This window comes from Lepus europaeus, chromosome 5 (assembly GCF_033115175.1).
Source record: "Lepus europaeus isolate LE1 chromosome 5, mLepTim1.pri, whole genome shotgun sequence".
In the NCBI taxonomy this organism is placed as follows: domain Eukaryota; kingdom Metazoa; phylum Chordata; class Mammalia; order Lagomorpha; family Leporidae; genus Lepus; species Lepus europaeus.
Genome location: NC_084831.1, coordinates 135,714,993 through 135,787,081, shown reverse-complemented (window position 1 = coordinate 135,787,081; position 72,089 = coordinate 135,714,993). Strand labels below are relative to the sequence as shown.

Sequence of the window (72,089 nt, the reverse complement as noted above, 5' to 3'; positions counted from 1 at the left end):
AATAACTAAAATTAGTAACTGCATATCCTTTTGAAAGGAAATGATGTCCTAAAAGACAATCAACCAAAACAGAAATATGTTAAAAAGAGGCACAGCTTTTTGGAAATTATCAAGATTAATGAAATAGGGACTGAACTGCAGAATTAATGGGTTCGCGGTTTAATTATTGAACTGGAAGTTGAAGTGAAAGTTTCTATCAGAATTCAGCAAAATGATGAGATGAAAAATATGAGAGATGTTTAAGAGATCAAAGATCCTGACATATATCCAGTAAGAATTCAAGAAAGAACACATAACAAAAACAACAAAAACAGAAGGCAAAAGCAAATGAGTAATAGTAAAGAAAATTAAAAACAAGAACCAGGAAAGTTCCCCCAGTTAAGGTCTCCTCATCAAGAAGCTGTGCAAGAATAACGTCTAGACACATTGTAGCGGCAGGCGTGGGACACTGGGACCTGCATCTGACATGGAGTGTCTGGAGTTCTGGCTCCACTCCCAGCTCCAGCTTCCCGCTGATGGGCACCCTGGGAGGCAGCAGCTGAGAGCAAAAAATGTTGAGTCCCTGTCACCTGCATGGAAGATCTGCATTGAGTTGTCAGCTCCAGAGCATTTGAGGAGTGAACCAGTAGATATCTTCTGCCTGTTTTTCTACTTCCCAGATAAATAAAAATTTCTAAATGAAGCACACCTTTAGACACATTCTATTAAATATATGAATACCAATAAGAAGTAGAAAGTTCTAATAAATCATGGAAGTGATAAAGCGGTCAACCTCAAAGAAAGGAAAAGCTATAACATCAGATAAATAAAGAAAGCAATAAAGAATGCTGGAAGACAATGGAACAATTCTCTAAATTTAAAAGGGACAAACAAATTTTACATCCTAAGGTACACTATAATTTAATTGGCAGAAATAATAATAATATACAAGGTCTCAAAGTTTAATACCCACAACCTTTCTGAAAAATACAAAATAATATACTCTAACAAAGGAAAGACTGAATTCAAGAAAGAGGGTAATATTTAAAAACTGGTGGGTAGAGCAAAGACAGCACTTGCAGTTAATTTCAAATAGTGATTATCATTAACTCTAAAATCAGTTCAACTCCTAAGGAGCCAAGAAACAGAAACACAATGATAGGAGAGAAAGTAAGTGCACCCAAATCAATCAATATGATTGCAGTGAGGAAGATGGTTGGGGAAAAGTTATCTAACAGATTCATAGGTGTGGTTATATAGTAAAAATTCTGGAGCTCTGCTGCATAGTAGAGCTGCTATAGATAATGGTAATGTATATTTCTCTTTGAAACAGCTAGAAGGTGTGGTTTTGAATGGTTTCGTAATGAAGATGATAAATGCTGACAGTGGTAGATGGTTTCACCAATTACACATTATATAAGGCATAGGTGTATCAAAACCTCACATGGATCCAAAGAAGATCTATAATTTTATGTCAATTAAAGTTTTATTTTAATTAAAAGGATTCTGAAAGAACTTAAGATAAATGTTGATGGTGTAGTATTACACTCATTGAAATCAGCCAGTCTCAAAAAGAGTTTTCCCTGATTTGTGGTAACTAAGATATACAGTACAAAAAAAGTAATGTATATGAGCAAAATGGACATTTTGAGATTTGATTATTGTATATATTGTATATAGAACAGTGGTTTTTCTACTTACTGCTTGTTGAATTCTTTATTCAATGGTGGGTTAAGCTTGCAGTTATAAAGTAAATTTAAAGTATGTCCTTGTGAAAAATAAAAAAGAAGAAAAGAAGGGGAAAGGAAGGTGGAAGTGAGGGAGGGCGGATAGGGTGCGAAGTATCATTATGCTCTTAAAGCTGTATATATGAGATACATGACATTTTTCCCTTTATATAAATTTTTTAAAAGTTAAAGAAAGAAAAGGCTTGTCTGTTCTGGGATATTGAAGGATTTATAAATTCTGGTTAATTCTTTATGTTGATAGAAAAGTTGATATTGGTGAAATATGCTGATTAAAAGTTAAAAGGCAATCTCTGAAAAAATTGCTCTATTAAAGAAAATAAAGAACAATGAAAATATAGCCAATCATACTAAATACAAAACAACAGAGAAATTTAAAATCCTTTAGTATAAAAGAAAACATGAGTCAAAACGTCAAGTCTAAGACTAAACATATCAATTTCCAGGATAAATGTGAATGAAACAAACTGAATTTCCAGATTGGGTTAAAACATACATTTGTATGTTTATTTTTCTGGGTGCTATTTATAGGAAATAATAACATAAAAAGTCTGAAAATAAAGGAATGAAAAAATACATATACCTGCTAAATAAGATTTTAAAATAGTCATGATATTAGTACTGCAATAATTAAAATCAAGGGTAAACACATACAGAGAGGAAATGTATTTTTTGTAAAATCCACAAAAAAATAACAGTGTGAAGTTCAATAAATCATCTTTTTAAAAAGTCAAAAAATAAATAGACAAACCCATAATAGTGGTTGCCTCTTTCAGAAGTATAAAAAGAAGAGAGAGAGATAAAAAAAAGTAGTTTACATGGATTAAAATGACTAAATTAATAAGGTTGATTTAGTAGAGTTTAACTAGAATAACAGATTTTTGATTGATGTAACATGGCACATTTACCAAAATAGTCCCCTTGCTAGACTACAAAACAAACAAACAAAGCTCAATACCTCAAAAATTAGAATCCACACAGCCTTTACTTGCTGAACATGATATAATAAACCTAAATTTTAACGGCAGATGTGTAGCCAAAGAATAAAACAAAAACTGCCTCTGAAAAGTTATAGATTAGATGGTTAGATAGAATTTAAAAAGACTGAGAAAATACTTCATATATACAAATTTGTTGAATGCTCTCAAAATCAGAGAAGAAAGAATCATGCAGCTTTAATAAAGTCATTTATGATGAAGAATAGGGGCCTGGCACCGTGGCCCAGCAGGTAAAGTTCAAGTCCCGGCTGCTCCACTTCCAATCCAGCTTCCTGTTAATGCCCCTGGGAAAGCAGCAGCAGATGGCCCAAGTCCTTGGGCCCCTGCACCCATGTGGGATTCCTGGAGGAAGCTCAGATCAGCCCAGCCCTGGCCGTTGCAGCCATTTGGGGAGTGAACCAGCAGATGGAAGACCTCTCTCTCTGTCCCTCTTTCTCTCTGTGTAACTCTGCCTTTCAAATTAATTAATTAATTAATTTAAAAAGATGAAAAATAAACTGAACATTTAAGTCATATTGCTCCAAAACCAGAAAATTATTCTGTAAGGTACATATAAATAGAAATGAAACTTCCCAGCTCAGTGTATGAGGCTTGCATACTACAGATGTAAAAACTGGGATTTTTACAATTGCCTTCAATTAAGGGTAGCCAATAATTTTTTGTGATATGAAAAAGAACCCTCAAAACTCAGTAACAGGTGTTGGTATTTGGCCTAACAGTTGAAATGCTAGTTAGGATACCTGCATCCCACAGCAGAATGTCTGGGTTTGACTCCTGATTTCAGCTTCCTGCTAATGGGGACACTGGGAGGTAGCACAGATGGCTCAAGTTGGGTCCCTGCCACCCATCTGGGTACCTGCATTGAGTTCCAGTCTCCAGGTTTGGCTTGGCCCCACCCCAATTGGTGCAGGCATTTGGAGAGTGAACCAGTGGATGGAGCTTTCTCTGTATATAACTCAAATAAATATATCAAAATTAAAAACCAAAAATAACAGAAACAGGTGTTTGACCTGGCAATCAAGATGTTGGTTAGCAAGCCCACATCCCACAAAGGAGTGCCTGGGTTTGACTCCCAGCTCTGTCAGCTCTTTCCAACATCTTGCTAATGTGCACCTCGGCAAGGAGGATGATGGTTCAAGTAGTTGGGTTCCCTGTGTGACCCATGTGAGAGACCTAGATTGAATTCCAGGCTCCTGGCTTCACATGCCAATTACTGCAGACGTTTGGGGAGTGAGCTGTAGATGTGAGTTTTACCCACCCACACCTCTAACAAATAAATAAGTAAATGCATTTAAAATAATTTTAAGAGAGAACTCAATAATAAAAAATGTACAACACAGCTTTAAAGTGAGCAAGAAGGTCTGAACAGAATTTTCATCAAATAAGTCATACGGATGTCAAACACATGGAAAGGTTTTCAACATGGGAAGTCATTGGGGAAATGCAAATTAAAGTCACAATGACAACCATTCAGTGCCTGCAATTTGCTTTTTAAAAAATATTTTATTTATTTGAAAGGCAGAATGACAGAAAGAGGGATAGACAGAGAAAGAGATCTTCCATCTGCTAGTTTACTCCCCAGTTGGCCACAAGAGTTAGGTGGGGTTGGCTAGGCCAAAGCTGGAAGCCTGGAATTCCTTCTGGGTCTCCCACATGGGTAGCAGTGAGCCCAGTTCTTGGGCCATCATCTGTAGCCTTCCAAGGCACATAAGCAGGAAGCTGAATTGAAAGCAGAGCTGTTAGGACTTGGACCAGCACTCTGATACAGGATGCCTATATTCCAAGTGGCTACTTAACCCACTGTGCCACAAGGCTAGCTCCATCGATGCCTAAAATTTTAAAAATTATAGTATCAAGTGGTGACAAAGATCTGGGGTAGCTGGATGAGAATACAAAATTATAGGAAAAGTAAAACAAAAATTGCAGTTTTGTTAAGGACTGGTATTAGAGAAAAAAATGTTAAGTGTTTGAGATGAAAGTGCAGGTATATGTTCTATTTCTTTTACTTTGGTTTCTTATTTCTTAATTTCTTCAAAAATAAAACTGAGGAAACCAATAAAGTAGTTGTCCTTCCAGATAAATTCCCTTCTCTGTTCTATGGTATGCCTTGGTAGGCTGACTTCTATAGACCGCACCAGTCTATTTGCCCTCTGACTTGGTGCTCTGTTAGGAGCTCTGTTAGGCTAGTAGGAGGCAGAAGCAGGAGGAGACTGGAGCAGAAAGCTGATGGGACACTTAGACACCCAACTCCCACTGTGTCAGGTCGCAGGGTGGCAGCGGCTGATTTTCTCTTCACAGAAACATTGCTCCTGCCAGGGCACCTCCTGCAAATTGGAAGCTCCAGTAATAGCAATAAATCCTTTGGGTTCTGGGTACCACTTGCTCTCTTGCTCCCTTTAGGCCTTGGTGGTCAGGGATCCTGGCTGTTGCTATCAACCTTTGTTAGCTTCCATTATCATAGCCCACATCCTTGTAAACAGTCCTTTCTGAAATTCTCCTCAATTATACAAAGTGAGCATGTTCTCTCTTTTTTTTAAAGATTTATTTTATTTATTTGAAAGGCAGAGTTACAGAGGCAGAGGGAGACAGGGAAGAAGAGGTTTTCCCTCTGCTGGTCACTCCCCAGTTGGCCTCAATGGCTGGAGCTGGACCAGGCTGAAGCCAGGAACCAGGAGATTCATCTGGGTCTCCCATGTGGGTGGCAGGACCCCGGGCACTTGGGCTAGCCTCCACCGCTTTCCCAGATGTTCTGGCAAGGAGCTGGATCAGAAGTAGAGCTCATGCCCGTATGTGATGGCAGTGTTGAAGGCAGCAGCCTAACCCGCTATGCCATAACCCGTTTTGTATTACATGCTGATATCTTACTAATTGACTGATTAATCAATTAAGTTATTTTTTTAAGAATCTTTACCAAGACCCCATCAGACTGAAGTAGAAATTAATTCCCAAATTAAAAGTATGTGACATTAATTCTGGCACATAACTATCTGTTCCTCTATCCACTTTAACAAAAGGTAGAGCCAGGTTAAGTTGTTGTCATGTATTTGGACTTCATTTTATTAATGGACTTGGTATTATCATTTTGGTGACTCTGTTGGGCCACTGAATTATGCTAAACAATCAGTGCTATTTTACAAAATGAAACACACATTGTATTCCAATGTTGAGAAAATCTCTAAATTTAATAAGATAATCTTCACTAGCATTCATGGGAGAAAATTCTCCCATGCTTTTAAAGTACTCTTTTTTTTTAATATGGATAGTGCATATTATTCCCCCTGTGTGCTTTGGCTCAGAAATGATTCAGAACAAAACCCGTGATTCAGCTCCAGAAACCATATAAGGCCTTGAAACATAATTTTTGTGCACTACTCTCTTTCTCTGCTATAATTTATTTTCCTACTCTTATTTCCCTTAGATTTCCTTACATATATTTTATATATACAGACGTGTATATATTTATATTTTTGCATATATATATAATAGAGTAATTCAAAAAGTTCCTGAAAAGTGGAATTAAAATTTACTTTTTTTGGGCAACAGAAAAATTAAAATCCATGCATATGAAGGATCTTCAAAAAGTTCATGAAAAAAATGTGTATTATGAACAAATTGGGGCTGGTATTTTGGTACAGTGGGTAGAGCCACAGCTCCCATATGGGCACCAGTTCATATCCCAGCTGCTACACATCCGATTGAGCTCCTTGCTAATGGCCTGGGAAAAGCAGAGGAAGACGAGCCAAGTGTTTGAGCCTCTGCAACCCACACGGGAGACCTGGATAAAACTCATGATTCTGGCTCTTTCTCTGCCTCTCTCTCAGTACTCTGACTTTCAAATAAATAGATAAATCTTTAAAAAGCAAATGAAAAAACTACTGGGGCCAGTGCTGTGGTCCAGCAGGTTAAGCTGACACATACAGTGCAAGCATCCTGGTTCTACTCCCTGCTGCTCAACTTCTAGTCCAGCTCCCTGCTAATGCACCTGGGAATGCAGTAGAAGATGGCAAAGTGCTTGGGCCCCTGCCACCCATGTGGATACCTGGAAGAAGCTCCCGGCTCCTGGCTTCAGTCTGGCCCAGCCCTGGTTGTTGTGGCCATTTAGGGAGTAAACCAGCAGATGGGAAATCTCTCTCTCTCTGTCTGCCTCTCCCACTCTTTCTGTAACTCTGCCTTTCAAATAAATAAGTAAATAAAAACTCTTTTTAAAAAAGGGAGAAAAAGATTTGTGGATTTTAGAATAAAGAAAAACAAAATAAAATAAACGTATTTTTTTCTTTTTTTTAATTTAGTAAATATAAATTTCCAAAGTACAGTTTATGGATTACATTGGCTTCCCCCCCATAATTTCCCTCCCACTCGCATCCCTCCCATCTCCCGCTCCCTCTCCCATTCTATTCACATCAAGATTCATTTTCAATTCTCTTTATATACAGAAGATTGATTCAGTATATATTAGGTAAAGATTTCATCAGTTTGCACCCACACAGAAACACAAAGTGTAAAAATACTGTTTCAATACTAGTTATTGCATTACTTCACATTGGACAACCCATTAAGGACAGATCTCACATGAGAAGTAAGTACACAGTGACTCCTGTTGTTGACTTAACAATTTGACACTCTTGTTTATGGCGTCAGTAATCTCCCTAGGCTCTAGTCATGAGTTGCCAAGGCTATGGAAGCCTTTTGGGTTTGCCGACTTCAATCTTATTCTGACAGGGTCATAGTCAAAGTGGAAGTTCTCTCCTCCCTTCAGAGAAAGGTAACTCCATCTTTGATGGCCTCATTCTTTCCACTGGGATCTCACTAACAGAGATCTTTCATTTAGGTCTTTTTTTTTTTTCCAGAGTGTCTTGGCTTTCCATGCCTAAAATACTCTCATGGGCTCTTCAGCCAGATCCGAATGCCTTAAGGGCTGATTCTGAGGCCAGAGTGCTATTTAGGACATCTGCCATTCTATGAGTCTGCTGTGTATCCCGCTTCCCAAGATGGATCCTTCTCTCCCTTTTTGATTCTATCAGTTAGTATTAGCAGACACTAGTCTTGTTTGTGTGATCCCTTTGACTCTTAGACCTATCAGTGTGATCAATTGTGAACTGAAGTTGATCACTTGGACTAGTGAGATGGCATTGGTACATGCCACCTTGATGGGATTGTATTGGAATCCCCTGGCACTAAACATATCTTTTAATTCCATTTTCCAGGAACTTTTCTTTTCTTTTCTTTTTTTTTTTTTTTTTTGACAGGCAGAGTGGACAGTGAGAGAGAGAGACAGAGAGAAAGGTCTTCCTTTCCATTGGTTCACCCCCCAAATGGCCACTGCGGCCAGCGCGCTGCAGCAGATCCAAAGCTAGGAGCCAGGTGCTTCCTCCAGGTTTCCCATGCAGACACAGGGCCCAAGCACTTGGGCCATCCTCCACTGCACTCCCGGGCCACAGCAGAGAGCTGGACTGGAAGAGGAGCAACGGGGACAGAACCGGCGCTCCAACCAGGACTAGAACCCCGGGTGCTGGTGCCGCAGGAGGAGGATTAGCCTAGTGAGCCGTGGTGCCAGCCCAGGAACTTTCTGAAGTACCCTCCTATACACACACACACACACATATATATGTATTTATATGTATGTGTGTTTGTGTATGTGTGTAAGTCTGTGTATTTATAAGGCAACCTAAATTCTTTCTGGCCTAAGCAGTTAGCACACATTTATAGTTTCTTGACAGATTATTTCAATTAACTAAAGGCAAGGGTGTTGTTTAGTCACATGATTATTTATCTCCATTTTATTAATGTAGTTCAAAAATTATCTGGCCCAGAATTGTTCTGACTTTGAACTGTGCAGCCTTTACAAATTGTCTGCCCTTCCGAATATCGCTGACAGCCTTTCTATGTTTCTTGTGTATGTATGTTGAAAGAATATTACCCAAATTCAGCAACCACAAAGAACTTTACATAAAATATTCAAAGTTATTGGCTAGCTACCGTAACAGTGAGGCTTCTTTTTAAAAGTGCTTGTGGCATAGGAGTCAGACAGCCTGGGTTAATCCCAGTTAGTAAATCTGACTTGGACATGTTACTTAAGCTCTGTCCCTCAGATTCTCCCTTTGCAGGACAGATAATGAGGTTGTTGTGGGGATTCAATGAGACAATACATGAGGAATTCTTAGAAGTGCTAAAATAGATACTAGCTGCAGTTACTGTAATGACGTGTTTTCCTGGATGATGTCTTCCCCAGCACCACGTCCGCGTCCTATCATTTTGAGGTTTCCAAGTCAAACTCATTCAGAGAAGACCAGTGGTCATCTTCTTCATGAATAACAAGGGATATAAACAAAAAGGCATCACCTCGATTTTTTTTTTTATTCATTTTGTTAAGCTACTTCTCCAACAGCTACTTAGAGCTTCTGACAGAATTTGCTCAAAACGCTGTATCTGATAAAGTCACTAAGACCTGTCAAATTTTCCCCAGTGGAAAATGTCTGAAGGAATGGTACTGGTTCATCTTACGCAGCTAAACTAATATTTTCCTTTATGGCTGATGGTTTCACACTGCATATTTAATAAATGACTTCAGTGGCTTGCTGTAGCTAGTTGGCGCCAACAAGTAGGAGATAATTGTATATGTCTCTTTTTAACTCACATTTCATATTTATGCTATGGAAATCAGCAAATCAGTTTCTTGGGGCTTTTTTTTCCCGAAAAGCTCTCTGTTAAATGTTACCAGCACATCACTTCTCTAGCCCAAAAGAGTCAGCCTTTGCAAAGACCCAGGGTTGGACAGTCTACACGATCTTTGTAATTGTGGCGTGTATTAAGAGCAGGTATAGAGGATACCTCAATTCTCAAATATCAAAGAAATATAGCTGTAATACTCATATTTGTGAATCTGGCTTTCACTCTAATTTTAAAAATCTGGCTCTAGACTTTCAGTTGCAATAATAAGTATTGTAATGACATGGTTTAATGATTCCACATATCAAATTCACTTGAAAATACTGATATGGGATATAAATATTCTTAGAAACTCGGTCTGTTTTATTCAGGCAAGTTTAAGTACAGAATATTTTATTTTGTTCTGGAAATTTTATAAAGGCATTTTGCCAAAAGCATAAAATATTTGATTTTACTTGTTAAGATTTGCAAGAACTGCTTGAAATTTATTATAAAAAAAATAACAGCTACAGCAACACATTTCCCCCTTTCATTAAGGTAGTGAAAAAAAAAGAACTTTAAGAGCTTTTCCATAAAAATGCTCTAAAATATTCCATTAAAATTAAAAGGCAACTGCCATTTCACACATGGTCAGATTTAACTATTCAAAGTTATTTTAGGTATATCAGCCCCCAAAGACCAAACTCCCTGAGAGTCCAGCTGTGTTCAAAGGAGATACTGATCTCCAGAACTCTGCCCCGAGAGGCAGACAATGCTCATACAAAGAGTTGTTAGACCAGAGGAAAGAACAATTTGGGGTTCAATGTTAGTATGGTATCCCCTCACATCCTCCCTTGATTATAAGTTTCTTAAGGAAACAGTCATTCTATGATGGTCAGGAAAAATACATGATAGAGCAAGGAGTTTGAGACAGAAGTCCACTTCCAATATGAATACCACGGGATCCCTTCAGCCATGTTAAGTAGACAATCTTAGCCAGCACTCTTCTAAGTGGTGAGAAATAATAGCATTTCAGTCAGAATCTTAAACTCTTGCCTTTATAAAAAGTATCTTTAAAAATGTTACATTTGTTGTTAACTCCTTTATTCTTTCTGATATGGTTCTCTTGCCTAATTTTGTTTTATAGCAATATTTCTATGCATTTGAAATATGGTTCTAACATTAGTGACCACAAAAATATGTAGCTCCATGTGTAAGTAACTGACTAATGTATTTCTTAGGGTGGTCCATTATACACATATTTAATTAGCTTGGAATCAGAATGTTAAATATTTGTTTTAAGTCCCAAATACCAAGAAATAAAAGTAAAATTACCAAAGAAAAGTACCTTATATTTTCCACATATTTATAAATGACTTTTGTTCTTGAACCTTAAGAATCTTTCACCAGTATCCATGTTAGGGTCTCCCAGAGTCCCAGCAAATTGACATGATTTATTTTTACCTTAGTACCAGATGCAAATGTCTGTGGAATCTTAATTTTAGTATAAAAAGTTACTAATTAAAAAGGTAAACTAATGACTGTGCAATTTTTTAAAGATTTATTTATTTGAAAGGGATAGTGACAGAGATAACAAGAAGAGAGAGAGAGAGAGAGACAGAGACAGAGACAGAGAGAGAGAGAGATCTTATATTCTCTAGTTCACTCTCCAATTGCCCACAATAGTCAGAGCTGGGCCAGGCCAATTCCATGACTAGGAACTCCATGAGGGTCTTCCATGTGGTGGGCAGGGACCCAAGTATGTGGGCCATTGTCTGCTGCCTCCCTGGAGGCATTTCCAGGAAATTGAGTGGGGAGCACAGGTGGGACGAGAACCAGCTGCTTCAATATGAGATGTGGGCATCTCAAGTGACAGCTTGACCTTCTGTGTTATAATGCTTGCACCAAATACAAAATTTAAGAAGCTATGGTTTTGATTTGCATTTCCCTGATGGCTAGTGATCTTGAACATTTTTTCATGTGCCTGTTGGCCATAAGGTTTCACCTCACCCTGGTGAGAATGGCTCACATTCAGAAATCTACCAACAACAGATTCTGGAGAGGATGTGGGAAAAAAGGGACACTAACCCACTGTTGGTGGGAATGCAAACTGGTTAAGCTACTATGGAAGTCAGTCTGGAGATTCCTCAGAAACCTGAATATAACCCTACCATACAACCCAGCCATCCCACTCCTTGGAATTTACCCAAAGGAAATTAAATTGGCAAATAAAAAAGCTGTCTGCACCTTAATGTTTATTGCAGCTCAATTCACTATAGCTAAGACCTGGAATCAACCTAAATGCCCATCAACAGTAGACTGGATAAAGAAATTATGGGATATGTACTCTATAGAATACCATAGAGCAGTAAAAAACAATGAAATCTGGTCATTTGCAACAAAATGGAGGAATCTGGAAAACATCATGCTGAGTGAATTAAGCCAGTCCCAAAGGGACAAATATCATATGTTCTCCCTGATCAGTGAAAACTAACCAAGCACCAAAAAGGAAACCTGTTGAAGTGAAATGGACACTATGAGAAACGGTGACTTGATCAGCCCTTGCCCTGACTGTTGATGAACAACTTAATACTTTATCCCTCTTAGTATTTTTTTGTTTGTTCTACTTAATACTATGGTTGAATTCTGTAATTAATACACAGTTATTCTTAAGTGTTGAAACTTAACTGAAAAGTGATCCCTGTTAAATATAAGAATGGTAATAAGAGAGGGAAGAGATGTACAATTTGGAACATGCTCAAGCTAACTTGACCCAAACGGTAGAGTTAGAAACATACCAGGGGATTCTAATTCAATCCCATCAAGGTGGCATGTACCAATGCCATCTCACTAGTCCAGGTGATCAATTTCAGTTCACAATTGATCATAATGATAGGACTAAGAGTCAATGGGATCACATAAACAAGACTAGTGTCCGAATAATATTAACCAATAGAATAAAAGAGGGAGAGAATGATCCAACATGGGAAGCGGGATGCACAGCAGAATTCATAGAATGGCAGATGTCCTAAGTAGCACTCTGGCCTCAGAATCAGCCCTTAAGGCATTCAGATCTGGCTGAAAAGCCCATGAGAGTATTTCAGGCATGGAAAGCCAGGACACTCTGTCAAAAAAAAAAAAATACCTAAATGAAGGGTCTCCGCATGTGAGATCCCAGTGGAAGGAACAGGTCATCAAAGAAGGAGGTACCTTTCTCTGAAGGGAGGAGAGAACATCCACTTTGACTATGACCTTGTTTAAATATGATCAGAGTCAATGAACTCAAAAGGCTTCCATAGCCTTGGCATCTCATAACAAGAGCCTAGGGTGATTACTGATGCCATAAACAAGAGTGTCAATTTGTTAAGTCAACAACAGGAGTCACTGTGCACTTACTCCTCATGTGGGATCTCTGTCCTTAATGTACTGTACATGTGATTTAATGTCATAACTAGTACTCAAACAGTATTTTTCACTTTGTGTTTCTGTGTGGGTGCAAACTGATGAAATCTTTACTTAATATATACTAAATTGATCTTCTGTTTATAAAGAGAATTGAAAATTAATCTTGATGTGAATGGAAGGGGAGATAGAGGGTTGTGGGTAAGAGGGAAGTTATGGGGGGGAGCCATTGTAATCCATATGCTGTACTTTGGAAATGTATGTTCATTAAATAAATGTTAAAAAAAAAGAAGCTATGGACACACATGACACAGTAACTAAATTTAAAAACTACAAAATAATCTTGCCAGTATTCTAACATCATACTTCCTGAACAAGTATCAGCAGCAGGATACAAGAATGAGGGTGTTTTTTGTTTCGTCTCCTCTTTGTTTAGAGTCAAGTGAAAAGTGAAGAACTTGAAGATTTGCGTACTCGCAGTGTAATTCTGATTCCTTTATTTAAAAAAAAAATTATTTGTTTGGACCTGTAAAAGTCACTGAACTGCAAGTGACTTATGTGTTTCATCAGATTTCTTCCCAGGCCCATCAAAGAACAAGGAAACAAAAATGAGACACAACACCTTTATGATCTTATGATCAAATACAGTGTAAATACTGAAAAAGGTTAATATTAGCTATTGCCTTTCTTTGAAAAATTCCTGTTAAGAATTTCTCAGTCGGCGCCGCAGCTCAATAGGCTAATCCTCCACCTGTGGCACCAGCACCCGGGGTTCTAATCCTGGTTGCTCCTCTTCCGGTCTAGCTCTCTGCTGTGGCCCAGGAGTGCAATGGAGGGTGGCCCAAGTGCTTGGGCCCTGCACCAGCATGGGAGACCTGGAGTAAGCACCTGGCTCCTGGCTTCGGATCAGTGTGGTGCGCCGGCCACAGCGCGCTGACCACAGCAGCCATTGGGGGGTGAACCAATGGAAGAGGAAGACTTTTCTCTCTCTCTCTCTCTCTCTCTCTCTCACTCTCACTGTCCACTCTGCCTGTCAAAATACAAAAAAAAAAAAAAAAAAAAAAAGAATTTCTCAGCCTCAACTTTAGAATGATTTCCTACTTTTAAGTTTGGCTACACCTTTATTTAATGTGAAATTCACATACCCTCACTTCTTGCTTGGGGGCGTGACAACTGGCTTTTCTTCCACCTACATGGAGAAAGGGGCCATTTCCAGTCCACTCATCTACTCATTTACTGTGAGCTCAACTTTGTTGCTTGGAAAGCTGCCATGCATTTATGAAAGCCTAAGGGATATTGGAGGGTTGTCATCTTTCTCTTGCTCCCTCCCACCGTAGCAATGTTGGGGAAGGTTGGTGCACCTGGACACTGTATTCCCTGCAGAGTACCTTGTTAGCCAGAACTGTGGAAAATTTGGACTGAGTTCAGAGAAGAGCCACTAAAATGGTTAAGTGCCGGTGGGGGCCAATTTATAAGGAACTCAGAAATGTTTGGGTTGTGGTAATTACCCGAAAAAGGTGTGGTGACTCTGGCACTAAGTTTAAATTCCAAGCCATACAAGGCTAGAGGCCTCCTCTGAGGCCTCTCCATTGAGAAATACTCCGAGGAAAGGATAGAATCTTGCTCTTGGTGGGGCCTCCAACCAGGACACAGTCTGCTTGGGTGGTATTCACACTTAAGTGTAGTAACCTCCACAGACATGCACATGTGGAAGGCAACACCACAAAGAGAACAGAGCTCTTGGAAGAAGCCTGAGTATGCTTAATAGAAAGCCTTCCCAGGAATCACGCAGGCAAGCTTGGGCTGAAAGGGCCGGTCCCTCCATCCCAGGAAAGCACCCATTCCTATCCTACTGCCAGCTCTGCTTGATGAGCGGTACTATTTAAGGAGAACTGCCAACTAAGTCTAAAGTGTGCAAATCTGTCAAAATTGCACTGCTGGCAGGTTGATTCCATTAAGTGTAGTATAAGAATGGGAGTTCCCACTTGGCCAAAGAGGAAAACCTAAGAGGAGCTATAAGTAGTTATGCAGTCTGAATGAAATAATTCCTTATAAGACTATTTTCCAAAATGTCTTACAGGTGATGCTACCATGTGATAAGCACATTAACAAATAAAAGAGCCTAAAAGCTGGGATAAGTGAAGTTAAACTTTGTATGTGTGAGAGAATGAGGTTGCTTGCTTTTTGGACAGTTAAGACGTCTCAGATTCAGTAATATGCTACAGTCTGCCATCTCCACTGAGGTAGAGTGCATTATTTTCCCAAATTCAGATTGGGTGTGGAATGCTTTATTCCTTAGGCACAGGGCCTTTGCATCCACAGCCACGTCTATCGTCCCTTTTATAATGCTGCATGGTGAAAAAGCAATGAAGTGATCAGATCAGTCAAGGCTGGAACATAGCTCTTAAACCCCCATTCACTCCTCTTCCCACCACACTGATGTTCTAGGTACTCTTTAGTTACAGTAAATCTTTTCATTCCATATAAATGAAACTAAATTTGTTAACCAGGATCAGATTTGTCTGAAGTTACTAAAGGTTAAGCTTGAGGGTCCCACTTGCTCAAGGTCTCCAAGTTCCTCTAACTAATCATGTATCTGCAGTGTTATATTCTTTTCTTATCGTGGAAAGCCTACAAAACTGAACAGCCTTCAGGTTCCACCATATGGTATGAAATTGGTTTTCACTAAATTTGTAAGTTGTGATTATCAAATTATCGGTGATAGCACAGAGTAAAATTCACTTTAGATTACTCTGAGATTACCCCTTAAGTAATGGGCATTTGTCTTCTTGTGTCATTGAACTGCAGACTCAAATGAGAGATATCTGCTATCTGAGTTCACATCTTAGACTTGTCATTAGGCTTAGACTTTACATTATGCCTTCAAAATCAGCTCTTATTATTTAATCCAAAGCAAAAACACTTCATTACGGGATATAAAATCAACAGCATAAGCAGACTGAGTTCGGTAGTTTCTTTTTACCATGGTTGATGCCAGCTGTGACTGCAGATACCTAAAGTTTTGCAAATTACTTTTAGACTGTTCATAATTTAACAAGTTATTCTAACAAAATACACACACACACACACAAATATCACCCAAATAATTAGTTTGTGTCTTAGGCCAAATCAGGGTTTTACTCCCTCATTTGTCACACCAAAAATAACAAAATTAAGATTGAGCATAAAGGCCAAAAGTTTAAAGTCTCTCTCTTTCCTTCCCATTATCTTACTGAGTTGGTGACTATGAAAACATGCTGAGCTCAAAATAGCAGTTGTGCCCTGCCAGGTCAGCCTCAGTCATTTCCCAGCCAAAGGGTAATTGACAGATACCTCTTTTATAAGTCTGGTGTTTGTAAATATCCAATGAAATGACTTCACCCAGTCAATTATTTCTGGAAAAAGCTGGCAGAATAATGTGGTAATTAAACCAAGGACTGATGGAAAATGTTAAACAGGAAAGTTATTTTGCCCAGCAATTCTAGTTAATGCTTTTATGTGTTTTGATTTTTTAAAAATATTTGAAATAGTAGTGCAATTAAAAGGAATTGCCTTTTTGTTGGAAGACATATTTAAAATATTCAAGTGAGGACAGCATACGGGAAAGCATGGAGAAATTTCCAATATTCTCTGAAAGTTAGTAGGTTTCCTGTTTTAAGTATGCCAGTTTCTAAAGCCAAAACACAACTATATTCAAATATAAGTAGAAAAGACATCCAAGGGGCAGGCATTGTAATGCCAGGGGGTTAAAGTGCCATTTTGAATTCCAGCTGTTCTGCTTCTGAGCCAGCTCCCTGCTAATGCACCTGGGAAGACTGCAGAAAGTAGTTGGGCTGGCGCTGTGGTGTAGAGGGTAAAGCTGCCACAGGCATCCCATAGGGACACCACTTCTAGTCCCGGTGCTCCACTTCCAATCCAGCTCTCTGCTATGGCCTGGGAAAGTAGTAGAAGATGGCCCAAGTCCTTGGGCCCCTGTACCTACGTGGCAGACCCAGAAGAAGCTCCTGGTTCCTGGCTCCTGATCGGCTCAGCTCCAGCTGTTATAGCCATTTGGGGCGTGAACCTGCAGACGGAAGACCTTTCTCTCTCTTTCTCTCTCTCTCTCTCTTTGCCTCTGCCTCTCTGTAACTTCTGCCTTTCAAATCAATAAATAAACAAATCTTAAAAAAATAGAAAAGAAAAAAAAAATACAAGTATTTGCACCCTTGCCATCCATGTGCATGTGGGAGATCCAGATGGGTTTCCTGGCTCCTGGTTCAGCTTGCCCTAAACTTGGGTCTTGTGGGTTTTTGGAGAGTGAACCAGTGGATGGAAGACTTCTCTGTCTTCTTTCTTTGTTGCTCTACCTTTTAAATTAATAAACTTATCCAAAAGCCAGAACATCACATAGTCACGATGCAATTTCCTGTGTTAGGTATTCCCTTCATACCTACTGGTATGAATTTTTGTCCAGCCCAGTCTCCCTTTGACTCTCCAACTGGTCACCAGTGCACCTTGATTGATCCACCCACGTATTCACTCACTAATCATATTAAGTACCATTTTAGGCATTATTCTAGTTATCTGTAATGCAGCAGTAAGCAAAAATACTTTCCAATGTATCTCTCCTTGCTGCCTAATGACTATGAACTGAGGGAGAAACAAAAGTTTTAATAAAAGAGAACAAGTTGGGATCCAAAACCTGATGGAAAAGCTCTGAAGGCTTCCCAAAGGAAAACGCAAGCTGTTAACTCACTTCTGGCATTTCATTTGTAAGTGATTCTAACATGCAACTAACCACTCCTGTTCCTAGTACCTGATGCCATAGATACAGACGTCTAAAATGAGAACAGTCAAAGGAATGGATTTAGAGAAACTGCCAAAATTTAGAACAATTTAGGGAAACCAAGCCAGAAAATTCCAAAGTGGAGTGAAACTGGGAGAATTAGTGACTAAAAGCAGTTTCTGTTACAGTTAAAAAATATTTCTTATTTCTCTTTGTTAGAACACATGTTTCATTCACTCAAGAGTCATCTGAATAAGTAAACGTACTCTTTTGAAAATGCAAGTATCATAGGGCTTTAGGGTTAAGAACCACCAGTCATTTACATTATACTGATATGAACCACATACAACTTTAATGAAATATTTTTACAGCTCTTTGCAAAATGAAGAATAATATAAAAAGTAGAATGTCAGAATAGTGAATGTCAGGATAGTGACAATCATGGATTCTAAAGCTGCATTGCTCAAATTTGGTTCCAAGTTGTTGAAGCTTGGGCAACTAATTTAATTTATTAGTACTTCAGTTTCTCATCCACAAATGAGAATAGTAGTTGAAACTATCCCTGAAGGTTACTGAGAAGCTTAACAACAAGGGGATTAGAATTTGCAGAGCCAAGTACCAGAAAGGACAAAGTTGCACAGAAAAAAAGCCACAGAGGTTGGCAGAGGGTCCTGTCAAGTATTCACAGGGTGGTGACCAACACACCAAGTGAGGCAACTATATGAGGCCAGGGAAAGCACCACACAAAAGCATCAGAGAAGAGCACACTCACACACACAGGGGCCAGGGATAATGACCATTCCCACCTGCTCAGGACTCTGCATACTGACAACTGACGAGCATTTGGGAGAATATCCAGAAGCCTCTGTCTCAGTGGAAGGATGTAATTTGTCCTTGATTAAACACGTCTCTGCTTACGCCACAAATTCTAAAAGTAAGACTCAAAAAGGATAAAAATTATTTCAAGTAACAATTATGTTTCAGAACAAAGATGAAAAAGATTTGTAGATAAACAAACATGGCTAGTGTCCAACAATGTAAAACTGACTACTTATTGAATCAAATAAAAGATCATCAATGTTTATTTGTGAAAAAATTAATTAATTAATTAATTAAAAAAAGATCACCAGGCATGCAAAGAAGTAAGAAATTATGAATTATAATGAGGGGAAAATAATCAATTGAAACTAATCCAGAACTAACATAGTTATTAGAATCAATAGATAAGGATATGAATTTGTTTTAAAAATTTTTCTTTTGGGCTGGCATTGTGGTGCAGTGGCGCAGTTGGTTAAGCTGCTGCCTGCGATGCCGGCATCCCATATGGATGCTGATTCTAGTCTCTGCTGCTCCATTTTCAACCTAGCTCCATGCTAATGTGCCTGGGAGAGCAGTGAAAGATGTCCCAAGTAGCTGGACCCCTGCCACTCATGTGGAGAGCCAGATGAAGCTCCTGGCTCCTGGCTTCAGCCTGACCCAGTTTTGGCCTTTGTGGCCTTTTGGAGAGTGAAATCATAGATGGAAACTCTCTCAATCTCTCTCTGCCTCTCTCTCCCTGTAACTCTGCCTTTCAGATGAATCTTTTAAAAAAAAAAAATCTTATGTTTTAATTACATTTTTCCACAAACTCTGTTTTTATTATTTATTTATTTGAGAGGCAGAGAAAGAAAGAGAAGGGCAAGAGAGTGAGAGAGGGACAGAGAGACACAGTGTGCTTCCATTTACTAGTTCACTCACAAAATAGGTACGATGGCTGGAGCCAGGCCAGGAAACCACGCCCGGTCTCCCCTGTGGGTGGCAGTGCTGGACATCACTGCTGCTTTCCAGGGTATGACAGGCAGAAAGTGTGAACCAGAGGTTGGAGCCGGACCTGAACTCAGGCACTCTGTGGTATACAGATGTGCTGCGTGGTGTCTTTACTGTCAGGTTAAATGCCTGCCTTAAGGACACTGAGTTTTATAACTTTTGTATTCAATACGTACAAAAGTTTAAGGAAAGACAGCAAATATATAAGATGGACCCAAATTAAACACTTAGATTTGAAAACTACAAATGCCTGTGATTAGATTAGATGTTGGAGGAGAAAATAATAAAAATATTAGTGAACTTGAAGACACAGCAACAGAAACTTTAAAAGAAACAAGCAAATAGAGAATAAAATTTTCAAAATAATGACAAGATCACCAGGAAGCTATAGGAAAACTTTAAGTGGCTAACATACAAATATGTGTAATAGAAGCCCCAAAAGAGGAGTGAGAAAGCACAAAATAATATTTTTGAAAGAATATTTGCTAGAAGTTTTAAAATCTGATGAAATCTACAAACCCCCATATCCAAGTATCCCAAAGAAGCCCAAGCACAAGGAATATAATGAAAACTACATGATGGTATGCATTCAAGTTGATCAAAACCAGTGATAAAATGGGGCTGTTGCTGTGGCACAGTGGATTGAGCCACCACTTGTAACCTCTGACAAAGATGGCATCCCATACTGGAGCACTGGTTTGAGTCCTGTCTGCTCCATCTCAGATCCAGCTCCCTGCTAAGGCACCAGGGAAAACAGCAGAAGATGGCACAAGTACTTGGATCCCTACCACCCATATAGGAGACCCAGATAGATTTCTGGGTTCCTGGCTTTGGCCTGGCCCAGCGCTGGGCTGCCATTTAGGGAGTGAGTCAGCAGATGAAAGATCTCTCTTTCTCTGTGTTTTTCTGTCTCCCTCTCTGTCACTCTGCCTTTCAAGTAAAATAAAAAACACTTTTTTCAAAGATTTATTTTGATTTGAAAGGCAGAGTGACAGAGAGAGGAAGGGAGACACAGAGAGGGGTCCTCCATCCACTGGTTCACTGCCCAAATGGCCACAATGGTTGGGACTGGGCCACATAGGTGCAGGGACCCAAGTACATGGGCCATCTTTGGCTGCCTTCCCAGGCCTATCAGCAGAGAGCTGGATTGCAAGTGGAGCAGCCGGGACTTGGATCAGTGCCCAGGTGGGATGCCAGTGCTGCAGGCAGTGGCTAAAACTGCTATCCCACAAGGTTGGCCCCATAAAATTAATAAAACTTTCAAAAAAATTATAAAGTATATTTTATATATACTTTATATATACTTATATATACTCAAAAATGGAAAAAAACAAAGATGAGGATGATGGCAGATTTCTCATCCAAAACAGTGCAAGGTAGAAGACAGTGGAGTATCGTCCACAAAATACTAAAAGAAGAAAATGTCAAATTAGAATGAAATGTCTTTCAAAACAAAAGCAAATTAAGGGCAACAAAAGCTGGAAGAATTCACAATCAACAGACTTACATTCTGATAGATGCTGTAGGAATCTTTCAGGCAGAAGGAAAATGATACTTGATGGAAATAATGACCTGTACAAAGGAATGAAGAGCAGAGGAAATTGTATCTGCATCTACATAGGTTAATATATATGAGTTTTGTATTGAAATGTCTTCAAAAATAACCGTTTCAGCAAAAGCAATAGCACTGTGGGTTTTATGAGATATGCATAAATGAAATATATGAAACAAAGGGAATAGCATCAACATCAAGAGGAAGGGAGTGGAAGGGAACATATATAACATCTTTATGCACATGTGGATCAGTATTACCAGAAGACAGATTACAATGAGTTAGAGATGTTTAGTGTGATCCTAAGCCAATCACTAAAATAACAGAGAATAAAGCTAACAATTTAACAAATAGATTTTGAAAAGTTTTATAAAGGAAAAAAAAAGATACACTGATGTTAATATTTATCAAAAGAAATAATAACTATATGGATATCATGCAAAGTAAATTTCAAAACAAAGTTACTAGGAAGGAAGTTCACTTATAGTGATTGATAGGTGAATGGATTAAGAAGGCATATAATCCTAAACATTCATACTCCTAAAAAAGCGCTTCCAGGTACATGAAACAATACTAACAAAACTGTGAGCAGAAGTGGATAAAAATACAATTGCAGTAGAATAATTCAATTCACATCCCTCAATAAATAATAACATAATCAGATGGAAAATCTGTAAGGATATAGAGGACCTTAAAATAGAAGCAACCAAAATTGACCTAATTGTCACTGATAGAACATTTCATCCAATAATAACAGCATACTTGTTCATTGCATTTGTAAACAGAAAATTTTCCAACAGAAGCTATATTATATGCCATTAAAAATCTCAACAAACTGGCCGGCACCGGCACCCTGGGTTCTAGTCCCAGTTGGGGTGCCGGATTCTGTCCCGGTTGCTCCTCTTCCAGTCCAGCTCTCTGCTGTGGCCTGGGAAGGCAGTGGAGGATGGCCCAAGTGCTTGGGCCCTACACCCACATGGGAGACTAGGAGGAAGCACCTGGCTCCTAGCTTTGGATCGGTGCAGTGTGCCAGCTGCAGCACGCCGGCCATAATGGCCATTTGGTGGGTGAACCAACGGAAGAAAGACCTTTCTCTCTGTCTCTCTCCCTCTCTCTCACTGCCTAACTCTGCCTGTCAAAAAAAAAAAAAACTCAATAAACTTGAAAGCATTTAAATTATTCAAACAATTTCTAGACCACAAGAACATAAAAAGAATAAAATCTCCCATAAATATATGTGAAATCTAAACAAAAGTTTACCCAAATACAACAATACATGAGAATATTTCAAAAAAAAATTTAGAAATGGAAATAAAAGCTTATTTTGGTGCAAAAAAATTTTGAAATCTGTGCATAGTTTTCTTATAATGTCATTTCCCATAAACTTTTTGAATGCTCCTCATATTAGAAGTATCATTCTTCTCTAAATTGGGTTTATCCTAAGAATGCGGGATTAGTATAACAATGATCAATGAACCAATTTACCATACGAACAATTTGAAAAAGAAAAATCACAAAATCATCCCCACAGACTTGTGAAAAATATAAACAACACAATCTCTTACAGATTTTGATAAATTCTCTCAGTAAACTAGGACCAAAAGGAATTCCATGCACCTGATGAAGGGTATCTCTGAAAAATCTAAAATTAACATCATACTTAATTAGTGAAATACTTCTATGTTTTTCCCTTAAGATCAGAAAACAAGAAAGGGTGTTTCATTTCACTTCTATTCAACATCTTACTGGAGAGTCTAGCCAGTGCAGTAAGACAAGACAAGAAAAGAAATAAAAGACAATCAGATTGGAAAGAAAGAACTAAAACTTAATTTGCAGATGTAATTGAGAATGTAGAAAATCCAATGAAATCTACCTCCTAAAAATGTTACTATAATGTATGAATACGTGTACTTATCAAGGGTGGGTGAAGTAAACAAGATCAACAAATACAAATCAATTTTGTTTTTGTATTGTCTTAACCCACTAAGCTGCTATAAAAAAGTGTCTTCAGCTAGGTAATTTACAAAAAAAAAAAAAAAGAAGAAGAAGAAGAAGAAGAAGAAGGAGAAGGAGGAGAAGGAGGAGGAGGTGGAGAAAAAGAAACCACAGAATCTATTGCTCACAGTTCTGGAGGCTGGGCAGTTTAAGACCAAAATGACAGCAGATGTGGTGTTTGGTAAGAGCTGCCCCTCTGCTTCCCAGATGGTGCCCTATTGCTACATTCTCATATAGGGAAAGTGGCACACTTAAACTCTTTTATTAGGACAGTAATCCAATTCAGAGGGATCTACTCTCCTGATCTAATCACCGCCTAGTAGCTCTACCTTTTCATACTATCACATTTGGTATTAAGTGCCAGCATGTGAATTTTGGAAGGACACCACTTTTCAGGCCATAGTATATATAGACAAAATAACAGAATATTTAAAAATACTATTTATAACAGCACTGTTATTATTATTTAGTGGTAAACTTTTCAAAAATTGTCTAATATCCAAATACTGAAAACTGTAGAATATTGTTGAGAAATACTATCTCAAGGCCTTACAAAAAATAAAATGACCTCTTGATTTCTTTCAACCTATTTTAATGTTTGTATCTAATAACCCATGAGTACACAACTGCAAATAGGATAATAAATGGAGTTAATGTTTTTCATCACCATAGAAATCTCAGAATACATTAAATATGGAAATGTTCCAACACTTGGCCCAGAAGAGTTTATTCTTTGAATATTTATTGAGTGCTTAGTGAGTGTCACACATTCTGTTTTATGCTAAGTAAATTAAAGAGGCAATTTTGATCTTCTGGGGCTATTACGTAATAGAAATAAAAACTAAACAAATACAAGTACAAAAATAATTAAAAATTATAAAACAATAAAAACACAAAAATGGATTATGCTACTTACACAGCACAGTAATATGAAGTCTCTCTTGGTAAGTATTTAGGTCAAAACCTTAAAAAGCAGGAAAACTCAACCAAACAAGGAGAAGATGACAAAGGAACAGCATTTGGGAGAGCCCTGAGTAGGAGGTAGGGAGTGGGAGAAAGGAGTGTCTGATGTGTTTAAAAATTCAAATGAAAGTCAGTTTGACTGGAAAGTTAAGCATATGGAATAAAGCGGAAAATGGCCTAATAGTCCCTTAAGGGAGGTAGGTAGGGATCAGATTGGTAGGATCATGTAGGACCTGGGATTTTATTCAAAGTTCAATGGATGCCACTTTAAGAAGATTACTCTAGCCGCTCTATTGGAAAAGCAACTGGTAGCAATATTATAGACTGTTACAGGCAATCCCCTCTTTTCTACAAACATTTAAAGATGCTAAATAATGTATACCACAATTCTATTTAAGTGAAAAAAATACATCACAGAACTCAAAGCAAAAGAGACATAGACTGAGGGTCTCTATCTAAATATAAATCCTGAGGATTGGGATTTCTGCACATATTTGAAGATAAGGTTGCTAAATTAAAGTCAAAAGCATGGGAAAGAGGCTGGCGCTGTGGTGTAGCTGTTAAAGCCGCCACCTGTAGTGCCTGCGTCCCATATGGGCTCCTGTTCAAGTCCCGGCTGCTCCACTTCTGATCCAGCTCTCTGCTATGGCCTGGGAAAGCAGCAGCAGATGGCCCCTGCATCCGCATGGGAAGACCTGGAGGAAGCTCCTGGCCCCTGGCTTCAAATTGGTGCAGCTCCCACAGTTACAGCCAATTGGGGAGTGAACCAGTGGATGGAAGACCTTTCTCTCTCTCTCTCTGCCTCTCCTTCTCTCTCTGTGTAACTCTATTTTCAAATCAGTAAGTAAATCTTAAAAAAAAGAAGTATGGGAAAGATAGGCCATGTGACAACGGAGGATTAGAGAAAACTCAGACTAGGCATTGAAAAAACAGTATGGAAAACTGCTTTCTGTAATATTTTATATCATAACTATTACATATTTATATAGTACATATACACCCTTTAAGAAAGCCAATACATGAGGCGTGCTATTACATATGAGGGTAGGATTCAAACTTCTATTACAAACTTAAAAACATTAAACTTGATTGAAAGTAAATTAAACAACTAGGGCCCAACAAACCCAATCTGTGAAGACACTCTTTCAACCCAGGTCACAGAGAACTCCCACTGAAGAAGGCCCTTCTTTGAACACAGCTCCCATTAGTATACTGTGCATCATCTAAAGACTGAGCACCAACCACAAAAAGCAAACAGGTGATTTAGAACTTTGCATTTTGGAAATTACAATTTTATCCGGCTGGATTTTATATTTTGCTATACCTTGCTCATGCTATGGTTTTTATTTGGATCAATGCAAAACCTCTTAAAACGCCATCATTTCCATCTATATTAAAATTACTGATAATCTCTGAAGTTCGCCCAGAGTTAACTAGGGAAAATGTATGTATAAAATTCCACATCAGATACACAAGGTGGTTCAGCGCTGTAATTAGGTGATCCAGACTTCTGTTGCCTGCAAATGGGAAACAGAATGAGCTACCAGCTTGCCACTGATGGCAAGTTAGATAATCTGTATCTTTAACATATTTAGTCTATGGTCAAAAACTGGATGAAACCGTATCCCCCAGTGTTTTGGGATAGTATTTTAACTTTAAAATATTATTGAAAATGAGTCCACATTTAAAAGGATCTATGGCATTCCCAAATTTCAGAAACCTAAGGTTTAAAAGTCCAAAGATTACAAGGGAAATTCCAAACTTTGCTTAGTTTCTGCTGACTTATCTAAATACGGAGTTCTCTTCTCAACCCTCGGTGTGGCGTGTTCTGCTCTAGTTGTTTAAAAATACTAACACACAAAAGCCAAAAGTCTGACATTTTAGCCCCTAAGGAGTTTTGTTGTTGCTTCGCAGGAAAGAAAAGAGAAACAGGGAAGACTGATTAGCTAGCTCCTGTTGTTGAAACTCAGAGCCGTTCGTGTTGCAGGCAGATCGGTGAGAGAGAAATCGGGACCCGGCAGCGTCCTGCGGGAAAGGTGCCTCCCTGGCCCTCTCTGGGGACAGACGCGACACCTGCTCCTAGGGGATCACCTGGGACACGCACTCACAAATTGACACGCAAGGAAACAACCCGCGGCCAGAGCCGTCGGGAGACCCGGCTGTGTCATGGCTCGCTTCACTAATTACAATCTCCGCCTTCTGGAATGTTTCTCATCATGAAAAAACCCCGAGGGCGACCATCCTCCTCGGCCCGCAGAAAGGATGCTTGGAGCACGGTGCACCTGACCTCTACACGCCGCGCTGAGCGCCGCCCCCTTTGCCTCACCGACTCCTGGTCACTTCCCAACTGCCTGTCTATCTCCTCCCTCATCCCCATCGCCATTCCTCCCCCTTATCTGTGGGAGCAATTAACCAAGATAGATAACACGCAGGGAGGGAGAGCAGAAGCACAGGAGCGGAGATAAACGTCTGCGTGACAGCTTATCCCACGGCAGTCTGTCCGGCACCGCCAGGGGCAGCCTGGAAGCCAGCAGGACCCTGGGGCTGCAGGGGGCCTCGTGTCCCGAGCGCGACGCCCTGATTGGCTGGTTGGCCGCGGCCGGGGGAGAACCCGGATGTGCCCGGGCGGCCGTGTTGGCAGTCCAGGGCTATAGGTTTGGGTGTCCTGGGGTTTCGGCTGCCGGAGCGGATGGCGCAGAGCTGGGCCGGCTTTTCTGAGGAGGCGCTGAGGAGACTAAAGCAGACTAAAGGTATTAGGCTGTGCGTACAGAGCCATTAAGGAGAAGAAGCGGAGCTGCAGCTCGGGAGGGAGAAGGGGGCGTGGAAGAGACTATGTCGGGGGCCGGAGCTGGGTGGGCAGGATTGAGGGGCCCCAGGGCTGGGTGTTCGGGGAGCTGTGGTGAGAGGCGGGCCCTGGGGAGAGAGCTCCGGAATGCACTTCAGGGATGTGGTTTTCCCTGTAACGGAGTGGGAGCCCATAGTCCTGGGTGTCTCCTGTGAGGAGGATCGATGCACGAACCAGTGGTTAGAGGACTGGTTGCGGGTAAGAGAGAGAGGAGGGGCACACAGCACTTCGGGGTTGGGGTGAATTTATAGAAGCGGCTCAAACAGGAATTGCACAGGGATCTGAATAAGCGCAAAACAAGGTGCTTTTTGTAGTACATCTGGCGTATTGCGCGCACTTCTGGTTGTCAGGTCATGTTCGCAGTGCTTTCCAGCTCTTGAGACTCCGCAGACCAAAAGGGTCTTTGGCAGATTAGCCGTGAACCCTTTATAAACCTGAGTAGCTCTGTGCTTCTGTCTTCACCTTTATGGAGCGGTCATCCCATGGGATCGTTGTTTTTTCATATCATTTCATGCAGGGATCAAGATTACTAATACTTGCTGGGAAAGTGTTAATTCTAGGACATGACTTTGTGGTTGAAATTTCCTTGAAGATCTCAGTGGTGATCTGGCAGTGCCCACCCCTTCTGCAAGAAGCTTACACCACCCTTGATACCCGAATTTAAGTGCTTCATTTTGAGAGAAAATTAAATCCTGCCATGTACATTTCATTCAAGTTTTATGATTGGTGAAAATTGAATATTGTTCAAGTCACCTGTACATTTTCAGCATAGATGTGAGTTTATCTAAGACTGACAGTTGGGAAAGGAATTGAATTAGTAGGGTGGGGCCAGGCAGATTGTATGGATTAGAATGATTTTGAGGGGTCCAGAGACCTTTCAAAACTGTATCATAGAAGTTATACTACAGTGTGTGGCTAACTGACCATCTAGCTTGATGTCCTGAGATTCTTTTGTTCTGTTTTTAACAACCATATACATATTAAGGTGTACAGAGTGCAAGCACCCTAGTTTTGGGTCTGACTCCAAGTCCCAGGTGTCAGCTTCTGCTTTAGCAATGCAGGAAGAACGAGTTATCATTCCTGCCTTCAAAGAGCTTATAGTCCAGTGAGAAGATAAACCTTAAAGTAAGGTAATAACGAATGCTATGTAAGAGCTTGCTGCAGAGCCAGGAGCAACCTTTCTGTGCTAGGAGTAGGATGGAGCTTGGAAATATTTGACAGAAGGTATGTGTTAACAGAAGCAAAGAAAACAATACAGGAGTCTAAAAGAATACATTCATTATGTACAACTATATTTTCAAATATTTCTGCAATTGGGTTGGATAGAGAGCGATAAGGACCTAAACTTTTGTGCCCATGGTTTGATAGTGAGAACTTAGAAAGTGGACAACAGGGGCTGACGCTGTGATGCAACAGGTTAAAGCCCAGGCCTGCGGTGCCGGTATCCCATATGGGCGCCCGTTCGAGTCCTGGCTGCTGCTCTTCCGATCCAGCTCTCTGCTATGGCCTGGGAAAGCAGTAGAAGATGGCCCAAGTCCTTGGGCCCCTGCACCCATGGGAGACCTGAAAGAAGCTCCTGGCTCCTGGCTTCAGATCAGCTCACCTCTGGCCATTGCAGCCATTTGGAGAGTGAACCAGCGAATGGAAGACTTCTCTCTCTCTGGCTTGCTCTCTCTCTGTCTTTCAAATAAATAAATTTTTAAAAATGGATAACAAATCGCTAGTCCATGACTGCTTTGAGGACAGAGGAACATCATAGCATCTTTCCATTAGGATACTTCAAAATGTGTGTGGAAAATGGAACTAAACCAAACTATTTTGGTGCAATTTTCTTTGAAATCCATCTAGGTTTTTTTTCAAAATACACATTCTTATGAACTTTTTGTATGTTCCTTCTATGTATGGATTTCAAAAATTTTTGCACCAAAATAAACTTATCTTTTAATTCCATCTTCCACAAGATTTTTGAAGTACCTGTGTTATCCATAGCCAAGTACAGTGATTGGTATATAAACCTCAGCTTTGCCTCTAAATATTTGCCTTGGATTTCTCAATAGTATAACTAAAAGACTTGAGTCTTTAATTCTAAGATGTTCTCCAGCCTTAAAAAAAATAACTTAAGTAAACTAGGAAGATGGGGTTGGTTGCAGCAAAAATAGAGACACCAGTACTCTAGAGCCACCTGTGTGTACACTGGGGAAAGTGGTCAAGAATATTCTTAACAGTCTTGTGTATAGTGCTAAAAAATTCGCAAGAACTAAAATGTTCACTAATAACAGCATAGATAAGTTGTCATATACCTGTCTAGTGGGCTACTACACAGCTAATGAGAATGTATTAATTATAATCACATGAATTAACATCCTCAAGTCACCTAAGTATAATGTATAAAAAGCAAGTCACAGATGACTCTATACAATCTGATAGGCATATAGGGAATCAATAACGGAAATCAAAGAAATAAAATTCAAATAGATAAAGAGGCAAGGGATATTTTCAGGGAGGGGCAAATATATAGGAGACTTCAGAGGTATTGGTAATTATGAAATTGAAAGGCCATCACAAAACACACCAAACACCAGAGTTAAAGAAAAGGTTTATTGTTGGGAGTTGGGAGGGAACCCAACAGACTGGAAGGGGAGGGAGAAGAGAGAAGGAGTGTGTGGGAAAGCAGGTCCTATTATAGCTTTGCAGGGGTAGGGAAGTGGGAGCAGCTAATTCCATTATGGTGGAGGTGGAGTTGATGCTTGTGGTTGGACCATTTGGTTGACTGACTTCTAGTAAGCCAGGCTGGGCTTACGACTTAAGCTTATTGTACAAGATGGTGACTTCGGCAGAGCCTAAAATGGCATTGGGAGTTTGTGATGGTGCCTCAGATAAGAAGGCACCATTTTACTAACAGAAATCATATTAACTCAAGTTAAGTTGAGGTAACAAATAATCCAAAAATATCAATTATCACATAAAGTTTTATTTTTCACTCTAGTTTCATGTGTGACATGGGTTGGCATGTAACTGTTCTATATAGTCACTGCATACTATGTCTTGGTGCTATTAGTTAGGCATTCACTGTGGTAGGAGGAAAATTTTGAAAATTGAACATTGGCAGTTAATGCTATCACCAAGAATTGACATGTATCTCTCCTACTTATGGTTCATTTAACAAAAGCAAATTATATGACTTGGGAGGCCGTAAACATAATTCTGTTGTGTGTTCCAAAAGAAAGGGGGTATGTCTAACCTTGACTAGCAGTTACATCTGCTAAAATCATGTTTTATTTCTAAAACTGTGCTTTTTTCTTTTTAATAGTCTATACAGGGTAGAAGAGAGTGTATAAAGGTGACACATACATACATATATTTGATGTGTGATCTATCTCGTAATGAAGTAGGATTGAAAGTTAAAAAGAAAACAGGATAGCCATATGCTGTCAATTTCTAGTTAAATTATGAATGAGTTATCTATTCCTGATATACTAGTTTTTACCAGTTATACCATGAATACCTTCATCCAGTTTATAGCTTGTCTTTTAACTTTTGATGAACAATATATTTAATTACATTATTTTCAGGTATATCAGTCTTACAATTTTTAACATTTTCTATGTCATAAGAAATCAATCCCTACTATGAGGTGAAAAGATAACCAATCTTTGTTCTTTATTAAATAGATTTTTTTTACTAATATAGCATGGAGATATGGATCTGACTTTATCTTTTCATTATGGATAATTTTCCCTCGTGTCTATTTGTTAAATAATCCTACCTTTTGCTGTTGATTTGTCATGTGCCTGTGTCATATACAATGCTTCATCCATGTGTGAATCAGTTTTTGGGTTCTTCGTTCTAATGTGTTGGTCATTTTGTCTGCTCCTGCAGCATTATCACACTGTATTAGAGCTTCATACTGTCACTGATACCTAGTAATGTAGCCCCTTTTTCTTCTCTGAAATTCATTTTTCTTTGTGTGTTTGAACCTTTATCCTTCCATGTAAAATCTTTAATAATTTTACCAAATTTTGTGGAAAACCCAGTAGGAATTTTGATTGTAATTGCATTGAATCTTTAGATCATTTTGGAAACTCTTTGCTTCGCTTCTCCTCTCCCTTCCCCTCTCCTCCTCTCCCCTCTCCTCCCCTCCCCTCCCCTCCTCTCTTCTCCCTTTCAATGACAGAGTCAGAGAGAGAGAGAGAAAAATCTTCCATCTATTGGCTCATTCCCCAAATGGCTGCAATGATGAGGGTTGGGTCAGGCCAAAATAGGAGCTAGGAATTTCATACAGTCTCCCATGTGGGTGGCAGGAGCTGGAGCACTTGGGGCATCTTCTACTGCTTTACCAGGTGCATCAGCAGGGAGCTGGATAAGAAGTGGAGCAACTGATCTTCTACTAGCACTCATATGGGGTTACAGTATTGCAGGTGGTGGCTCAACCTGGTGCTCCACAATGATAGTTTTTCTAATCTTTTTTTAAGATTTATTTTATTTATTTGATGCAACTGGTGCTATGGCATAGTAGGTTAAGCCTCCACCTGTGGAACCAGCATCCCATATGGGCGCTGGTTCATGTCCCGGCTGCTCTGCTTCGATCCAACTCCCTGCTAATGGCCTAGGAAAGCAGTGGAAGATGGCCCAGGTGCTTGGGCCTCTGCTACCCACATGGGAGACCTAGAAGAAGCTCCTGGCTCCTGTCTTCGCCCTAGCCCAGTGCTGGCCGTTGCAGCCATCTGGAGAGTTAACTTGTGAATGGAAGATCTCTCTCTTAGTTTCTCCTTCTCTCTCACTGTAACTCTGCCTCTCAAATAAATAAAATTTTTTTAAAGATTTGAGAAGCAGAGTTACAAGAAGGAAAAACAGAGAGAGGGCATTTTTATATAATAATATTCCCACTAATAATATATGTCATCACTTATTTAGGTTGTCTTAAATATTTATTAATAAATTTTGGAATTTTTCCTGTAGACATCTTGAATAATTTTGTTAGTTTCTGATACATGATAATCTCTAATATTGAAATATCCTCTTTAATTGTATTTTTATTTTTTTCTATTGATATATGAACAATACAAATAAACCAAAAGAGAAGTTAACAAAAGACACACATAGATATTTCCTGTTTCCTAGGAGGATATTTTCTGTTTCTGGTTAAAGTCAGCAATAACATTTGCTTTTGATAGTACTTCTTTTTAAAGATACTGTCTATATATATTTTGTTTAATTACTACCCTCTGAGAGTTAAGTAGAGCAGGTCATTTTCAACAGTTTTGACAGATGAGGAAACAGGCATTAAATAATTAACTGACATCAGTGAGCTGACAGAAGCAAAGCTGGGACCATGAGTCCGAAGCTTCTAACTCTACTTTGAGAAATTTAGATATGAACTTGCATTATTTCAAGATTCCACTTGAAAACTTAACAACCATTTTGTTTCAGGAGAAAAGAAGAATCATACATAAAATTAAAGTCATATCAGATATTTCAGTGTCTACTGAGTTTGGTCAAAATTAGTCTATTCTTTTGACAGTTATAAAAACAGGTTGAAAAAGAAACCTTGCTTTATGTTCCAAGGCTTAGCTCAAAGACAAATGGCCTTGCTCTGAAGATAAATAGAGAGCTGGGACAGTTTCTGTTCAGTGTTAACAGTGTCATTTGAGAACCCTTGAAGCTACAGGAAGATGGCTGCTTATCCTTGGGCTTTCAAGGTAGAGAACATGGTAGGGGGACCTCTGGATTTATTATCAAGTTTGATGTCAGTGCTTTCTTTCCTTAGGTAAATTATAATTATTTGCTACTCAAACAAAGGAATTTTTCTCCATTCTCTTTTCTGTAGATCCATTTGAACCACAGCGGCGTGCCCCTGTAAAGAAAAGTCGACAGCAGATTCAGCGAGAAAAAGCTCTTTTAGAGCAAAGCCAAAAACTTGGACTTCAAGATGGATCAACCTTATTGCCTCCAGAGCAGCTGCTTTCTGCACCGAAACAGAGATCTAACACTCAAAAACCACTTTCTTCTCCCCCTGCTCTTCCAAGCACTCTCACCCTTAACTCTCCTGTTGGTGATGGAAAACCTCAGTGCATTGAAAGCCAACCAAGAGAACCAAGACTTGAGAATTCCCATGATGGTCACAAAAATGTTGAGGTTTTACCTCCCAAGCCAGATTGCAAATTGGAGAAAAAGAAAGTGGAATTGTTAGTAAGTCTATATATCTGTGAGATTCTTCATTCTTGCCCTTTTCTTCCCCATTGGACTTGGAGGAAATATAATTTGCTGTCTTTTTTATTTATTTATTTTTTACATTTCTTCTGTTTTGTCTTCAAGTTTAGAAATGTGATGAATAAACTATTGAAAAGTAGCTATACCACCTAAATATGTTATAAGGTAGTCTCTATTAGGTATTTTTTAGATTTTATTTCATTTAGTTTGCATAGCAGCCTTTCAATTTATGTCTGCTATTTTTGCTTTAGAAATGAAGGATCTGGGAATCAGAAAAGAGATTGCCTTCCTAAAGCTAATATGTAGCTAGCAAGTAAGATTTTAGATTCACATATAAGTGTATCTGAATGCAAAGTCTGTGCCCTTTATACTCATCAGAATCAGTTTTTATGGGCATAGCATTACTTCTCACATTTAACCCAGTGTTCAGCTTCCAGACTGCATGTTCATTGGTGCAGTAAAAGGCACTTATAAACAGGTAAACAGATAAGAAAGTTAAAGGAGAGGGTGTAGGAAATTGAGGGGACAAGTTATATAATTCAGTTGCTTTTTAGAAATTATTGAGTGTATATGTATATGTATATGTGAGAAACACCCTATGTAATTTAATTTTGTCACACTTTGGTAGAAGTTACCCTTCTGAGTTGTGAATTCTTACAGGAAGAGTAGAGGAAAAAGGATGATATTTGTTTCTGTTTTCCCTTTTGTGAGTCTTTTTCAAAGCATTGTATATTTTATCTAATCCCAGATATTTTTTGAATCTTTTTTTTTATTTTTTTTTATTTTTTATTTTTCCTTTGACAGGCAGAGTGGACAGTGAGAGAGAGACAGAGAGAAAGGTCTTCCTTTTGCCGTTGGTTCACCCTCCAATGGTCGCCGCGGTAGGCGCACTGCGGCCGGCGCACCGCGCTGTTCCGATGGCAGGAGCCAGGTGCTTCTCCTGGTCTCCCATGGGGTGCAGGGCCCAAGGACTTGGGCCATCCTCCACTGCACTCCCTGGCCACAGCAGAGAGCTGGCCTGGAAGAGGGGCAACCGGGACAGGATCGGTGCCCTGACCGGGACTAGAACCCGGTGTGCCGGCGCCGCAAGGCGGAGGATTAGCCTGTTGAGCCACGGCGCCAGCCTATTTTTTGAATCTTTACTGATCAGGATTCTGTACTATGAGTTTTAATGTTTTCTACTCCCAGGGGTTTATGGGTAGGAAATTATTTGACAATAAATATATAACCACATGAATTATGAAACTGACATCAAACAAGTACATGCATTAAATGTCTTTTAAGAGTAGTTTGCCCTGTTGAAATCTTCACTTAGTATATTCTAAGTTGATCTTCTGTATATGAAGATAATTGAAAATGAACCTTGATGAAGAATGGGATGAGAGAGGGAGTGGGAGATGGGATGGTTGCGGATGGGAGGGAGGTTATAGGGGGAAAAGCCGCTATAATCCAAAAGTGGTACTTTGGAAATTTATATTTATTAAATAAAAGTTGAAAAAAGAGTATTTTGCCAGGGGCTGGCAGGAGGTAAAACTGCCGCCTGCAGTGCTGGCATCTCATATGGGTGCTGGTTTGTGTCCTAGCTGCTCCACTTCCAATCCAGCTCTCTGTTGTGGCCTGGGAAAGCAATAGAAGATGACCCAAGTCCTTGGGCGTCTGCACTTATGTGGTAGACCCAGAAGAAGCTCCTGGCTCCTAGCTTCGGATTGGCCCAGCTCCAGCCATTGCAACCGTTTGGGGAGTGAACCAGCAGATTGAAAACTAACTCTCTCTCTCTCTCTCTCTCTCTGCCTCTGCCTCTGCCTCTCTGTAACTCTTTCAAATAAATAAATAAATCTTAAAAAAAAAAAAAAAGGTAGTTTACTAGCAAAGGTCTGAGACAAGTTTGTTGAGGGAGCATTAAGTTTAAATTGAGCTGGACAATTTAGATTAAATGCCTTTAGTAAATTATTTATTTATTTTAAAATATATGTTCAAGGAGCTGGTGCTGTGGAGTAGCAGGTAAAGCTGCTGCCTTCGGCACCAGCATCCCATATCATCGACTGTGGTTCGAGTCCCAGCTGCTACACTTCCAATTCAGCTCCCTACTAATGCACCAGGGAAAGCAGCAGAAGATAGCTCAAGTGCTTGGGCCCTGGTACCCACATAGGAGACCTGGAGGAAGCTCCTGGCTCCTAGCCAACTTAGCTCCAGCTTTTGCAGCCATTTGGGGAGCGAACCCGCAGATGGTAGATCTCTCTCTCCCTCTTGCCCTCTCTGTCTGTCTCTAACTCTGCCTTTCATAAATACATATGTTTTTAAAGATTTATTTTATTTATTTGAAAGATTTACAGAGAGAGGTCCTCCATCCACTGGTTCACTCCCTAGATAGCTGCAATGGCCAGAGCTGCCTCAATCCAAAGCCAGGAGCCAGGAGCTTCTCTTGGGTCTCCCACGTGGGTGTAGGGGCCCAAGGACCTGAGCCATCTTCCACTGCTCTCCCAGGCCATAGCAGAGAGCTGGACCAGAAGAGGAGCAGCTGGGACCAGAACTGATGTCCATATGGGATGCCTGTGCCCCAGGCCAAGGCTTCAACCCGCTGCACCACAGCGCCAGCCCCCATAAATATTTTTTAAAAAGTTTTTTTAACTATAAAAATAAATGTTTATTTATTTTTGTTTTATATGAAAGGTAGAAAGACAGAGATCTCCCATCCATTTGTTCACAAATGCCCCAAAGAGCTGGGACTGGGCCAGGCTGAAGCCAGAAGCCAAGAACTCAAATGAGGTCTCCCACACGGGTGGCATGGACTCAACTACTTCATCAGTCACATACTGCCTCCAAGGGTTTGCGTTAGTAGGAGCTAGAAGTGGAAGCAGAGCCAGGACTCAAATCCAACATAGGTGCCAGCTTCCTGAGTGACATCTTAACTGCTGTGCGAACACTTGCCCCACTGCACCTGCAGAGAGACCCCAAAGAAGCTCCTGGCACCTGGCTTCAGATCAGTTCAGCTCTGACCATTACAGTTATGTGGGGAGTGAACCAGCGGATGGAAGACCTCTCTCTAGCTCTACCTTTCTCTGTAACTCTTTCAAATAAATAAAAAATAAAATAAATAAAAAAATAAAAAAGGAAGGGCTTCAAAAGCAGAATTGGCAGGTGCAGCATGATAGCACCAAGTCATCTGAGGAAGACCAGTCCCAGTCAAAGTAATTGTTCGAGAAATTCAAGTGTCAGCTGAGCTGGAATTAAAAGCACTGGCACGGATATGCCTGCAAAAGTAAAAATGAGAGAGGAGCGATCCAGCTCTAAGTGGAAGCTGTGGGAATGGAGAGCAGAGGACAGTTTGGAAGTGGTTGCTAAGTTTGAGAATGGAGACTTGATAAGAGTCACTATAGGAAATGATAATAGGAATCCATAGATTTGCTGTTAAGCTTGTTGAGTTGACATCAGGTTCATGGACTTTATGGAAATTTTCATAGATTTCAGAATTGGACAGTCTGGAGGAATGTATGTTTTAAGAACTTCGAAGTTTTTCTTTAGCCTTGTTCCATTTGGCTTTAGCTCACAGTGTTTTTAGTCTGTTTAAAAATTTCTAAGTATTGGGGAAAAGTGCACAAGTTGAAAAAACTGCATGAAATAAACATTTCTTATTATCTTAACGATGTTAAAGGTGGTAGAACCTCTCATTCTAGGAAACTAAGAGATACATTATGACATCAGCTATAGTTCAATTTATTTTGATCTCCATTTTGTATATAACACATAATTAGCTTCCACAAATTTCTTTGTACTTTAAAAAAAATGTCATAGTACTCTGGCTTCCAGTTTGTGGGTTCCTAGATTTTATATATATATATAATGGATTTCAAAGGTCCAATTTATGTAAGCCTCTGTGCTTCACATCAGAGTCTTTGTTCCTATTAGAACAAAATAATGAGATGCAGATGGGTTTCTTTTAAGAGGACTTTTGAAAGAGAATGTCCATGATCTGCTTGATTAAATTTTATATTTAGGGGCTAAGACTGTAAGGTGTAGTACAGTGTAGCAGTCTGTTTCATTAACCCGTTTTTATACTTCTTTTCTAGGCAGGAAAAATCTCGTTGGGAAGTCCTGCAACAAGAACAACGGCTCATGGAAGAGAAAAATAAACGTAAGAAAGCTCTGCTGGCTAAAGCTATCGCAGAAAGGTGAGACGCTTGAACCAGGAGACGCTTATAACCTGCGATCAATTTTGTCACGCTACACATTTATTTTCTAGTAAGCTGGCATTGTCCCTACAACCATTACTTTCAAGGCTAACTAAACAAGTGATACTGAAATTACAATATTAGTTTATTAAAGAGCATTTTTAGAGCATAGGTCATATTGAATTTACAGGTCTAGTTGTGATTGAAACTTAAGGATCAGGGCCAGCATTAAGACATAGCCAGTAAAACCGCCACCTGCAAAGCCAGCATCCCGTATGGGTGCAGGTTTGTGTCCAGCTGCTCTACTTCCAATCCAGCTGTCTGCTAATGGCCTGGGAAAAGCAGTGGAAGATGGCCCAAGTGCTTTTTGTGGGAGACTCGGATGAAGTTCTTGGCTTTGGCGTGCCCCAGCCCTGGCCATTTGGGGAATGAACAAGCGGATGGAAGATCTCTCTTCCTTACTTCTGTAACGCTGACTTTCAAATAAATAAGCAAAATCTTTTTAAAAAAACACAAAACTTAAGGATCAATATCAGTGTCCTCAGTTTTAACTATCTGCATGTTTGTAAGAAAAGCAGTAAGTAGCTATCAGTATATGTAAATTAACAAATGCAGGTTTTAATTTAACAAAATGACCTTAGTTATCCATTGTGTTAGAGGAGTGGGGTTATCCCACATAAGTGATTTACACACTCAAAAGTCTTAATTGTGTTTTCTGTGGGCATTTTTCTTACATAATGTATCCTGCCTCCACTAGTGGAAGATATGTTATATAATTTAACTTTTATTGATGACTCAGGTCACCATGATGAGCTCCATTTATCTCTCACCTCTCAGTGTTAGAGTTGTCGGTAGTCCTTTCTCCTTTACTGTGTTGTGCCAGCACAGAGCACTAACATTCCAATTTGGGCCACTCTTTCCACCCCCTACTACCATTTGGTTTGTAATTTCTAAATCTCCTGTAGCCTTAGGAAACTAAGCTTGGTTAGTAAAGAAATGAGAGTACTGGAAACTAAATGAAAGTGAGTATTCAATGGCATTTTCTTTTCAAACTCTCAAAAAATTCTGGCAAAACCTTTCTTTGAGGCTAGAGTATGTGTATGTTCAGGGGTAGAGGTAGGTAGAAGGAGGATGGGTATGAAATAATTGAGAATCACCTGCCAGAAGGAGGTATGTATTGAAAATGATTCATTTTTTTTGCTCCTAGTATACCTTGAGGTTACATGAAGCATAGGAAATGTACGATTCAGTGGCTTTCTGTGTTTCAAGAAAAAAAAATGAGTCATTCCTTATTTTTTTTTCTCCCATAAGTAATTATGAGAAAGCATTTTAGTAGTTTTCAGTTTGGAATTTGGAAGAGATTGGGAGGCTGTTTACTGGGGATTTTACAAAAAAATTTAAAGACTCAGTGCTTCTTCCCTAGGTGCTTTTAATCTAAGAATGCACTGCCATGGACAGAAATGTAAGGAAATTCATGATTGGATTGTTAAGTAGGTGGGTAGTGAGGCACTTCAAGTGAAAGCATTATATTGGTAAGAAATTTATAGGCAGAAAGAAAGGGTAAATGCATAATGGAATAGAAACCAGGAGAATGTAAGATACAAGATACTGGTTTTATGTGGGAAGTTTTGCTCTCCCCGAAATGTGTGTGAAATTTTGAAATAAGTGAAGTCATGATTAAAGGTTTGCTTTTGTCTTTGCTTAGTCTCTTTCTTACAGTATATTTTACTTGGAAGTGGTCAGGGCACTGAGAGTTGATGAGGTTGGCTGTACTTTTAAACAAGGAGAGAAAAGTGTTTTGATTTTGAGCCCCACAAAGAGTTTTGAGGATCTCTAGTCTTGTTTTGAGAATAAGAGTAACAGCATTGAAAGTTTGGGAAAATCGGGGGCTGGTGCTGTGGTGCAGCGGTTCAAGCGTCTGCCTGCTGCACTGGCATCCCATATGGGTGCCGGTTTGAGTCCCGGCTGCTCTGCTTCCAATCCAGCTCCCTGCTAATGAGCCTAAGAAGACAGTGGAGCATGGCCCAAGTGCATGGGTCCCTGCACTTACATGGGAGATCCAGAGGAATCCTGGGTTTGGATTAGTCCATCTCTGGCCATTGTGGTCATTTGAGGAGTGAACCAGTGGATGGAAGATCTTGCTGTCTCTCTCTCTCTCTCTCTCTCTCTCTCTCTCCCTCTCCCTCTCTTTCTCTCTCTCTCTCTTTCTTTCTCTCTCTCTCTCTCTCTGTTACTCTGCCTTTCAAATAAATAAATCTTAAAAAAGTAAAAAAAGTTTGGGCAAATGGGTCCCAAAAACCAAATAGAGGTTTTTTTGCTCTATATAGAAATGTTTAAGCAGGTATTTTTTTTTTTTAAGATTGATTTATTATTTGAAAGGCAGAGTTACAGAGAGAGGGAGACAGATAGCGATATTCTGTCCGCTGGTTCACTTTGCAAAAGACCTCAATGGCCAGGGCTGGGCCAGGCTGAAGCCAGGAGCCAAGAGCATCATCCTGGTGTCCCACATGAGTTCAAGGTCTCAAGTACTTGTACTGTCCTCCTCTGCTTTCCCCTACATGTTAATAGGGAGCTGGATTATAAGTGGAACAACCAGACACAAACCAGTGCCAATATGGGATGTTGACATCACAGCTAACAACTTAACCCACTAAGCCACAACTCAGTCCCCTGGTATCTGTTCTTGATTGTCTTTAAGTATCAAAATTAAAACAGGCTTAGCAAGAAGAGGAATATAAGATAGATCTTTGGAAAGCTGTGTTGGATGTGTCAATACAAAGGGAATACAGACACATTTCTTCCAGAGTTTGTTATTTTTTTTTTTTAATTTTGTATTTATTTATTTGAGAGTTAGAGCTACAGTGAGTGGGAAAGACAGAAAGGTCTTCCATCCACTGGTTCACTCCCCAGATGGCTGCAGCGGCCAGAGCTGGGTTTATCCGAAGCCAAGAGCCAGGAGCTTCATCTGGGTTTCCCACAGGGGTGCAGGGGCTGAGGCACTTGGACCATCTTTTACTGCTTTCCCAGGCCATAAGCAGAAAGCTGGATTGGAAGTAGAGCAGCTGGGATGCGAACCGGCACCCATATGGGATGCTGGCACTGCAGGCGGAGGATTAACCTACTGTGCCACAGCGCCAGCCCCCAGAGTTTGTTCTTACTGATTGAATAAACGCACAAAAATGAGTTGTTTTTTGGTAATTTTTTTCACCTTGTTTATGAAAATAATAGGTGCTGGGCTGGCATTGTGTCATAGCAGCTAAAACTGGCACCTGTGATGCCAGCGTCCCAAATGGGTACCAATTTGAGTCCTGGCTGCTGCACTTCCAATCCCACTCCTGCTAATTGCCTAGGAAAGCAATGGAGTATGGCCCAACTACTTGGGACCCTCTACCCATGTGGGAGACCCAGAAGAAGCACCTGGTTTTGAGCTGGCTGAAGTCTGGCTGTTGAGACCATTTGGGGATTAAACCAATGGATGAAAGATCCTCTCTCTCTCTTTCTGTCTCACCATCTCTCTCTCTCTCTCTGTAACTCTGCCTTTCAAGTAAATAAATCAATCATAAACAAAAAAATGGACAGTAATAGAAAATTTGGTATATTTGGGGAAAAGTTCAGATGCAGTCTTCGAGATATACCAAAATGTTACCAGTGTTTAGTTTTTCTGATTTTTCTAATTTTTAAAAATTCAGAATTATATACACAGTGACTTACTTTTTTAACTTATATTGTCTATGGATACATGATGTTAACATTTTTATTTTTTCCACTCACCTTGCTATTCTCTAGATCTAAAAGAACTCAGGCAGAGACTATGAAACTAAAGCGGATCCAGAAAGAGTTGCAGGCTTTGGATGACATGGTATCAGCTGACATTGGAATCCTTAGGAACCGCATTGATCAGGCCAGTCTCGACTATTCATATGCCCGGTGAGTTGGGAAAATTGAATTCAGAGTAAGGAATCTGACTTAAATAATTCATATTGCTAGCTGGACCAGTAGCTTCGACATATATCATCATTTAAGCCTCGTATCAGCCTCCGTAGGTGGGGTACTTATTCCTCTGTGGTTCTCATTCAAGTATCTTTTTCCTCTGTGTAGCCTTCCTTAACTCTACCAATTAACCTTGTTCATATGCTTGTTAAAGCATTTCTTATATTATTTATTTACATTTCAATCTTTGTTGGTAAACTATCAGAAATTGAATGTTTGAGACTCTTTCTCTTTAGTCTTTCAGGATTTATCAGTGTAAATGTCTGAATGACTTGCACCCAAAACTCTGTTACTCTATCACCAAGTTTATGCTGTTTCCATTAAAAATTTTTGATTATTTGATATGATCTTTATGGGATTGGAGGTTTCTCATTTTAGTCTTCAGCATAGTAAGAAAACCTAGGCTTGCTTGCTTGCTTATTTTATTTATTTGAAAGAGTTACAGAGAGGCAGAGGCAGAGAGAGAGGTCTTCCATCCGGTGGTTCACTCCCCAGATGGCCACAAAGGTTGAAGCTGTGCTGATTCGAAGCCAGGAGCCAGGAGCTTCTTCCAGGTCTCCCATGTGGGTGTAGGGGCCCAAGGACTTGGGCCATCTAGGTTAATTTTTTAAAGTTTTTGAATATTTTAAAGAAAATACATCTCTTGGAACTTGCATGTTTTTTTTAAAGCATTTATTTTATTTATTTGAGAGGCAGAGTTACAGAGAGAGAGCTTGCATCCTATGGTTCACTCTCCAAATGGCTCCAATGGCTGGAGCTGGGCCGATCCAAAGCCAGCCACTGTTTTTCTAGGCTGTTAGCAGGGAGCTGGAGCAGAAGTGGAACAGTCAGGACTCGAACCAGCACCCATATGGGATGCTGGTGCTGCAGGTGGAGGCTTAACCTACTATGACACGACATCAGCCCCACAGTTTCTTTCTCTTATGTTTTCCATTTCACCCATACTATGTACAAAATGGTTTGATATTATATGTTTCCTTGGTTTCAACCATTGGCATTTTTTCAAAGAGAAAAAACTCATCATGGAGTATTTTTAAATGAACTGACACATGTAAAGAATTACATGGACTTTGCAAACAGATAAAAGGGCAAAAAAATGTCCTATTTCAGGGTTTTAGTCCCTTCAACATTGCTTTAATCATCTGGGTTTGTCTTTTTTCACAAGGGAATGCTGTGTTAATAACTCAGTTTTGCATCTTTCTCTGTAACACTAGAAATCAATCAGAATGCCTCATTAGTCCAGGGTAAACCACAACATCAGAATGTTTATATAACAATTTAATAAAGCGGAAATGCTTGATTGTGGTTTTTAATTCACTGTTTGGTGTTTAAGAATAAGGTCTGTGGTTGTCCTTGTGATTTTTAGAATTGTTGTATGGCCATATGCTGTTTGACTTAATGAATTGTCTTTATTAATTAACAACCTAAAGTAATGCCATCAGTAGCTCATAACTAGAAGTTCCAGATTTTTATTAATAAGGTCATTAAGCAGGTAACCAAGATTTTAAGATTAAAATAAGCTTTGATTTTTAACACTTTTATTTTCTGTAGCATAAGTTAGCCAGAGGAGCATTTTTATGCCTTGCTAGCCTTTTATATGAATAGTTCATGGTACAAGAACCAGTGCTGAGTACCTCAACAGAAAAATAATATGATTAACATTTTAATTCTGTCCTAGTGGAAACTGGAGAAGGATACCTTTGCATATTGAATGTTATATAAAAATGCCTTGGTTTAGGCCTTCAGAGAACCACAGAGAAGGTGGAATTACTAGTTAAAGCAGAAAATATACCATAATGTATGAATATTCTTAACGAAATTTTGACATATTTTTACATAGCAAAAATATTTTACATAATAATTTTTTGCATCTTTAATAACCTATACATGACAATTTCTCATGGTATTGATACTTGATTATGTGTAGTTGGATAGAATTGGATACTATATGAGGCTGTTGTTAAAAGCCTAAGCTCTTGTCTTCGGTCAAAGAGAAGCCATAGACAATTGTGATTAGAACTAGGGTTGGGTTTATTTCAAGCATAAGTTTAGGGCAACATTTTCTGAATTTACATTTATGGTTATTGAAAAATTGCATATTGGTAATATAATATGGTCCAGTTTTTAGTGTAAGGTGATCTCCAGTTTCTGTAGGGACTTCATTTCTTTTTAATAAAAGTGATACCTTAGTTCTGTAGTGCCTGGTATAATACAGTGTCCACAAAAGGTTCTTGAATAGTAAATATGCCAGAATTCACTTTAAAATTGTTTTCTGTGGCGCGATGTTAGGATAGACCCCTCTGATGAGACCAGCATGAGGCTGCTGCTTGTAGCCATGTCTACAATGTTGTCATATGCTGTGCAGACCTGCCTGTGAGAATGGCTGCATGTAGAATATGTTTTTAAACTCTCAGTATACTGGGAAAAATAATTATCCCTATTTACCATCTAGGTTAAATAGCTAACACCCTGCCCTCCCCCACACACAGAGGCAAATATTTTAAGTCATTTTATTAATAATTTACAAAACTGGAAATAAGTGGTATTGTGGAAAACAGCATACAGAAATGTAAGAATAATAAACCTTTTTGTATCAAGTAGTTTGACTCCCATACATAAAATGTTGAGAGAATATTGTTTCATCCTTTTAGCATCCCAGGGAGGTCCCCGTACTTGTAAAATATTGGGTGATTAAATTTCTCTTCTTAAAATCATTAACTGTATGAAACTGTCATTTCCTTTTTTATACTTAGAATTATATATTTCACTCATTGTTTCTTGAATTTAGGGAGATTGACCTTGAATATGTTTTTCTAAAGACCGAAAGTCCCAGATTTCATCTACATTGATCAGTTTCACCCTCCAGAATGCAGAGTGTGCCTCTGCATCTGTGTTTGTTTCCTGGGACTCCCATAACAATTTACCACAAACTGGATGGCTTCAAACAGCAGAAATTTCTCCTCATACTTCTGGAGGCCAAAATTCAGGATGTCGGCAGGGTCATGCTTCCTTCAGAGACTAAAGATGCATTCCTTGCTGTTTTATCTTCTGATAGCTGAAAGCATTCCTTGACTATCTGTGTGTCCATCGCATTGCTTTCTCCTCTCAGAACCTCTGCCTCTCTCAGAATACGTATGATTTTACTTAGAGCCCAACTGAGTAACCCAACAGAAATCCCTCTCTAAACCCTTACCTTAATCACATCCTTTTCTCTAATTTTCACTATTTTGTCACAGTAAAGTAATATTTACAAGTTCTGGTAACTGGGAGTTGAGTGTCTTTGGGGGACTGTTTTAAGCCTACTGTAACATTCCTTTTGATTGTGCAGCAACAGCAAAATATCTTCCTCAGTGAATTTTTCTTTACTTTGCCAATTTGGGCAGAAAATGAAGAAACATTAATTCTCAACTCTGTTAAATGAAAACTAAGGTTATAAAGATGATGTTTCCAGTCTTTTATAACTTTAAAAAAAAAATAGGTATTTATTTGAAAGGTAGGAGTTACAGAGAGAGAAAAAGAGACGATAGAGATAGCTTCCATCTGTTGGATTTCTCCCCAGATGCCCACAACAACCAGGGCTGGGCTAGGCCAAAGCCAGGAGGCCCAGAACTCCTTCTGGGTCTCACAGTTTGTTGGCAAGGACCCACATACTTGTTGCACCATCATTTGCTGCCTTTGCAGGCCACAAAGCAGGAAGCTGGGTTAGAAGCAAAGTAGCTGGTACTGGAACCTGCACTCCAATAAGAGACGCAGTGGCCCCAAGCAGCAGCTTAACCCACTACACCGCAACCCCTGCCCCTTTATACCTTCTTGAGGGGATGTCACACTTTTAACACAGTAAGAAAACTAAATGATGATAATTTATGTCATTATCAGTGTAGATCATTCCATCATTTTCTGTTTTCTTACTGTTTTTGTTTTTTAGTCCAAGGAATGAACAATTGATGAATAATCATGAAATAATTCCTAAGGTGATGAATGGTAAAAAGTATCAAAATACAAGAAAAGTAAGATATCTGTTATCCTCTGATATATTTTGGATTAATAAAAAAATCCATTGGACCCATCAAAGTAATTGTAAAATAAAATTTAATTCTATTTAAAAAAAAAAATAAGTACATTTTCTCTTTGATTTTTCAAAGACTTCTACGAAAGGATAAAAATCCTGCATGTTAATCTGTACAAGCAGAACTGCTTAGAAAAGGAACTGAAAAATTAAAAGTGAATCAGTAGAACCTGATGGTCTTTTGAAGGTTAATGATTGAGTTTTTAAAAAATTTCTGGATTACCAAAACCAGGAGACATTTTTCTGGAACCCTTGAAATAACATTCATTAAATCATTCAGTGCCACTTTGAAATAAGAAAACAATTCTATAATGACATTTCCAGTTTTGTGTGTCTTACTGTGTTGTGTATAATGCTCTTATTCTGTTTCAGAGTATTCATCATACTCTGATTTGCTATTATCCACCTGCCCCCAAGGCTGGTGGTACGGTTTGTGAAACTAATCAATATTTTAAACATAAATCGCTCTGTACGAGAATATATGTGCATGTCTCTTGCCAGAAGGACTTTAAGTAAATAAACAAAATGCAAAATCTTCTGTGATTTATCCAGGGTGGTAGGTCAACAAAAACCCAGGGACCTATTTGCAAATATTAATTTCAGTTCAGTATTCATGAGCCGAGTCTGTAAATCTCTGCTGACTGACTTTGACTGATTGAGAGAGACCACAGACTTGCAGAGAAGGGAGATTTATATTGTCAGAGTTCTTGGCCTGATGCAAGAACCTCCATAAATAGGATATTTTGTAAGTTATGTGAATAAAGGACCCAGGTATCCAACAGAGTTCTTTTAGGATAATTTTTTGAACATAGATGGTTATTGAAAATATAACTAGGTTTCTCATTCTTATATTACTGAGTCACAGTAAAAACTGAAATGTGATAAATAAACATGTAAGTAAGAGTTTTCTAAAGTTTCTTCCGGCTCCCTACATTTTGCATAATCTTAATTTTAGATATATGATTACAAATATAACAGCAGTTCATTTTTATTCCAGTGCTCCAAAGAGGAAATTGTTTCTTGAATGCCTATGAAGCGCTGTGCTAGGCGCTTGCCCAATTTATACTGTTCAGTCCTTAACATTCCTGTGAGCTATTATTATCATCACTGTTTTATAGATAGACCATGACACAGTTGAAGCAACTGTCCAGAGTCACTGTACTGGCGCTTTCAGTCATTGTGTGCCTCTTCTGCAGCCCAACCCCAGGAATCCAGCTGTTTTGCATTCATGATGCTGGCCTGGGCACACCTGATTAGAACAAAGATGGGCTACTGACTCCAGGACATTGAATCTGTAGGCTAAATAGTGGCTGATGCCACTGACACTAAGCTCTGTTAAATTGAGATGAGCCAGGCAAACCCAGCTTCTCCTTCTGGAATTGAGAATTGAATCACTGAGAGACTTAAGTGGGGTGAATTTGAGTTAGAGCCACAGCTGGTGGCCATATTGGGTTGTGAGTATCATGGGAAAGCTGAAGTGAGAGAAACTGTTTGGCTTTTAATGCATTGAAGAGAATAGCCTTGTGAAATTGCCTCTTATGTCCTACAGTGAAACCCCATTTTTTTTTTTACCTGAGCTAGTTCAACTAGATGCCTGTTCTTTGCATCTAAGAGAAGCCTTGACCAAAACAGGTGCATACAGATAATGGCCAGGAAGGTTTTAACCCTGAGTCCTCTAAAATAAAAAAGTGTTTATTTTTTTACTGTGTTCCCTTCCAAGACAGATAATCTTGTATTAGGAGATACACCAGTTTTATTGCTATAACTCTTACACCAGAAACTACTTACCACATTGAATTGATGCAGGTGACAGTAACAGGCAAGAAGCATGACCATAACAAGTGTCAGTGGTGATTAAATTGGAGAACTTGTTGGCAAATGGGAATCAACCTCTTGTCTTGTTTTGTTTTTCTTGATGTAGAAAGAAAAGCAACAAATTGTAGGGAGAAAGAAAAAGACAATGAGCAAAAATCTGATTAATTTTCTTTTTTTGTGCCAAACCAGAGCCAAAGAAAGGAAGATTAAAGGGTGACTTCTTCAGTAGAATTTCTCTATTTTTGCATAAGACTGGTGGTACTTATCATTAGAGTTCATGTGTGTCAATATGAAAATTTTCTAATACAAATACAAGTGTTAACAGTGGTCTGTTTCTGAGTGGAGAGGGAATGCATAGCTTACTTAACCCAGAAGTTCTCACCTGGGAGTGGTTTGCTGTTTTACAGACACCTGGCAATGTCTAGAGACGTTTTCTGTCCTCACAGTTGGGTGTTGGTACTGGCAGCAGAAGGGAGAAGCCAGTGAGGCTGTCGGTGTCCTGTAGTCTGCAGGACTGCTCACAACCACAGCATTATACTGCCAAACTGTCAACAATGCTGCATTTGAAAAATCTTGCTGAATGTATCCTGAAGCTTCCACTTCTATTTGATGTTGTTTTTTTAAATGAGTTACTTATATATTGTTTGAAAGGCAGAGTTACAGAGAGAGAGAGAGAGGTCTTCCATCCACTGGTTCACTCTCCAGATGGCCGCAACGGCAGGAGCTGCGCCGATCCAAAGCCAGGAGCTTCCTCCGGGTCTCTCATGCAGGTGCAGGGGCCCAAGGACTTGGGCCATCCTCCACTGCTTTCCCAGGCCGTGGCAGAGAGCAGGATTGGAAGTGGAGCAGCCAGGTCTCAAACTGGTGCCCATATAGGATGCTGGCACTGCAGGTAGCAGCTTACCCACTATGCCACAGCACCGGCCCCTACTTGATATTATTTTGCCTTCACCTGGTAAGTATCATTTGGTTGGTGAGCTCTGTCCCGTTTGTATTCAGCTCCCAACAACCATCTCCATCAAAAACTTCCTTTTTTTTTTTTTAAAGATTTATTTATTTATTTATTTGAAAGTCCAAATTAGAGATCTTCCATCTGCTGGTTCACTCCCCAAATGGGTCAGACTGAAGCTAGGAACCAGAGCTTCATCCAGATTCCCCAATATGGATGCAGGGGACCAAGGACTCAAGTCATCCTCTGCTGGTTTCCCAGGCACATTAGCAGGGCAGTGGATTGGAAATGGAGCAGCCAGGACTCAAACCAGAGCTCATATGGGATGCTGGTGCTGCAGGCTGGGGCTTTAACCCACTGTGCCACACAGCACCACCCCTATTCCTTTTCTAATCCAGTAGTCAGAAGAACACAGGTATTTTACTTTCTCTATCTTTTGTTGTTTTATCTCTCTTAAATTAAACAAATTATGTGATGGAGTTAGCTTGCACTGGTTATCAGAGCAGATTTTGTGTATCTCTTCCCAATTCTGTGTTCAATGATGTCATGTTACTAGCTTGAAATTGGTTAGAATACTAGTATGCATACCATTGAAACTGGAAAATGCTACATCAGAGCTTTCAGAACTGGTGTTGTGGCATAGTGGGTTAAACTGCCAGCATCCCATATGGGTTCTGGTTGTACTCTAAGCTGCTCCACTTCCAGTCCAGCTCCCTGCTAATGGCCTGGGAAAGCAGCAGCAGATGACCCAAGTGCTTGGGCCACTGCACTCATGTGGGAGACTGGAAGAAGCTCCTGGCTTTAGCCTGGTCCAGCCCTGCATGTTGTAGCCATTTGGGGAGTGAACCACCAGATAGGAGATCTCTCTTTCTCTCTCTCTCTCTCTCTCTCTCTCTCTAACTCTGCCTTTCAAATAAATAAATAAATCTTTAAAAAAAAAATCAGAGCTTTTCCCCTCTTGAAGCAAGCACACCTTTTAATCAACCCATTTAGCTTGCCTTCAGTCAAGCACATCTTTAGAGCAAAGGAGGGTGGAATAATGTTAAATCGGGTGAATACAGATAGGATCATTGTGTGTTTCAGCAGCTGTAGCCTAGTTTGTCTAAGTTGTAGACAAGTGTTTTTACAGTTTTAATAGTCATACCTTCATTATACATTTTCCCAATTTTGGAGTTTAATGATGGTTTGTAGATCCTCTTTTGAGTATCTTTAATAAAAAACCCATGGGCCCATTTTTGTTCCTGTCCTTACAGGAAGCGGTTTGACAGGGCTGAGGCAGAGTACATTACAGCAAAGCTGGATTTACAGCGCAAGACTGAGATAAAAGAGCAACTCACTGAGCATCTCTGTACGATCATACAGCAGAATGAGCTTCGGAAGGCCAAGAAGTTGGAGGAGTTGATGCAGCAGCTGGATGTACAAGCTGATGAGGAGGCTTTGGAGCTTGAGGTGGAGGTAGAAAGACTTCTTCATGAACAAGAAGCAGAAGCAAGGAAACAAATGGCTCATTTGGAAAGGCCATTTCAGCCTGCCGGGGACAGTGTGACAACAGGATTTGCTGATGAAAATAAAAAGCATCAAGAACAAACTGTTTCCCCAAAGATAGATGAACAGTGTGAAAATTCTAAGAGCATTCCTCTTCCTAGTCCAGGCTGCCCAAATCAAGAAGTTAATGGCATTTCAGCTGATGGAACCACGTGAATTGTCAGGACTGTTTTAAACTTACATGACGTCAAGAAAGTATACTTACTACAAGAAATGGTACCCTTTACCTCTGATAAAACCGCTGTAAGACAGTGTTAATTTTTGAACCCATGATTGGTTTTAGTAGGTTAACTTATTTGGCAGTGCTGACCTCAAATTATGGTAATTTTATATAAAATTTATGGTTGTGTTTCACCTTGATTTTGGTTCAGTGCCTTCAGGGTTCCTTTTATCCTTATGACTGGGTGAAAATAGGTGACTTAAAAGGATAGGAGAAAAAGAACATGGTTAGAGTGTTCTTAGAACAGGTAAATATAGAAAAGTAGATTGAAAAGTCATACCTAATACCTAATCAAACCCGTTTGCCTTCTCCTGGGAGAAGTGTTGAGAATGGAAGTCCTATTTTTATGCAATCAGTAAAAAGAAGAATTGCTATGTGAAAAAGCAACACAGGAAAAAGAAGTCACAGGTTGAATTACTAGAGTTGTACAATGCAACCTGGAAATTGCGATTTGTGCAAGGAGTCAGATAACTTACGCCAGCATTCCTTTTGTGTGCGGTTGCTTTGGATTGTTTTATTTTACACCCAGATTTTTGGTTAGTCGATACATAGACACACATGCATATAAACATACTAGATGTAATTTTACATTTAACAAGTTGTCTTATTTTTAGTCAGTGAGTTAATCAGTTAAATTTAAACAATTAAAGTTTTCTCAAGGCTGAAAATAGTTTAGAAAATCTTGTTGCTACTTCTTATCCAAATATATTAATGTACTTTCTTTCTGAAGTTATATGTAAAGATATGTTCTATTTGTTGGGCAGAAATGATAAATTATCCTGTTCTAAAGCATTTAAATTGGTAAAATGCTGATTTTGTTTCTATTTTAAGTTTGTTAATTACATGTTACTAATGCTTGACCTCTACAGTGTACTAAGTATGAATATGTAAATATTGAAATTTTTTCCTACAAAATCTGTGGATATCAGACTAAATTATGAAATATTTATCAGAAAATCCAAAAAGTAAAAACAGTATACACTTTAGTTCTTAAAAAAAAATCATAAAAGAAGCTAAGAGGAGGTGTTATAGTATATTATCCATAATAATTTCTGAAACAGGGACATCCATTTTTTAAAATGGGTTTGTTTGAGGGTATTTTCCGGTAACCTGGATGAGTACTTTTTTTATAATTTGAAGTTAAAGTATAACTTTCCTTTACTGCCTACTCTAAACGTAAGCATGTATGTGATAATTATGTTTTTATTTGTGAATGACATACAAAGAAAAAGCTTAATTACCCAAAACACTCTTATTTTTCTAAGGAATAAACAACTCTGATGTATTTATAGTATGGTCTTTCATTTAGCTTTAAAAAATAGTTTAAAACAGTTTAATATATATTTTTAAGCAGTGTGCAAGGATAATACCTCTTGAATTTCTTGTGGTGGATACAGTTACCTACTTTGTATGAGTCTCTGTTAGAAAATTCATTAATAGCTGAAGTATTGCAATATACATATTACAGGTACATAGAATTTTTAATTCTTAGTTAACTATTTATAGGATACACAGAGAAGGCCAGCGCCGTGGCTTAACAGGCTAATCCTCCGCCTTGCAGCGCCAGCACACCAGGTTCTAGTCCTGGTGGGGGCGCCGGATTCTATCCCGGTAGCCCCTCTTCCAGGCCAGCTCTCTGCTATGGCCCGGGAAGGCAGTGGAGGATGGCCCAAGTCCTTGGGCCCTACACCCGCCTGGGAGACCAGGAGAAGCACCTGGCTCCTGGCTTCGGATCAGCGCGGTGCGCCGGCCGCAATGGCCATTGGAGGATGAACCAACGGCAAAAAGGAAGACCTTTCTCTCTGTCTCTCTCTCACTGTCCACTCTGCCTGCCAAAAAAAAAAAAAAAAAAAAAAAAGATACACAGAGAAAAGAGAAAGAACACGGAAAAAATGATTTGGTTGAGACCTCAGAGATAACCTGATTTAATCATCCAATTTTACATGAGGAATGTGAGGGCCAGAGATTTCATTAGTGTCTTGTTGGCCAACTGGTTCAGTTTAACCTCAAAGTGCTAGTAAAGCTGCAGTTCTGTATTCTCAATAACATCTCTCCCATATCTCAGCCCGTGAAGTTCACTGTATTTCTCCACTTGGAGATTGTGCTTTATAACTCATTTCAGGAGTATGTGTGTACGTGTGTGTGTTTGTGTGTGTGTGTCTGTGCGTGTGTGAGATACTTTCAAATATTGCCTATAAAAGGCCCCCGAAGCCATTATTTTTGGAGAAACATTATCTTGCGTGGCTTTCCTAGGGTGGTATCTGAGTGCTCAGGTGATGATATAAGTGACAAAATTATATTGCAAGAGTTTTATACAAAGACAGCTGTATCCCATGTGTGGGAGGAACAAGAACAACATGAATGAAGAATTGGTATGAGGACCATATGCATTGGTTTTTCTAGGATAGCCCTAATACATACATACATCTTTTAAAATAGGGTTGAAAGGCTTTGATAATATAAATTCCCAAATGTGTACTAATTGTGAATTTCTGTGAAGGGAATTAGTAGTTAAGATTACTGCAGTGAGTTTATTGGAGACCTTTTAGAGCTGTCTCTCATGTTCTGTTAAATTTCTTTTGCTTCCACTTCTCAAATGGTTAAAGCAGAAGATTATCAGGGATCTTAGTGATTTGATAAGTAATTGAGGAGCCAGCCACTTTGTTTTATCTCACTTGTTCTATTTGAAAGATAGTCTTTACCAAGTTTAAGGCATACTTTCACTTAGGTAAACGTGAATTCCGGAATTTAAAAGTACTGATACTTCCATTCCCTATTTCTTCAAGTTAGAGGATTTTTTTGTGGGTTTTAGAAAAGCAGAATTCACAGTTTTCACTGTATTTAAACACAAACTTGAGAGTTTTCTTGTTTTTTTCACCTCTGCATAATTCTGTTGAATTACAGCACTTACAGGTGGTAAATCTTGGTACTCACTGAGAACACAGCTGGTTTCCAAGTCAGATGATAAAAATCTCTGATTGAATTCCTAGAGCATATTTCATTGCTGGATTGGCATTTGAATTATAGAGTGAAAACTCAGCTATAAACCTCTCTCATTCTTTGTTTGGATTTAGCAACATAGTACTCTCAAGGAGCTTATCTAAGTATTCAGCCACTTCCTCTCCATGGCGTTGGCACAAAGTGGGACTCAAGTTATTCTGACCCAGGCTATTCCCAGTGACCTTTGTAAATGATGTTTTGAGTTTTGTATTTCTAAGGAGCCAAGTCAGCATTTTAAAAGGCCCTGATAGATATAACTCAGTCTGCCAGATAAGACCCGGGGCCACTCTGGACCAGGTAATTATACCCCTTCTCAACATAGATTTACCCCAAGCCTGACTTGAACTCTCAGGAGGGATGAAGCAGGACACTATTCTCCAGTCTGCCTTTTACTTGATGTCAGGCTACTTTTGAAGCTAGTAATCCCAAACAGCTGTCTTGAAAATGCAATCCCATCTATGTGTGCAACTGACCAAACAGTGTAGCTACCTATATGGACAGAGCTATGTAAGAAGAATATGATCTGTGCCTTTTGTCCTTGAGATGCTCATCGCCTAATTGAGAGTAGAAGCTTTACATCCAAAAAACAAACACTGATAAGAACATAATGTCTTATTAGTGGGAAGAATGATTAGAACACTAAACATGGATGCTTCTTCTAGAAATCCCAAATTTTTAGAGAAATCTTAATAGTCTATCCAATTGTTTCACAATCTATGAATGTGTCTATGGCAGTTTGCCTTTTGCAATAGGGCACAATACATACAGAACAACCAAAAATATCGACATTAGGAAATATGTGCAGATTTTTGTTGAAAAATACAGTCAGTAGAGCAAGAGTAAATTGGAAAAAAGTTTCTGCATGTCATGATTTAAGATAGAGGGCTCATCGGAATTTACCAATATAAAACCACATCAAGTACTGGGAAAATTAAGGACAGACCTTTCTGACAAAGGGTTAATAGTTTCTTCTTAGAGAATAGTTTAAATGCATGAGTTCATAATTTTTCAAGGTATTGTCAAACCAAGGGACAACAATCATTGCTTAATAAGATAGAAATGGAACAATGTGATTTCAAAGACAACTCAGCATGGAGGCCTATTCAAAAATCACACATAAGAGAGGTCTCTCCAAGCCAAATGACTCTAGGAGCCTAAAATAGAGACATAATTAAGCAATAAGATGTGACAGGAATAACATTTCTCAGCGATTATAGCATGCCTCAAGGGATAAGTCACTAGGCCAGAGGTTCATATGAGGAGTGAAATAACAACCTTGCAACGTATGGTGTTGCTGCTATTAGTAAGAGAAGAAGGAAATGAATAGTTGGAGTTAGAAGAGGCATTTCATGAGCCATTATCTCAGCTGTTGTGGAACGAGGAACACTGCATGTGTGCATGTGACCACTAGTTGTATGCACCTTCTGTAGCCGTGTGTTCCCACCAGATAATTAAAACTGCAGAATTGGCTATCTCCTCATTTACTTAGCCACGCCCAAACCAGGCAATTCAGACAAACGGGAAAACCCAAAGTGTAAATGTGGAGCTACAGCCTAGTAGAAGTATGATTGCAATTTCCTTTCACCTGACTTTTACAATTGAGAAATGACTGTAGCAATCACATTCATTTTCCATATTTTGGCTTGTTTACTTCATGTACATTTTCCTCAGGAGCTATACCAGCAAACTTGGCCCAAACGTCATACAGATCTAGAAATATCTCCTGTCTCTTTGAGCTTTCCTTTCCTTACCACTGAGATGCTAGTAGAAGAGAGAGAGGACTCTACAGCCAGTGACCAGCTAAATCCACCACTCCCGTGGTAGCAAGTCTTTCACCAAGCTGAGAGGTAAGATCAGTAGCGTCAAAGTAGGGTGGGAAATGTCCAAGCTCTGACAGAGGTTCTGAAGAGCCTGGCACATGTCTTAATGCTGGATGCCTCTCCATGTTTTTAGGATTCTTATTTACCGTTTCAGTAGATAGTTAAAAATCTGAATGAAGCTATCAGAGGGCAAGGTTTTCTGTGGTCCTCAGTAGCTCCCATGGCACAGGTCAGGGCTGTATCCTGGACAAAAGTTCGGAGAAATGATGGCTTCTCTTGGATAGCCCAGCCCCTTGTTCAGGTGACCTTGAAATCAGCTTTTAGGATAAGGTAGAAAACCAGTTGTATAGATTTGGGGAAACGTGTAAGTTATTAGGTCGCCTCTCCCAAGAGTGTCTGGGGACATATTATGTAGAGGGCAGAGAGCTGGGTCCAACAAGCTCTGATTGCTTCCCAAAGACGTCTCAGCGTCTGGTTCTTGGTCGTCTGTCCAGGCTACACCCCTGCAGCAGCTCCTGGTAGCCTTGCTCCCCTGGTGCTCTGTGCACTGCATCTGCGTGGATCTCATAGACAAGATTTCCTCCAGATCGGACGCTGTCTTGACCACTTCAGTAGCCTCCTCAGCATCGCAGAGAGTATTGGGCTCTCCTCCCTTACCACTCTGCAACCATGGGAAAGTCTGAGGTAGCCCTCAGACCCTTCCCCTCTAGATGGGCCAGGCAGGATCCTCTTCCCAGGTCCCCAGCCACATCTGACCCTCTTGCTTTGCCTTAGCATCTCATTTTGTATCCCAGCCAGGGGAATTTTTATGTTACGTGGGCAGGGAAAAAAAATTTGGCTCAAATTGATCAAATATTCTTCCAAATCTTTTTTGTCTGAAGCCTGAAGCTCAGCTTTTTAAAGCCAAGAATTTGTCTCTTTTGTTCTCTGGTTCTGCTGTGACAACCCTCCCTTGAGGCAAGGAATGACTCATGGTCTAGCTGCCCGGATGGGGGAGGGTCAGGGGGTAACAGGAAATCACGGGGAAAAATACTTTGGTTAATACATCAAAATATTATCCTGCTACATTAGGGTTTCTATTCTCTTTCTTATTGTGTTAAGTGGTGATCCTTCTCCTTTCTTGGGAAAACTTCTGCATTCGCTAGGCTTCCTTGGGATGTATGTAATAGAAATCAACTCATTCTTGCCTCCCTCTCCCCCCCAACGAAAATGAAATGCAGGTGCTAGGGAATGGAGTGGGAGCACTGGAGTCTGAGACAGAAATGCGATCGTGCTTCACGCACCAAAGATCTCCATTTCCATCAGCACCAGGCTGTCTGATTTCTGCCCTGTTCTACAGGCTGTCCTTGTTCCCTCCTTTCATGGCTTCCTCTTTCCTTCTGCAGATGGAATCTCAATGTGTACTCCTCTTCCTACCATGTTGACACCGACATCTCTTGCTGTGGTATCTGAATTCTACTGCGAAGGCTTCTGAATGGGTCAGCATGGCCAGTGAGCAGTCAGCTGCAGCTGGGAGAATGCTTGCCGAGGACAGGATTCCATTTTACCAAATGGCTACAAAATAGATCTCACCTCGATGGAGCCACCTAGGCAGCTTATGTGTGCTCACCATTGTGGAGTTTCCACTGTGCATTTATGGCTATGTATGGACATGTCTGTCTTCTAGTGGACACCAGCAAACTATGTGCAAGAATTTAGCTTCCCTTCCCTACAAAGGAGAACACAGCACCTACACACAACAGTCTTTCAGAGGTATGCATTGAATGAGCAAAAGAGCAAGTGAATAGAAACAAGGAAAAGTAGATTGAATCTAAGATTGCCATAAAAGGAGAAATAGAAGGCATTAAGATGGTAGAAATAATTTTGAAAAAAAAAAAAATCTGATACCTTCTAATAGAGAGCACGCTTGGAATTTTCTCCAGGCAGGGAAAGAGTTAAGCAATTTTGCACTGTGTTCATGGACTTCTGACATGATATAAAACACTACAATTTTGGCTTTTCCATTTTAGCTGACATAGTTTAAGTTGATGAATATTTTGATTTGTGCCAGTCTCAGGCAGTTTTAAATGCTATCCCTGCAGGAGTCAAGAAGTCCAGTCATAATCATAACAATATGCTTGTCAGTCAAAAGCACCGGAAGATTGTTTAGGTGCAAAGAAAGCATTTTCCCCAGAAAGGAAACAGGGCAATTGAAATCACCTACTTTTCAAGGCATTGAAGTCAAAACTGTTACCAGCTTCATGGTGTGAAAATCCAGGTCTCAGCACCCCTTGGTCAAACTCCAGTATGCCCTGGGGCTACCTAGCCAAGAAACAAGGTACAGTCTAAAGTTCAGAAGAAATTAGACGACAGGAAAAGCACAGCGATCAAGGTTGATTTCCCTATCATTATTTGCAGGTTACTATTTCAGCAGGGAATGTTTAATGAGTTCTCTTCCATCTCTGCAGTCAGTGTACCTTGGGATAGATGTGCAGAGCCGAGTAAATCAGAGAATTTGTGCAATTACACAAGATCCAGGCAGGAGAAAGGGATTTTTTTTTTTCTTTAACAGACTGAGAAAATGATCCTCGGTAGAATTGACCTAAAGGTTATACCATAGGAACTCTTTGCATTGTAACAGGCAACTTTTAAAAATCCACATAGAATTGCATTCATTAGAAAAAGGGAAAAGCCGGAATCCAGTGTAGGAGGAAGAAAGGAAGAATTGAAGAACCAGGAGAAATGGATTTCAGAATTGGAGGCAGCCCAAAATTATTCAGATCATTGGGTATGTTGATGTCAGGACCTTCTTTTTTCAAAGTTAGTGTGACCTTAACAATTCCAGCTGCTCAAAAAATTTGCTCTGCAACTTTACCCTGCTAGAGGAGAATTAAAACACGGATCTGCTGTGCCCCTTTGAATTTTATTGCATCACTAGAAGTTTTTGCATGGAAATGAACTGGTTAAATAAAAAGTTACTGTAATAGAAAGTATACCTTTCACCCCCAAAGAATTCCATATACCCCATGCTGATATCAAAAGAATCTCCTCATGGGAAAGAGCGATGCGGAAAGCAGAGAGGAACAAAAATCTGGTGTTCAGAGTCCGCTGGGAGCTTCAGACAACTATGAAACAATGACTTCATGTAGTAAATAAATTTCTCACATTCTTCAACCAGTTTTATTGGCTTAATACTGATATGTCCAGTTGTATGAACACCAAGGCTGCCCTATATATATATATATATATATATATATGTAGTCTCCAGGGCAGAAACGTAATCACATGCTGTCCTTTTGTCTAATGATTTACAAATGTTTTTATTAGTTGGTCATTCTTCCAGTCATCTACAAATATGTCCATGGTTAGCCTCAATGTCACAGATACAGAAATCACTTTGAGAGGTGAAAATCTTTTAGTAATAACAGAACAGGAGAATATTTATTTGTTGCCATCCTAATTCTCTGCTGTACACACTATGAGGTTCAAGGCACACCACAGCTTGTCCCATTCTTCCTCTTTTCTCTCTGCTAGTTTTCTGTTAGAAGAATCTTTTTTTCCATTGAAGTGGTTTCTACTCATTGTCCCTAAATGGGCCATTCACAGATCTGTCTCTGCACCTCCTTGTGCTCTGTTTCACCTCCCCTTGTCTTGTCTATGCTCTGTCCATCCTTCAGACTCAGTGCCTCCATTAAATTCTCATGGCGGGGGCCGGTGCTGTTGCACAGTGGGTTAATGCCCTGGCCTGAAGCATCGGCATCCCATATGGGTGCCAGTTCATGTCCCGGCAGCTCCTCTTCCGATCCAGTTCTCTGCTGTGGCCTGGGAAAGCAGTGGGCCCCTGCACCCATGTGGGAGACCCGGAAGAAGCTCCTGGCTTCTGGCTTCGGATTGGCGCAGCTCCAGCCGTTGCAGCCATCTGGGGAGTGAACCAGTGGATGGAAGACCTCTCTCTCTCTGTCTCTGCCTCTCTCTATAACTCTTTCAAATAAATAAAATAAATCTTAAAAAAAAAAAAAGAAATTCTCATGGGCTAGCAGCCCTTTGTCAGATCTCAGTCCTCTGGACTCTTCTCAAGTGGCATTTATCCCCATCTTTCTGATGGTATCTTTTACAATATTATTATTCTCTAAAGACCATGTGGCCAGGGCTGGCATTGTGGCACAAAGAGTTAGGCCACTGCCTGTGATGCCAGTGTCCTATGTGAGTGGCAGTTCAAGTTCCAGCTGCTCCACTTATGATTCAGCTCCCTGCCAACATGCCTGGGAAAGCAACATAGGATGGCTCAAGTAGTTGAGCCCCTTCTACCCCTGTGAGACACCTGGGCAGAGTTCTAGGATCCTGATGTTGACCTGATGCAACCCTGGTTGTTGTGGCCATCTGGGAAGTGAACCAGCAAATAGAAGATGTCTCTCTTCCTCTCTGCCTCTCTGTTTGTATCTCTGCCTTTCAATAAATAAGTAAATCAACAAAACCAAAAAAGACAATGTGTGATAATAGGTTGTGTACAGTCTTTGAAATCAGACACATTTGGCTTGAGATCCAAGCTGTTTTCCTAACAAACTGTTGTAATTTAACCTCTCTAAAGTTCTATTTCCTCATGTGTAAACTGGGAATAATAATATCTAACTTAGAGATTCTTGGGAACAGCAAAGGACATCTACTCTCTTACACTACAGAGCAGATCAGTCAGGATTTACTTCTATATTCACTTCTTTATACACTTACTTACTGTTAATTACTGAATGAATTAATGGGTATTTGATCTTAGTAAACATTGCTTCTTGTCTATTTTTTCCCTCATTGTTCTTTGAAGAATAGGGTTTATGCATATGTCTCTTGGCATACTCACTGTGAGGAACTTTGATGAATGTTTTCTCATGAGCCCTTGGCCTTATGATTTACTAGATAACTCCCACAAGCATATAAAGATACATTTATCACAGCAGTTAACCCATTTGTCTGTGAACCCCAGTACTGCTCCCTACTGATAGAAGCAGCAGCAGGGTAAAAATAAGAATAATCTTACAAAAATAAGGAGCTAGAATGAGGCACTTGAAAAATACAGGCCATTTATTAACCTTTTCCACCTGTTCGTCATGCTGAATGTACTGAAAAACTCAAAAATACAAGTCGATCAATAAAGGCAATGAAGAAAGAAAGAAGGAAGGGGGGAGGTAAGGAAGAAGGTGGAAGGGGAGTAGAAAGGACAGAAAAAGGGAAGGGAAGAGGAAAAATAAGAAATAAGGAAACCAAGCTATGACCACGTTCCTTCAAAGCTGCATATCTTGTGTTGATTCCCAGGCCTCTCATGAGCATTCTGGCTCAGGCCAAGAACAGTCTCAGAGGACCCCGAAGTCCCACAAGGATGGTGGTATTTAAAATCAGAAGTCTCCTAGCACAGTTCCCCTTCCCTTGCCAAGCTGCCATATCATCAGCGTCTTCTCTCTGTGTCTATCAGAATAAAAAATCGGATCTTAAAGACGAGAAGATCGCTTTTTGATTTCCATCCAAAGACTTCTCCCGAGTTTAAAAAGCCAGCTTCTCGATGTCACGCAGCAGAGACACAGTGTGGAGCAGTTAGGACAGGCCTCTCTTGGCATAATGGAAACCACATGCACTGTGGATTTCTATTGCTCCATTCAGGTGGGTACACGTAGCTTTGAAGAAAGGAAGCCATTTCCATCCACATTTCTCCTGATTTATGCACCAGCCCCAGAGGGTCCAGACAAGTTGGAAAAGATTTGGTAACTGGAGAAGTGACAGGGGGTGAGAAACTATATTTTGTAAAATACTGCAAACTTGACTCTCACTTTAAATTCTTGCCTTGGGCAATGTGTACATTACAGTGTTTAAATCACGTTAGGAGTGTAAGTCAGATTGGGGGTGAAAGACTACACAGCTCTATGAATTAGGACTGGATTGTTTTGGTAAAAACATTTTCTAAGTTGGCCGAACATAAATCAATCCTAACGAGGCACCTGTGATTACAGGAAGGTCTAATGCCCTTCACCACTCTCCACCCCTCCTTAGTACTCACCTATTTGCATTTTTTTTCAACCAGAAAAGCAGAAAGCAGTGTGGGTTGTGTTTAAAAAGAAAATCCATGCTGCACTCAGCCCTAAAGAGAATAGAAGAGTCCAAAATGATACAGGTGCAGAGCACAGGACACAATTAACTTCCTGGGCATTAGCGGAGGAAGCTGGTAGCAGGCCGAGAGAGATGGTGGAAACAGGAGGGCTTTGCATCCGACAACAGGGAATGGAAGTCGTAGATTTTCAGTGCAATGTGCAAGAATCCACATCAAGTATCACCTGGCAGCCTGCACGCTCGCTGCTGCCTCGGGGCCCTCCATGAGTCTGCAAGTAAGCTATGGACCTGGACGTGTCTCATCTTTCTCCTTCTCTTACTCTTTGACCTATAAATCTTTTGCGTTCAAGAGATTCTAGTCCTTTATCTTTTCAGTGGCTTTTGTGTGCCTGTGGAAAATCTATTAGTCATGTTTTCATTAAACCTCAGATTTTTTTTTTTTTTTTTTTTTTTGACGGGCAGAGTGGATAGTGGGAGAGAGAGACAGAGAGAAAGGTCTTCCTTTTTGCCATTGGTTCACCCTCCAATGGCTGCTGCGGCCAGCGCATCTCGCTGATCTGAAGCCAGGAGCCAGGTGCTTCTCCTGGTCTCCCATGCGGGTGCAGGGCCCAAGCACTTGGGCCATCCTCCACTGCCTTCCCAGGCCATAGCAGAGAGCTGGCCTGGAAGAGGGGCAACTGGGATAGAATCCGGTGCCCCAATCGGGACTAGAACCCGGTGTGCCGGCGCCGCAAGGTGGAGGATTAGCCTGTTAAGCCACGGCGCCGGCCAAACCTCAGATTTTGACTTTAACATAGTTCCTGATCATGCCATTCTTTCTTGCTGTGTCATGAAATATAGTTTCACATTTGTATCATTGCCATTAACAACTACATTTCTTCTTCACCTCCCATCAGAAACAAAACGATGACACTGAAAAAAGCACAGGGCTACTTTGCCCTTCTGTGGACATTTTAAACTGATCAGATAGTTGTGAAGCCTTTTGTCCACCAATCTGGTGGTCTTAGGAAAAACCTACATGTGTGGCTGTTTCCAGTCTTTCATCTATTTTTAAAACTTGATTTAAATTATCTACTCCTGGGGCTGGTGCTGTGGTGTAGCAGGTAAAGCTGCTGCCAGCAGTGCCGGCATCCCATATGGGTGCCAGTTTAAGTCCCAGCTGCTCATCTTCCAATCCAGCTCTCTGCTATGGCCTGGGAAAGCAACAGAAGATGGCCCAAGTGCTTGGGCCCCTGCACCCATGTGGAAGACCCGGAAGAAGTTTCTGGCTCCTAGCTTTGGGTTGGCGCAGCTCTAGCTATTGCAGCCATCTGGGGAGTGAACCAGCAAGCAGATGGAAGACCTCTCTCTCTCACTCTCTTGCTCTCACTCTCACTCTTACTTTCTCTGCCTCAGCCTCCCTGTGGCTCTGCCTTTCAAATAAAATGTTTAAAAAAAAAAAGAAATTTATCACAGCGGCCGATGTTGTGGCTCAGCAGGCTCAGAATGACCACCCACATGGGAGACCAGAATGGAGGTCTTTGCTCCTGGCGCTGTCTGGTCTATCCCAGACCTGGCTGTTGAGGCAGCAGATGGAAGATCTCTCTCTGTCTCTCTCTCCTTCTCGCTCTCTTTCTGTCTCCATCTCTCTGTCTTTCAAATAAATAATAAAAATAACTAAATCTTTTAAAAAAGAAATTTATCACAGACTTGGCCTTCTAATCCCTACCTCATTGCTCTTTTTCTAGCACATTTCCTAGCCACTGAAGCTACTTTCACGGCCCCCTTTGCATCTTTCCCTACTTCTCTCTGGAGTGTTTGTTCTCTCACAGTGGATAAGGCCAATGGGAGTGATTCCCTTTTATATGCACAAGAAAGCTTTGCACATTTTTTCTTTTTTTAATTCAAACTAAATTTCATTTATAAATTTTCAAATGAAACTTGTATGTAATTTTCATGGATAACATATTACTCAGATACATGTATACATTGTAGAATGACTAAATCAAGCTATTTAACATATGTAATACTTCACATCCTTTTTGTGTGTGGCTAAAACGCTTAAACTTTACTCCATTAGCAATTTTTAAGGACACAATGCATTGTTATTCACTGCAGTCACATTATATGATAGATCTCTTGAACTTATTTCTCCTAATTGAAACTTTGTATCCTTTGATTAACATCACTTAAACTCACCCAACTCCACATTCCTAGTAATGACAATCTACTCTTAGCTTTTATGAGTCCAATCTTAGAGATCATGCAATATTTGTCTTTCTGTGTCTGGTTCTTTTCACTCAACATGTCTTCCAGGTTTATTCATGTTGTTGCAAATGAGAGAATACCCTCATTTTATAAGGTTGAATAGTATTCGATTGTGTGTGTGCTTGTATGTGTGTATCACAAATTCTTTAGCCATTCATCCACTGAAGATTGTTGATTAAATATATTGGCTATTGTGAACACTGCTGCAAAGAACATAGACATGCAAATATTTCTTCAACATTCTGATTTCATTTTTCATACACACACACACACACACACATATATATAGCCAGTAATGAGATTGTTACATCATATGGTAGTTCTATTTTAACTTTTTGAGGAAATTCTAGATTGTTTTCCACATGGCTGTACTAATTTTTGTTGTTGTTGTTGTTAGAGAAAGAGAGAGAGAGTGAGTCAGCTCTTCAACCCGCTGGTTCACTCCCCAAATGGCTGCAACGATCAGAGCTAGACCCATCTGAAGCCAGGATCCAGGTGCTTCTTAAGCGTCTTCCATATGGGTACAGGGGCCCAAGCACTTGGGCTGTCCTCTGCTGCCCTCCCAGGCCTTTAGCAGGGAGCTGGATTGGAAGCGGAGAAGCCAAGACTTGAACGAGTACTTATGTGGGATACCTGCACTGCGGACAGTGGCTTAGCTCACTGTGCCACTGCACTGGCCCCATGGTTGTATTAATTTACATTCCTACCAATAGTGTGCAAGGGTTCCCTTTCCTCCACAAGCTTGCCAGAACTTGTTATCTTTTGCCTTTTGGATGATAGCTACTCTAACAAGAATAAGGTGACATCTTACTGTTTTCATTGTTTCTCTAGTGATTAATGATGCTGAGTGATTTTACTTGTTGATCACTTGTATATATTCTTTTCAACTATCTATTTGAGTTCTTTGCCCATTTTTGTATCAGATTTTTTCCTTGCTATTGAGTTCCTTATCTATATGTTGGATATTAACCCCTTATCAAATGCATGATTTGCAAATATATTTTCTCACATTCTTCATCACTCTGATGATGAGAAAGAAAATGCCCTGTTTTATATGAAAAAAATATACCTAGCTTTCTATGAAATATTACATAATTGTTCCCACCTTTATGATTAGACATGTGGCCACCTTGCTGGCTAATTGTGATGTATTTTTTGGGACATAAACAAAAAGGAATTAATATTAAGTTTCAAAATTATGGGATTTAGGCCGGTGCCGCAGCTCAATAGGCTAATCCTCCACCTGCGGTGCTGGCACACAGGTTTCTAGTCCCCGTCGGGGCGCCGTATTCTGTCCCGGTTGCCCCTCTTCCAGGCCAGCTCTCTGCTGTGGCCCAGGGGGTGCAGTGGAGGATGGCCCAAGTGCTTGGGCACTGCACCCACATGGGAGACCAGGAGGAAGCACCTGGCTCCTGGCTTCAGATCAGCGCGGTGCGCCAGCCGCAGCGTGCTGGCCACAGCAGCCATTGGAGGGTGAACCAACGGTAAAGGAAGACCTTTCTCTCTGTCTCTGTCTCTCTCTCACTGTCCACTCTGCCTGTAAAAAAAAAAAAATGGGATTTATATAATTTATGTGTAACCTAATAGTAGAGCCTAAGAAGTTTCAGAATGAGAGATAGTTTCAAGAGATTAAATTCACTCAAATTATTTCCCCTGATAAATTTTACTGTTTGAACATAACATTCCTTGACTATCTACCATGTGTCAAGCAGTATGATACTGAAGATTCATGAATGAACATCAACAAAATGTTACCCCTTGGTTGAAACAGTGTGCAGTATATTGAAAGGTGAGAAAGGAGCTGATGAGAGAAAAGGTAGCAAATGCATAGCAACATACAATAGGTCTACATAACTATGTATATGCAAATGTGCCATGGATGAATCTCAACTGGAGTAAAATTGCATTAATAAATCCACTGGCATGGGATTGAATTTGTTTTAAATGTCATGTCATGTGAGATAAAGCTGATATTTCATTGAGTTATAATTCATTATTTTATTTTAAAATTAAAATAGTAGTTACCCCTCTACACAAGGAAAGGGTTTGAAGAAAAAAATCATAGTATTCAAAGACAGGCATTTGGTGAACAAAGTCAGTATGGACTTTCAAGCTACAAGGGGTCTTCAGAAAGTACACAGAAAATGTGCTTTATGAAAAAATTTGTATGGATTTCAAATTTTGGTTTTCACTGAAATAATTGTATATGTATAATTCTATTTGTCCCTGAACTTCATGAAGTACCCTTGTAGTCCAACTAATTTAGGGAGAATGTATTTATGACAACAAAAAATTAGTCTCTCTGGTGTACAGATACTTGTGCTATGGAATTGGCAAGGCCCCTCAGATGTTTCTGGATTTAGAAATCGTGCACAGATAATATTTAAAGGAAGAAGTCATTTGTTGTGACCTCAGTTTTATGTAGCTGCTGTGTTGTTTGATCTTTCCTGTAATCATGGTTTTCATTTTTTCTCAAGTTTAGTACTTACTGATAATATCTAAAGCATAACTTGAGAGTGTCTTGAAGTATTTTTCATTACAAATAGAGAGTGTAGAATAAGGAATCCTGTGCCTAGAACATACTAGATTTTCAAGTGTCAAATCCTCTGTTTATGGCCACAGGTATCATCTGACTTTAAGTACATAGCTTGAATGTCCTAAATAAGAAAGCTGGAGTTGCATGATCATTTCTAAAGTGGATGGAACATCTTAGTGATTTATTAGTGGGCTTAGGGTATAGGGAAATAAGTAATAAAATGAGTCTATTGTGGTACATCCTACTAGTAAATGGGCATGATCATCACAACTGTTAAACTGTTCACCAAAATGTAGCAAAAGCCTGCATTAAAAAGTTAACACAACATGGCTGGCTTGAGTACAATGTTATGAGTCACTCTAACTTAACAATTGCATTATAAATGTTGGCTTTGGGATACCTGGTGTTTCAGAACCAATAACCTTTCCCTCAGATTCTTTCCTTTGCCAAATTTCCCAGTAGTTTTAGAACTTCTAAGAGATGCCTCACAAGTTCTCAACGAGTTCTCTCAAACAACCATGTATCCCCTGCCATACTCCTTCAGTTCTCTTTAGTGATTTTCCCATGAAGATTCTTTGTTGCAGCTACTGAGGCTGGGTTATTTCCTACTGGTGCTGCCAACCAGCGGATGCTTAGGACCACCCAGTGCCCACTTTGTCCTGTTCAAAGGCTATTCTAAAGAAGTAGAGAGATTCTCTTCCCTCCTCACCCTGAAAGATGCATGTTTATGCCACACTCTGTTACTACAATCTTAAAGGAGCACTATCCTGATATTCCTAACTCCTCAAAGACATTTCATACTTGAATTAATCTCTTTTCTAAGAGTCAGACAATGCATCTCACAGGTTATTGAAAAGACCAGTTTCTCAGAAGGCTTCATTTTTTTCCCTTGTCTTATTTGGATCCTCTAGAAAATAGATCCTGAAGCAAGGGTTAACTTCTGGTGCTCTATTTGAGAAGTCAGTTGTAATGAAGAAGTGGGATAGGAATGAAAAGACAGAAATACTGTGCTCGCTACTGCTTTGTTACAGTGGTTGAGACACCCAGGGTAGCAGGCATTTAGTCTACGCTTAAGGCAGTGATAACCCAAATTGGAATGCATTGGTTCCATTCCTGGCCCCAGCTCTTGACTCCAGCTTCCTACCAATGCAGATCCTGGGAGGCAGCAGTGTTGGCTCAAGTAATTGAGTCCCTGCCATCCTTGTGGGAAACCTGAACTGAGTTCCTGGCTATTGGTTCCAGCCCCATTGTGGCCCCAGCTATCAGGGAGTCAACCAGATTTCTCTCTCTCTCTCTCTCCCTCCCTCCCTCCCTCTAGGCAGACAGCAGGTATATCCAGTAGGAACTTAGGTAGATTGGCTACATCAGGACATGATGCTTCAGAGAAGTCTGCGGGAGTGAGGGAGAAGAGGAAACGGATCTGCCCAGCTCCCTCTTGCTGTTGCATTAACTCTCCACCTTTCTGGATTACATTTCCCGGGTGGATGCTGAGAGGTCAGATGCCGTGAGATGTATGATATACTTCTGATGCACAGTCTTCTAAGCCTGGAAGTGGTGAGAGAAAGGCAGAAATGCTGGACATATGAGTTAATGGAGGGCCTGCACTTTGGCATTCACAAAGTGGTAAGCCACAAGGCCACACTGGTTTTAGGCTGTGAAAAAAAATAGGGCAAGGTATTGAGGGTCTGCAGAGAAGAGGCTCCAAGGCAATCTCAAGAGGTGTCTAAGATGTGTCCGTTCACCACCAAGTCCCTCCCCTCACGCCTCTATCCTACTCATTCCCCGAGACTTGTGTTCATTCATTTTTTGTAAAAGATTTATTTATTTGAAAGGCAGAGTTATGGAGAGGCAGATGCAGAGAGAGAGAGAGAGAGAGAGAGAGAGAGAAGAGATCTTCCATCTGCTGATTCACTCCCCAAATGGCCACAAAGGCCAGAGCTGAGCCAATCCAAAGCCAGGAGTCAGGAGCTTCTGGGTCTCCCACATGGGTGCAGGGGCCCAAGCACTTGGTCCATCTTCTACTGCTTTCCTAGGCACATTAGCAGGGAGTTGAATTGGAAGTGAAGCAGCCAGGATTGAACCAGCACCCATATAGGACGCCAGCACTACAGGCAATGCTTTTACCAACTACACCACAGTGCTGGCCCCTGCGATCATTCAGAATCCCCTTGGAATTCCCTAATTCAACAAGGGACTTGGTTTACTTTGAAATTTGTGTGACCTAAATACAGTCCATTAAATTTTGAGAAAGTGTCAAGTATGGATCCATGATGAAGCCATTGACCATGTATTTTTTTTTTTCTTACTGAAAGGATAAAATGAAGTTTTAAATGAATGACATTTCTCAAGGACTCATTACCTCCTTTTGTTAAAAGTGAATAAATGAAGTACATGACATATAGCAATCAAAATAGCACACAGAAAACTGCTAAAATAAATAGCCCAGAAAAATATATTTCCACCCCTAAGACACCTCAGCCTTCTTTAAAATGAATGCCTAACTGTAAGTAAACTAAAATAAAAACCAATACACCCTGAGGGATGGGATTGTTTAGCTCACACAGTGGAATGAAAAGTGGTTTTTGTTTGGGTCTTTTTAGTTTGTTTTATTGTTATGGTTTTACGTTCTCCATGGTTAGAGCTCAAGTAATTTTCTTCCTTTCTATTATAAGTTGCTGGCGGGCTGGTAAAGATTTGGTTTCATTCTAATGTTTGGAAAAAAGATCTTCCTGTTCTATATGCAAAGATAAAAATATCTCCTAGCTAAAGAGACTGTCAATGCCAGGGCCAGGTTCTTTTTCAGGAATTTCCTTCCCGGAGTTGACCCTTCAACTTCCAAAATAACAATTGTTTTTCAGCTCTTCAAAAATCAAAATATTTATGAAGCATGTTTGGTTTTGTGACATTGGATCTCCTTCTTTGGTCTGTTGTGTTTCTTACATCATACCGGCTGATTTGGAGAAGGAGAAAAGTCAGAAGGAAACCTCTGTGGGCAAAGGAAGGGGGATAGAAGAAACCAAGGAAGAATGAGGAATATGCCTTGATTATTTGACATGAACATCAGAATTTCAAAAAAGACCGCAAACCCGAGTATCCAAACAGAGCAGCAATGTGAATCAGTTGAAACTTCCACCCTTTGATCGTTCTTAAAATACACTTTTTTTTTTTTTTTGGCAAATACCTTTTCTCCTCCACACGCATTATAGAAACTAATGTCTTGTTGCCATTCAACAAGGATGAAATAGCAAGAACAATATTAACACTTGTCAATGGGAAAGCCTCTTATTGGGAACTGTGCATATCTCTGTTTTGGTCTAGGGTTTCATATTTTTTAAAAAGATTTGGCAAAATAACTGTATGTTGCTGTCTACTTCCTCTCCTTCCCCATCTCAACCCTCTGCATCTGGGTTAATTGATGTCAGAGACGTTTGGCACAATATTTAATGTCAGCCCTGAAATTTTTGCACAAGGAGGAGAAAAATAGTCTTTCTGGAGGATGGCTCCAACTTCAGTTCTTCATATGTTAACATGCATAGCTTGGTATCACTAAGCTGGAGACAGTGTTGAAGATGGGGTGAGCTGGTGGGAAAGTGGAGAGAGAGTGCATCATTTTAATTTGCATTTTTTTGTAACAAAAAGAATGACCTTGAGGGGCAGAAGCCCAGTGCTGCCCAAAATGTTAGTTCTCCTTGGGGAACAAGACAGTTGACAGCAGGAAAACATGTTCCCCTGTGGACTAACCTCAAGAAGAATCTAGTATTTGCTAGATCTTTCTTTTCAGAAACTATCCTTACACACAAAGAAGGATTATTATTTGATAAGAAAGGGAGGTGGAGCTCACATTTAAGGAGAGTGCATTACACAATAGGCACTCTGCCAGAAGCTTTACAATTTTTTTTTCTTTAGTCCTCATGATAGCTTTACCTGCTCCTGTTTTTATCTCCAATTTAGGAATGAGAAAAGTATTGGTTTGAAGGTTAGAAATTAAGTAGGCTAAATATGTCATTTCTACTAAGAGAGAGACTTCAGTAGGAGCCATCAGAACAGCTCCTATCATTGACCTTATGACAGTTAGCATAATGTGGGGTGCCCAGTTGATACCCTCAGTCTGTGACTCCCCTTCCCCCAAATATAGGAAGTGTTGGCTTCTAATTGCTGCCTTGTGACTCCCCAAGAGTTTCCCTAGGATACAAAGGGTGAACTTAAAATCAAAGACTAACAGTTGTGGAGGTCCTTTTTAATATGATAATAATATGTATAATACAGTAACTCTAGTAGTCTATATAATACTTTTCAGAAGTAACACTCTTATTCCAGGTAGATCTTCATGAATCATGGAGTTTTATTCTTTTTGGGAACAAAAATGTGTGCTAAGGAGTCTTTTTTCACCTATTCCATGTTCATATTACAATTTTAAAAAGAAATGAGACTTAGATAAAGTAACTAACTTGGCCATGGTCACCCAGTTTTGAGTGTTTGGTAGAATATGATTCAGTCCTGAATCCATGACATCACTATAAAACACAACCAAGGTCATATCAAAATTTTTGATTAATTTAAAATGCATTTATCATGCATGCAATGTGCTAGAAAGTACTCGTCAGAAATAACTAGATTCTTCTATTCCAATTTGAGAGTTAGTGATACGTAACTGTGGTCTTTAAAAACATAATATAGCAAATCTTACTTTCATAGAAGCAAACATTATTTACCCCCTGCCTTAACTGGATTATACTTGATTCTACTTATTTTAGCCACATAGCATCTTTTACATAGTCACTTGAAGCTGTTGTAATTCACACAGCTTTATGCAACATACTCTCTCTCTCTCTCTCTCTCTCATCCTGTGCTAATTTTAACTTAAATTTCACCACATTACATGATAAATTGTTTACTTTCCTTAAAAGGAATAGATTCAAGTGTGTCTTCCAGATCCCAGGAGTCCTTTTCCTCTTGAATTAGTTTGATTTACAAATGGGGGTCTTGAAACCTGAAAGATTTCATTGCATAAAGGAAAACCTTCCCCTCCATGTTCCTGATCCACCCCCACCCCCACCCCCACCAAGCACACAACCCTCATCTTCCGTGAAGAGGTTGAAGGATCAGGCCCTTTTGTTCCATGGTATGGATTAACATTGCTGGGTGGCTAGGAGGGAAGGAAGGAGTTTCCAAGCTGTAGCACGCTGGACGTGTTGAGAGTGCACGGTTATGTAACACCATATTTTTTAATACAACTGACAGTCTGTCTTGAGATTTAAGTGTTTTTTGACAGTTTTTATGCACCTGTTAATTCAAAGCTCTTAACATATGCCAGTTAAAAAGAGCCAGGCACTAAAACATCCAGCTTTAGAGGCTAAATCTGGCTCAGCTGCAATCTCAGGCAGGCAGGCAGGCGGGCTGACGGAAGCAATTCCTTCCTCCAAGATGGAAATCAGCTGGAGCCTCTTCTCTGCGCCCTGAACAAACCATTTCTAGGTGGGGTGGTTGGAAACACCATTTGATTTCTCAAGGAACAGATACTGGGGCCAACTCAGACCCTCAGCATGGTTGGTTACACTGCATAGTGTTTAGCTTGGCCCGGTGGACAACTCAGTATCTGGGGAGATACTTGTGTTCCTCGGGGATATTCAGGGAGTCAGTAGAATATCCTTGGACCTCGAGGCCATTTAGGCCAGCTCTCCAGGTGTAACCTGCTCCATGCCTCTCCCATATATTCCCCCACCCATACTCAGCAAAACAGAAGGCAAAAACCTATTTTTTTCCAAAGCTGATTCCATGGTTTTTAGGGGATATGGACATTCATTTACCTATGCTACAAAGAATCATATTTCTGGTGTAAATAAATGTTTAATTTTCCTCAATTTTAAACAAAGATATTAAGGGATATTCACTGTACCACTGGCCACACACTGAAAGATTAAATAATGCCCCCATGCATAAAAAGTACGTTGAATTCAAAGCACTAAAGCAGGATCGGATGGAATCGAAAGGTCTCAGAACAATGGTGTTCAACACAGTATAATGCAGGTTTCAAAGGGAAGTCATGCAATTGAAATGTTTCTAGCAGTCACACTTAGAAGGTAAAAAGGAACAGGCACAAATAATTTTTAATAATCTTTGAGTATTTAACTCATACCCAAAATATTACAAGGTGTAATCATTTGAGGTATCAGGTTTTTTTTTTTTTTAATTAGGTTTTTAAAATCCAGTGTATATTTTAAACTCACAATCCATCTCAGTGAGAACTAGTCACAGTTCAGGTTCTTGAGAGCCACATAGAGTAAACACAGTTCTAAAGATTGGCCATGAAAATATTTCAAGAGGGGTCAGCACTGTGGCAGTGGGTAAAGCTGCCGCTTGTAATGCTGGCATCCCATATGGGCTCCAGTTAGAGTCCTGGCTGCTCCAATTCCCATCCATCTCTCTGCTATGGCCTGGGAAAGCAGTGGAAGATGATACAAGTCCTTGGGCCCCTGCACCTGCGTGAGAAGTCTGGAGGAAACTCCTGGCTCCTAGCTTGGATCAGTCTAGCTCCTGCCGCTGTGGCCATTTGAGAGTGAACCAGAGGATGGAAGACTTTCTCTCTCTCTCTCTCTCTCTCTCTCTCTCTCTCTCTCTTTCTCTCTCTCTGTAACACTGCCTTTCTCTGCCTTTCAATTAAATAAATAAATCTTAAAACAATATTTCAAGAAAAGACAAATAACACTAAGTGACCCTCAGGAATATTCCTAGAAACAAGTTTCCCTATATAGAATTCA

At 39.9% G+C, this 72,089-nt stretch overlaps 1 protein-coding gene across 2 annotated transcripts; it reads left to right on the top strand.

Moving 5' to 3' along the window:
* Nucleotides 1–26,456: 26,456 nt before the first annotated feature.
* GORAB (golgin, RAB6 interacting) lies at nucleotides 26,457–50,936 on the top strand. Of its 2 annotated transcripts, XM_062192730.1 has the most exons (5): nucleotides 26,457–26,600; nucleotides 32,523–32,880; nucleotides 36,973–37,074; nucleotides 40,861–41,001; nucleotides 49,148–50,936. In XM_062192730.1, exons 1-5 carry the CDS (start codon nucleotides 26,540–26,542, stop codon nucleotides 49,593–49,595), a joined length of 1,110 nt encoding a protein of 369 aa, XP_062048714.1. In that variant the 5' UTR covers nucleotides 26,457–26,539; the 3' UTR covers nucleotides 49,596–50,936. The 2 variants fall into 2 exon arrangements, with proteins under 2 accessions (XP_062048714.1, XP_062048716.1); XM_062192732.1 differs by lacking the exon at nucleotides 26,457–26,600 and having other exon boundaries at nucleotides 32,796–32,884.
* The last annotated feature ends 21,153 nt before the right edge of the window (nucleotides 50,937–72,089 follow it).

Coding starts and splice junctions, on each gene's coding strand:
- GORAB (XM_062192730.1), top strand. CDS start 26,540: ATGGCGCAGAGCTGGGCCGGCTTTTCTGAGGAGGCGCTGAGGAGACTA. Junction 26,601..32,522: donor GAGACTAAAGCAGACTAAAG/GTATTAGGCTGT, acceptor TCTTTTCTGTAG/ATCCATTTGAACCACAGCGG. Junction 41,002..49,147: donor CTCGACTATTCATATGCCCG/GTGAGTTGGGAA, acceptor CTGTCCTTACAG/GAAGCGGTTTGACAGGGCTG.